At 33.3% G+C, this 72089-nt stretch overlaps 2 protein-coding genes across 31 annotated transcripts; both read right to left on the reverse strand.

The window, feature by feature from the left end:
- Positions 1-36752: 36752 nt before the first annotated feature.
- LOC112800958 (subtilisin-like protease SBT3.6) lies at positions 36753-42469 on the reverse strand. 30 transcript variants are annotated; one of them, XM_072236890.1, is made up of 14 exons: positions 42179-42469; positions 42013-42089; positions 41411-41467; positions 41131-41246; positions 40608-40699; positions 40395-40492; positions 40155-40310; positions 39944-40065; positions 39571-39634; positions 39153-39267; positions 38940-39057; positions 38683-38736; positions 37340-37414; positions 36753-37059 (listed from the first exon to the last, which is right to left on the reverse strand). In XM_072236890.1, the coding sequence occupies exons 8-13, from the start codon at positions 40033-40035 to the stop codon at positions 37342-37344; spliced, it is 516 nt and encodes a 171-aa protein (XP_072092991.1). In that variant the 5' UTR covers positions 40036-40065; positions 40155-40310; positions 40395-40492; positions 40608-40699; positions 41131-41246; positions 41411-41467; positions 42013-42089; positions 42179-42469; the 3' UTR covers positions 36753-37059; positions 37340-37341. The 30 variants fall into 30 exon arrangements, 29 of the variants coding, with proteins under 29 accessions (XP_072092991.1, XP_072092989.1, XP_072092987.1 ...); XM_072236888.1 differs by having other exon boundaries at positions 40395-40459; positions 40643-40699; positions 41131-41310; XM_072236886.1 differs by having other exon boundaries at positions 40395-40476; positions 40643-40699; positions 41131-41310.
- Positions 42470-65161: 22692 nt separating this feature from the next.
- Positions 65162-66651, reverse strand: LOC140184850 (serine/threonine-protein phosphatase 7 long form homolog). The gene is made up of 4 exons (XM_072238038.1): positions 66412-66651; positions 66004-66155; positions 65704-65791; positions 65162-65611 (listed from the first exon to the last, which is right to left on the reverse strand). The coding sequence occupies exons 1-4, from the start codon at positions 66649-66651 to the stop codon at positions 65162-65164; spliced, it is 930 nt and encodes a 309-aa protein (XP_072094139.1).
- Positions 66652-72089: the final 5438 nt, after the last annotated feature.

Raw genomic sequence — 72089 nt, forward strand, 5'->3', positions numbered from 1 at the left:
ATTTATTTATTTATTTTATTATTATCCCCAGACAGTGGTGCTCAAAGCCTTTGGCATACTCTGCAATTGATCTCGACTCTAAATATTTTGTCTCAAGGATTACTTGACACAAGAACACCACAAGCATGTGACTAGAGAAACAACTCTTTGAGCTTTTAATCATGTCTGACCTCCTTAGTCATTGATGCTCAGAGCCTTGGACCTTGCTTTAATTTTTCTTTTGTTGTTTCTTTTGCTTCAAGGATTAAACTTTCATTAATTTCAGAGAAATCATAATAATTCTCAAAATTCTTGTTCTTTGTACATCAACATTCTTTTATTTAAATTTAAATATGCACTATTCATGTCATGCATTCAGAATTATAATTAATACCACCACATTTAAGTAAATAAGACTACTCTTAAAATTAACTCAAATTCTCATGCAATACATCACTTCTGTATTTTTTATTTGAATTCAAGCTCAGTGAGTAATACATGAGACATCTTTTCAGAATTAAAGCAAGTAAGAGAAAACTAAACTAGTCCTAGAATTCTAACTAATAAAGGATCATGCAACAAACAAAGCAAAATAGCAGAAAGCCGAAACATAACATAGAAAAGGAGGGGAGGAAAAAATGAAAGGAACTCAACCACCTTAGTTATCCTAGTGGTCGTTTTATTCTTCAGGTTGTGCTCCTCAGTGAAGATGCTTCACCTCCCTTTTGGTGCCATAGGAATAAACAGAAAACCCTTAAGCGAAGCGTCAATACCAAACTTAAAGGTTTGCTTGTCCTCAAGCAAAGAAGAATTGAAAACAAAAACAAATAGTAAGATGGAAGAAAAAGGATAAAAGAACGAGAGAGAATTAGAAATTGGGAGAGAGGAAAAGAAAATTAAAACTGGGCGGCGAACTAGTATAGTTGTGCGGCGCAGGTGACGCGTACGCGTACGCGTGGGTCGTGGAATTTTCTTAATGATGCGTGAGCATCAGGCACGCATCCGCGTGCACTGGGTTTTGTGCGATTTGTGTGAAGCCAGCCGTGCTCATGCACAACTCTCTGTTCGTATGGCTTGGGAACCCATATTTTCAATCGACGTGTGCGCGTCGTGCACGCGCACGCGTGGATGGTTATTTGTGCAGATGACGCGCACACGTGGTCAATTTTTGTGTGTCTAGCACACTTCCAGCCCCAAACCAGCACAACTCTCTGCCCAAACACATATTTACATCGAATTTCAAGGATACGCGTACGCGTGGAAGGCGAAAAGTGCAAACGACGCGCACGCGTGGGTTACGCGTACGTGTGATGCGGCTTGTGCTTCCAGCGCTACTCCCGTGCAACTCTTTGTTCACTTTCATTTTTCACGCACACACATATGACGCGTCAGCGACGCTTGCACGTCATGTGCTCTTTTTTTTTAAAGTGTCTGGTTCCTGTTCAAAAATAGCTGAATGATCAGAAAAATAGTGAAAACTCAATAAAAATCAACTAAGTAAGAAAACTACTACTACGAAAAATAACTAAGAATGAAAAGGAGCGATCATACCACGGTGGGTTGTCTCCCACCAAGCACTTTTAGTTAAAGTCCTTAAGTTGGACATGTGGTGAGCTCCTTGTCATGGTGGCTTGTGCTTGTACTGATCCAGGAATCTCCACCAATGTTTGTAATTCCAATGGCCACCGGGATTCCAAGCTAGGCACATAACGCCTTCGAGCAAGTTGAAGCAAGTGACAAGGCCCCAAGAGTGTTGATTGTGGAAATGAATTCCAGGGTCCCAAACCTTGCTATTACACCCGTTTTCTTGTGGATCACCATTGTTCCCACCGGGTGGCAAGCAATCTGAATTCTCACAGAGACATCTAAATAACCTTCTAGACCCATTCAATTGAACTCTACATCAATTCTTGCACTTCAATTTGGAGCATGCAACCATATTGAACCTTGCTTGACAACTCTTACCACTAACCATCTTTCTCTTACTCTTAATGCCACAAAGAGCTCTAAGTTGATCATCATTCTCCAGTAGCCCATACTCAAGTGGGAAAGTAAGGGTTAAGGATAGGAATTTTACCCACTTGAATGTTGTATTAGATGGTGATGGCTTTGGAAGAGGTATTGCAAGCTCCACTCTCTTGTGTTCTTCTTTGAATTCTTCTACCTCTTTGCAAGCCTCCTCAATTTCAACCTCTTCCTCTTGGTAACTTTCTTCTAATTCAATATCTTCTTCATTGCTTACCAAGGGCATGGGAGGTTATGCATCTTCCTCTTCCTCCATATGTGAGGGTGGAAAGTTCTCTAATTCACTGGAGTATAAACTCCTTTGATTGGTTTCCTCACTTTCTTCCATATGATCTTGCATTGTATCTCTTGGGAAGGAATTTTTCTTGTTCCTCTTCCTGGTTCTTGATCATCGTGTGCACATATTTCTCTATATTTTTGACACTTGTCTTTATATCATGTAGGAATTCTTTCATGAGAAGCTCAAGATCTGATGGTATTTGAGATAGATAAGGAGATGGTGGCTCTTGATATGCATACGAAGGAGATGATGGTTCTTGATAAGTGTAAAAAGAGGATGGTTCTTGGTATGAATAGAGAGGTGGTGGTTCTTGGTATGAATATGGAGATGGTGGTTCTTGATATGAATATGGAGGTGGTGGCTCTTGATAGTTGGAACATGGAGCATTGAAGTTTCTTTGGTTTTGACTTTGCCAACCAAAATTTGGATAGTTCCTCCATCCACCATAATATGAATCACTACTTGGGTGTGAGGAGTAACCCATGTGATTTCTCTCCATTATTTTTCCTTAGCACAAAACACCAAAAAGGATTAAACGCACCATGTGGTAAACAGGAAAGTAAAGAAGAAAGAACAGAATTCTAAGAATTAAAATAAAACTAACTAGGAAACATCAAACTTAATTTCAGAAATTAAGAAAAATATTGGTGCTATTTATTTATTTAAAATTTTTTTCCTTTTTTTTCGAATTTTTTAAAATAAAATTAAAACTAAAACGCCTAGTCTAAGCAATCAAACAACTGATAGTTGTTAATTACAGTCAATCCCCGGCAGCGGCGCCAAAAACTTGGTGCGGTGATTTAATACCCATAAACTAACCCGAAAGTACGCCGAGTCGTACCAAGTAATACCTCAGGTGAGTGAGGGTCGATCCGACGAGGATTGATGGACTAAGCAACAATGGTTAAATGATTTACTTAGTTAGGCAAGCAGAAAATGGTTTTGAGATGCTCAAAAGGTTTAAGTTGAAAGTGACTCCAAAACATCAGAAGGGAGGTACGCAAGTAACTAAATTGAAATTAAAATATGGGAGAAAATAGTTAAGGTTTCAAAGTTAACTATTTTTCCAAATTAACTTTTCTTACTAACTATTTTAATCATGTAGGATTTAATTTATGGTGAACTATATGTGACTAGACCCTAATTTCTTAGACCTTTCTAGTCTCCTCTAAAATTCATTAACTGCCAATTCCTTGGTCAATTAATTCCAATTAGAAGCTACATGATCAAATTCTAGTTTATATGCCACAAAAACTATAATTACCCAAAAATAAAAGGATTATATGTCACATATCCCGTAAATCCAGATAATTAAAATTTAGGAGAATATGTTTTCAAGCTGTTGTTCAAGTAAAGAGCTTTTCCAAGTTTTACAAGAACTCAAACAGAAAGAGGGTCATACTTCCGTTCCACCCAAATTCATAAGATAAAGAGCAAAAACAATTCTTAAATTATAAATCCAAACATGAATTAAAATAGAAAAAGTAATAAAATCAATCCATACAAATAGACAGAGCTTCCAACCTTAACAATGGAGGTTTAGTTGCTCATGGTTCAAAGAAAAAAAGGATTCTCATAAAATGTACAGAGTTCCAATCTAATGGCATCCTCTAATTTACCTAATGGATTCCCTTTTTATAACTAATCCTAATATCTTTTCCTAACTTAAAAATTAAATTTGAATTTAAATCAAAATTAATTATAACAATCATCAAGTCTTCAGTTGATGAATGGGGACACTTGATTCCTTCACTCTGCAGCCTCTGATATGTGCTTTCTTGGGCTGGAAATTGGGTCAAAATAGCCCAGAAATTGCCCCCAGCATTTTTCTGCATTTTCTACATGTGGCGCATGTCACGCGTACGCATCAGTCATGCGTACGTGTCGATGATCTTTTTCGCAAGTCACACAAACGCATCGGTCATGCGCACGCGTTGCTGAGCAAATCTTCAAATCACGCGTACGCGTCAATCATGCGCATGCGTTGCCATGGAAAGCTCCAAATCACGCGTCAGTAACGCGTACGCATTGCTCCTCGCTGCCATCTCCTTTGATTCTTGTGCTGCAGAAACTCCACCAAATCTAGCCGAATGTTACCTAAAATAAACAAAATTGTAAAAGACTCAAAGTAGCATCCATATTGGCTAAAAGATAATTAATTCTTTATTAAACTCAACAAATTAGATGTAAATTCTTTAGGAAAAGATAGGAAAGATGCTCACGCATCGTTAATATGGTTAAAATTGACTTTATGAGAGTAATTAATTCCCCTAAGTCAAGTTTGACTAGTAAATAATAAATATTAGTTTATCATTGGTTTATTTTCCTCACTACAGACTTTTTGAGCCGAAAATTCACTTTAATGACGGTTTTGCGTGCACCGAGAAAAACTCTTGTGACAAAAAATTTGGAAACCAGTGGTAAAAATAATTCCTACCTTGATAATTGTATCCCAAGATTAATATTAGCCATTCATTTATGATTTATTTCTTTAAGAATAAATCTTAGCCATTAATTATTTTACCACACGGTAAAATTTACTTCGAACCGAAGTTCTTACTAGTATTCCGCAAACGACTCCTAAAGACCTCAAATATTCTTACTTGCCACCCAAGGAACTTGTCTCTCCTTCTCAGCCTCTGAGCCAAGACTATCTCAGCCTTTCACCCCTCTCTACTGTGCATTTAACCTCGAGTAACTAACTGCGGTTAATTGCAGATAAGCTCAACATGCAAGCGCTGACTAAGCTTCCTCGTTTTCACGTTCCTTATTCATTGAAGCCCAGCCCTTGACCACAAAAATTCCATCCTCTTTTTCCAACATAAATTCAGCAAGATTTTGATTTTTTATTTAAGGAAGCATTGGCCACTAAATTCACAAAATACTTTACATATTTTTACACTCTTTTGACCGAATTCTTGAGAGAGAAAGAGAGAAAATTTTTGCACCTATTCTCTACATCCCGGTCCCGATTTTGACTCTTCTTCCATTGTTCTTCAAGTATTCTTCAAGAACTCAAACCATACAAGCACAAACTGTTGCCCGTTTTTGCTAATCCTTGCGTTTATACCAAAATTTCGGCTAGGTAAACTCTTGTTCTTTCTCCTTTCCTTTTCTATTTTTAAAATAGTAGCTATGATGAGTTTCCATTCTCCTCCATGTATAGAGAACTCCTCTTGAAACACCCATGGAGTACGCCAAAGGAGTTAGAGAGATTCGAACTCAAAGTGGTTGAATTTCGACGCTTTTTGTGACACTTTCGGCCAAAAACCAACCTGCATAATCACCAGTTGTGCTTCTGCCCTTGTATGCACATTTTTCAGTGTGTCAAAGGTTCAATAACTAAATTACATAAGAGGTAAGGGTTAGGATTTGTTAGAATATGTTTGTGCTTGCTTTCGGTGTTTATATGAGCCACTTTGTGGTGATTTTGTGCTTGATTTTTAATTCTGAAAATTCAGTGATACTTATATGTTTTTGGATTGTTATTTGAGTAGTATATGAAGCTTATTTGCCTAAATATATGGGATAGTCAAAAATTATATGGAGCACCTGTGATTTAAGTTTCAAGCCTTAAAAGTCACTAAAAGTAGATAAAAATGAAAAATTACACCCCTAAAAATCCACCCAGTAAATGATCATTAAATTCATATGTATAAGGGTTAGAAAGAGGTTATAAAACTGATTTTAATCCTATGAAACAAAGGTATAAAAGTAAAAAAGGTGTTATGGTCATTTTTGGATAAAAAGAGAGTGAAAATGTAATTTAAATGAAAAATAAATAAAATTCTGAAATTAGTATCATTAGGGGTAAAATATTAATTATATAAATTAATTAGGTCAAAATTATAATTACAATAAAGTTTCGGGCCTAAATAAAAGCTTTAGAAAAAAATAGAAGTAAAATGGTAAAAAGTGATAACTAGAATAAGTAAATAAATTAATAAAGGGTAAAATGATCTTTTTGGTCCCTAAGGGTAGAATTGACATTAGTTAAAAGTATTAAGGATAATTTGGTCATAGAAAAATATTAGGATTAATCCGATAACATTTTGATGCTAAATCAGGTTAAATGGTAAAACTAGAGTATTTAGGAGTATATTAGTAATTTTAGGCATAAAGTCAAATTAAAAAATTATTAATTAACTTAATGGAAGGTAAGAAAGTCATTTAGTAAAAATATGAACGTGGAATGATAAAGTAATAACACTAGTGGTGAAAGCGTCACTAAAAGTCTAAAGAAAATGGTAAAAGAGAAGTCATGTACAAAAGGATAAAATTGAAAATATATAAAAGTACTGTTCATACCCTAGGTCGAGCTATCCGACCCGGGTTGTTTGGCGAACAAGTCGACCGACCTCTTCAGGTTAGAACCACCCGACCTCTTCTCAAAGAGTTTGGCCAAATCACTAGGAGAGCCCAAAAAAGGGCCCAAACAAAGGAACACGACCCAAATCCAAAGGAAGCCCAAGCCTATAGAGATAAGGGCGGTTCCCATTAAGATAAGATGACTTCACTCAAAGATAAGATAAGATAACTATCTTATCTCCAGGAAAGGTCACTCCACACCATTATAAATACACTGGAGCACCCAGGTATAACTCATATTCTAATTCTACTAAAAACCTGCTCAATACCCTTGCTAACTTAAGCATCGGAGTCCCTTGCAGGTACCACCATCCTTCGGTAACAAAGGATTAGCAGCATTGCCAGTCCAACAAGTCAGACTCAACAGCTCCGGTCGCCACACACAAGCCGGACCTGTCATCTCCGATCAGTACAAAAGATCTCGTCCGAGATCGACCTACAGTTTCAGGTAACCCTCGGAATATTGGCACCGTTGCCAGGGACCTGGAAGTCATCCCATCATTATGGCGGATAACCTGAACAACGACCACGACTCTGATGTGGAGAACAGAACACCACACAAGAACATGGAGGTTACACTAGACGATACTTCTCAACCTAACAAAGATAAAGACTCCCCAAGAACAGGACCTATGGAAGCACTTCAGGATTGCCTAAAACAACTCGAAAAAGAGGTCGAATATTAGCAGGAAGCCGAGAAAGACCTACGAAGGGAAGTTAGGCGATGCCGCGAATTAGAAGACAAGCTCCAAAAGCTCGAAACTGATCTGAAAACTAAAATAACTCGATCTAGTCACAAGGATAATTCCCGCAAGGATCAAGACCCATTCACCAAAGAGATCATAAAGGCCAAAATCCCAAAAAACTTCAAACCTCCCGATATGACTTTATATGATGGCACATCAGATCCTGGCCATCATCTCAGCAATTTCCGAAGCAAAATGTATCTCACCGACGCCTCAGACGCCACTCGATGCAAAGCTTTCCCGACCACCTTAACAAAAGCAGCAATTAAATGGTTCGACAATCTGCCCCCCAAGTCCATCTCAAGCTTTGACGACTTAGCCGAAAAGTTTCTAGCCAGATTTTCCATCCAGAAGGACAAAACTAAACATGTCCCGAGTCTACTAGGGATCAAGCAAGGAGATCGGGAAAGTCTTCGTAGCTACATGAAAAGATTCAACAAAGAATGTCTGGATATTCAAAGTCTGCCAACCGAAGCAGCCATTATGGGTCTCATCAATGGCCTACGAGAGGGACCTTGTAGTCAATCCATATCAAAGAAACATCCCACATCTCTGAATGAAGTACAAGAACGAGCTAAAAATACATCAACATGGAAGAAAACTCTCGACTAGGAGAAACCCCAAAATCCGGATTCTCCAACTCATCCCGAGATAAAGACAAAGATTCCAAGAAAAAAGATAATCCGCATAGAGAGAAGATTAAGAAATTCCAAAATTACACCCCTCTTCGGGTGTCTTTTGTGGAAGTTTACAAAGAAGTATGCCACACGGAGAAGATTCCACCACCCCGTCCACTCAAAAGCAAAAAGGGAGGAGGAAATTGGACGGAATATTGCATCTATGGACACCCCACCAACGAGTGCTTCGACTTGAAAAATGTCATAGAGAAATTGGTAAGGGAGGGGAGACTAGATTGGTACCTAGCCAGTAAGACAGATGAGCCCAGAAAAAAAAGAAGAGACGAAGAGGTTGGCCGCTCAGAACGACCACCTCGTACCACGGAGAGGCATGTTCACATGATACATGGGGATTCGCGGCAGGAAGAATCTCCAAATCATCTCACAAAAGACACCTCAAAGAAGTGTACCACGTTGGAGGAGAAGAGATACCCGACCTCCCTGCTATCATCTTTACTAAAGAGGACGCAGCTAGCGTCATCATAGAACATAACGATCCTATGGTCGTCACTATCATGTTGGCCAATGCCAATCTACACCGAACACTGGTGGACGAAGGAAGCTCGGCCGACATTTTATTCAAGACATTCTTCGACAAGCTCGGCCTAGAAGAAAAAGAGCTCAGAGCATATCCGGACAACTTATTTGGACTTGGAGACACACCAATCCAGCCACTCGGTTACATCTCGCTACACACAACCTTTGGAAAAGGGAACCGGTCTAGGACCCTCAACATAGACTACATCGTGGTCGACGTGAACTCAGCCTACAATGCCTTAATAGGTCGGACAACTCTAAACCAGCTCGGAGCAGTAGTCTCAACTCCACACCTATGCATGAAGTTCCCAATTATAGAATGGATTGCTACGGTAAAAGGAGACCAGAAGACGGCTCGCCGCTGTTACAATGAAAGTCTAAACATCAGTGGCAAAGGAGAAGAAATCCACACCATCAAACTCGGAGGAGTTTGAGGTCGAGAAGAATTTCGTCCAAAACCAGAAGGCGAGATGGAAAAAGTTCAGATTGGAGATGTCCCGGACAAAACAACCAACGTCGGTGCAGTTCTTAAAGAGGATATAAAAAAGTCCCTCATACAATTCTTAAAAGATAACGTCGATCTCTTCGCATGGAAAGCCACAGACATACCGAGCATAGACCCCAAGCTAATGTGTCACAAACTGGCAGTATATCCAGGGTCTCGGCCAGTACAGCAAAGGCGTAGAAAGCTCGAACCAGAAAGATCCCAAGCTGTCGAGGAACAGGTACAAGCCCTATTGGAGGTAGGATTCATCAGAGAGGTCAAATACCCATTATGGCTAGCCAACATGGTCTTAGTGAAAAAATCAAATGGGAAGTGGCGGATGTGCACTGACTACACTGATCTCAACAAAGCTTGCCCAAAAGATCCCTATCTGCTCCCAAGCATCGATACTCTGGTGGACGCCTCTTCCGGTTACAAGTACCTCTCATTTATGGACGCTTATTCAGGATACAATCAAATCCCAATGTATCTGCTTGATCAAGAAAAAAACTTCATTTTTAACTCCCAAAGCAAACTACTGTTACATTGTCATGCCCTTCGGACTCAAAAACGGAGGAGCTACCTACCAAAGGTTAATGAACAAAGTCTTTGCAGAGCATATTGGAAAACTAATGGAGGTATATGTAGACGACATGTTAGTAAAAACACAAAGCGAGGAGTCGCTACTGTCCTATCTCGCCCAAGTAGAGGCAGGCAAGTTCTTGGGTTTTATGCTCACACAAAGAAGAATCGAGGCAAACCCAGACAAATGCCAAGCTATACTCGACATGAAGAGTCCGACGTGTGTTAAAGAGGTACAAAAACTCAATGGAAGATTGGCAGCCTTGTCCAGATTCCTAGCTGGATCAGCAATAAGATCCCTCCCCTTCTATGCCACCCTACGGAAGGGAAAAAAGTTTGAATGGACGGCGGAGTACGAGTAAGCATTCCAGGATTTCAAAAGATTCCTAGGACAACCACCTATTCTAACCTGACCATGGGAAGGAGAACCGTTCGTATTATACCTCGCAGTAGAAATCGGGCAGTAGCTTCGGCATTAATCCGAGAAGATAACAGTGGACAACAACCTATATACTTCATCAGCAAAGCACTACAAGGGTCCAAACTGAACTATCAAAAAATAGAAAAATTTGCCTATGCTCTCGTACTAACATCCGGACGACTTCGCCCATATTTCCAAGCCCACACCATCAAGGTTCGGACCAATCAGCCCATAAAAGGCATTTTACAGAAAACAGACTTAGCAGGAAGAATCTTACAATGGACAGTCAAGTTGTCTGAATTCGACCTTTAGTATGAAGCTCGAACAGCCATCAAATCACAGTATCTGGCCGACTTCATTGCAGAGTTTATGAACTGCCCAGAAATCCCTACAAAATGGAATCTCTATGTAGACGATTCCTCAAACAAAACCGGAAGTGGCTCAGGCGTGATAATAGAGAGCGATCAGGGAACGCAAATCGAACTTTCACTCAAATTCAGGTTCCCTGCTTCAAACAACCAGGCTGAATATGAGGCACTACTAGCTGGTTTGAAGCTGGCTAAGGAGGTTGGAGGTCAAAAGCTTGTCATCTTCAGTGACTCACATGTAATCACATCACAAATAGCAGGGAGCTATCAAGCCAAGGATGCCACTATGAAAAAGTACTTGGACAAAACCAAGGAATAGCTCGGACAACTCGGAGAATATGAGGTCCGCCATATACCCCGAAAACAGAATGCTCGAGCTGATGTACTCTAAAAACTAGCCAGCACCAAACCAGGGGACAACAATAGAAGCCTCATCCAAGAAATGCTACAGAGCCCGTCAATCTCGGAAGAAGAAAAGGTCCTAACTATAACAGGGCATGACCAAGGATGGATGACTCCCATAATCAGTTACCTCAAAACAGAAACACTCCCTATAGATAAGAAGGAGGCAAAGAGGTTAAAACAGGAGGCACAATACTACACAATCATAAACAATACTCTATTAAAGAGAGGGATTTCAATACCACTGTTAAAATGTGTGCCGACCTCCAATACAAAGGAAGTTTTAGAATAAGTACACAGTGGCATCTGTGGTAACTATCTCGGAGCACAGGCTCTTACCAAAAAGGTACTCTGGGCCGAATTCTATTAACCGACTCTACAAAAAGAAGCGACAGAATTCATGAAGACATGTTCACCATGTTAGAAACACACCAACTTTCATATTGCCCCACCAGAAGATCTTATCAACGTAACATCACCCTGGCCATTCGCAAAATGGGGACTCGACCTTCTCGGTCCTTTCTCTTAAGGATCCGAACAAGTCAAATTCCTCAAATTAGGGAAGAGGTAGTAAAACGTCAAATGGCTTCAAGATATAATCAAAAGGTAGTGCCACGAGGTTTTGTCGAGAATGACCTCGTCCTAATCCAAAATAACATCGGAACAACTCGACCTGGAGAAGGAAAGTTGGCAGCAAACTGGAAGGGACCCTACCGAGTCATAGAAGTACTCGGAAGAGGCTACTACAAGCTATCCGAACTCGAAGGGCAAGAGCTCCCAAGGTCATGGCACGCTTGCAACTTAAGAAGGTAATACAGTTAAGAGGTGGTAAAGGATCTTAGGATGAGGTGCACTCTTTTTCCTTAAAAAAGGTTTTTTAACGAGGCACCAAGCCAAGATCCATGAAATACCTAACTTAGAGGGGTAAAACTCCCACATGTATATATTTGGATATTTTCTTTTTGAACAAAGTTTTTTCAGATTTTCTACAAATCCTTTATCAAGACGCATTAATCTGAAACGCAAAAAATTCATCGCCCGATTATAGAGCTATAGATCGGCAAAAGTGAAAACTAAATTCACTGCCCGATCACGATAAAAACCAACAAAGATGAAAACTGAATTCATCAAAGGTCAATCGAGCGAGGATCAAACCTAATTTCTACAAAATTGGCAAAGATGAAAAGCGACAAAAACATATTAAATGCAAGAAGTTATTGAAAGTTACCCATAGAAAAGGACCTGACGAGGTCTTAATAAAAAATGGGTTGCTAAAAAATAACTTACAAGACGAACCGACATGAAGAAGTCGGACCAGTCGACCACAAAACCAAAGTTATAAAAAATAAATCCCTGGAAAGAGGCCTGGCCAACCCTAAAAAAGATGATTACTAGAAATAACTTAGAAGGGACCGATGTAAGGAAGTCAGTCTCCCACAAACAAAGTTATAAAAAGTAATCCACAAAAGAGACCTGACAAAGGTCCAAATGAAATGGATTACTAGAAATAACTTAGAAGGGACCGATATAAGGAAGTCGGTCTCCCACAAACAAAGTTATAAAAAGTAATCCATAAAAAAGACATGACAAAGATCCAAATGAAATGGATTACTAGAAATAACTTAGAAGGGACCGATGTAAGGAAGTCGATCTCCCACAAACAAAGTTATAAAAAGTAATCCATAAAAGAGACCTAACAAAGGTCCAAATGAAATGGATTACTGGAAATAACTTAGAAGGGACCGATATAAGGAAGTCGGTCTCCCACAAACAAAGTTATAAAAAGTAATCCATAAAAGAGACCTGATAAAGGTCCAAATGAAACGGATCACTAAAAATAACTTAGAAGGGACCGACATGATAAAGTCGGACCAACCGAAATGCCAAAAATTACACAAAAGTAAATCCATAGAATAAAGGCCTGACAAAGGTCCAAACAAAATGGATTACTAGAAATAACTTCAGGGCGAGATGAAGAGGTCGGCCGACAGAGGGCATCCAAGTTGGACCCAGAAATCAACGACCTCAAAAGAATCAAGCTACAAGTATGCAAGTACGAAGGCGATCGAAAGAGGTCGGATAACAAGGCTCTAACACTCCAAAAGACATAAAAGGTGTCAGATAGGCACAGACAAGCATATCACACAAGAAACAAGGTTATAATAATAACAAGACGCAAGAGGCCACCTGAAGTCAACCCCAAAGAGCCTGAAAAACTACCTTTGTTTTTTCAAAAATAAAGTTGCTAACAGAGAAGCAACTAAAAGTATCCAGCAGATAGAGGCAACAAAATAAAAAGAGTTTAAGGCCCACAGACCAGGCTATACATATCAAGATTCATAAACAAAAACTACAATGGATTCAAAGATTCTCCAGTGGCGGCATCTCGAGGTGAAGGAGGACGAGTCTGAAGAGGGACGACATCAAACGTCCCATCAGGACGGTTCAGGATCTGAAGATCAAGATCCGACTCGGGATGACCGACCTCAGCTGCAAGCGTTGGAGAAGACGGTACGACAGAGACTTTGGTAGCAGGAACAGGAGGAGGGTCGACTTCATCATCATCAGGGTCATCTGGGATAATCTTACCATCTTTTACGACGTTGTCCAAGCTGAAAAGAGTAAGGTCAAGATCGGGCGCAAGAACTCGAACTTGGTCCCTTAGATTCTCATAAGCAGCATTTACACTGCCCACAAGATGACCCTGGAGCTCGGCATAGTCAGCTCGGGCAGACCCCAAATCTTCCCTAAGACCCATCATCTCCTTGTAAGTCGTAACATAGCTATCCTTATGCTTCAAAGTCATATCTTCAAACAACTTGGCAGAAGCCACCAAGGCTACAGCCCGAGTCTTCTTCCCCTCCAACTCTCTCTCCAACTTGGCCACTTTCACCTCAAGCTCCTCCTTCAAGCCCTTAATCCGATCAAATTCCGACTTGGCCTCCTCCATAAAGGCCTTTGTAGCATGGATAGGAAGATATTGAGCGATCTGGTATAAAGTTGCTCCCATGTGTGCTAGTTTAATGCCACTCCGAGTGATAAAATCCAAGTGGCGAAGAATGGATACATCATCAGTAGGCACGACACCATAAGGACCAATTTGTTGATCAACAAACCCGACAGCATCAAAGTCGGGAGCGTCTAGATTAAAAGGCTCGACAGTTTGGGGTCTTTTTGGAGGAGGAGCATCCGTAGGAGAAGAAACAGTGGCAGAAGCCTGGGGAGGATCGAGCATGTGGACCCGAGGGGTAGGGATCATCCTCCTCGGTCCAGGAGAGTTCGGCACAGGCTGTTTAAGAAGAACTCGAGAAGACCCTTCCCCAGCTACTTTGGCCGAGATGTTTTGGGCTGCCGTAGCCTTCCCTGCCTTTTTAAAGGCCTTCATAGAGTCATTACTTTTGGCCATCTCTGAAAAACAAAATCAACCATAGAAGTAGGTCACAAACTGGAAAAAGAAAGAAGCAAAATAAAAATAGAGCAAAATATATTGATCAATACCCAGCACAGTTCAGACAAGGGATGGATCCCCCAAAATCTTCTTAGTATCAAGATGGGGAGGTTCTACCCAAATATCCTTCAAGACATTTACAAAAGATTGCTCGACCTCGTCAAGCATCTCCCACGTGTACCGAGACACTACCACATTCTTTTGCCAACATAAGGGGAAGGCAGGCTCATTATTTGCTTCCAAGAAAAATGGCCGAGCTCCCTCAACAGCCCAGACCTTAAAGAAGTAATTCTTAAAGTCCCTAAAGGACTCATCATACATAGCAAAAACTTTATGTCTCTGGGTAGACATAAAAGAAACCCAGGAAGCCCATGCTTAGTCAAAACAAAGAGATATAGAAAGAGAGTTTGAGAAGGTGTGACATCCAGCTCTTGGCAAAGCAACTGAAAAATTTTGATAAAACCCCAAGAGTTCGAATGGAGTTGGGATGGAGCTACATTATACGACCACAACAAGTCGGTCTCAAAAGAAGTAAAAGGAAAAGTAATATTCAACTGGCTAAAAAAATAGTCATAAGCATAAAAGAAGGGGCGTTCCCCCCAGGTCAGAGCAGAAAAGCAAACCCTCTCCTCAGAATCAGGCGCTACCAACTCGTAATTCTTTTCCTGATCCCTATTTCTACAGAGTCGGGGATGTTTCCTAAGCTCTGCACAGAACTCAGCATCTACCACAGAAACACACATCAAGACAAGGGAGTCCAGCCAATCAGACATGCCCTCGGGAACTTTGGAGGAGGTCTCGACAATATTTTTGCGAGAAGACATGGTCAACTAATCCTACAGCAAAAAAAGAGAGAGGAATTACTAAATAAGCAGCTCGGAACACTAACCAAAACAACTCGGGCAAAATCAAAAATCAGCTCGGACAAATACGAATACCACTCAGACTAAAGCACACAACAACAAAAGAAAACCCCAAGATTCACACCAAAGATCCTGGGGCACCCTTCGGAGGCAGCAACAGAATAAGGACTCAGGAAAAATCTACAAGTCTACATCTCGACATCTCTCAAAAAAAAAAGAAAAACCCTCCTTCAAACGGTAACACTTCGAAAAAAGAGAGTCAAGCACAAAAGTCATCAAAAGAGTACCATTCTTCTATAGCCCATCAGTAAAGGGAATTATCAACATCAAAAATACCAAAGACATAATCTTTCTTGAAATCAAATAGTTTTCCAAAACTCCAAATCAAAAGATACAATCAGAGATAGTAACAACACTCAAAAGCCCTAACAACATCAATCATCAGGAAATAGCGAAAGGTCATGCAAATTGAAGAAGCCCTAAAAATAGGCGCACATTGCAGAAACGACCAAACAAACAGCAAGCAAAGAAAGATTCAAACTTTCCTCCCAAACAAAGACCTTGACTTTCTCAAAATCAGGCATAAAAAAGAACGACGTGAAAAAAGAAAAGAAAGGAAGAAGGACCTACCTGTAGCAACAAGGAGACAAAAAACGCTCAAGAAGATTGAAGCAACGACGAAAGCACCGCGCGATGATCACGTTTCAAGCAGTAGAGCGAAAAGTCATAGGCGAAATAGAAGAACAAAAAAAGTGGGGAAGTTACAGCGAGCAACAGTGAAGAGAAACTGAAAAGAGAAAGTGTTGGTGTAAATTCAAAAATAAAACAAGAAAAGCGGGAGGCAAAGAAACAGAGCGCTAAGAAATTAATGAAGCATTAAAAACCCTTCCACGTTCCCAAGACAAGGAACGCCTGTTTTCAAAATCAAAGAAAAAAGAAGAAACGCTTCGTATTCAGAAGGGGTCTCTGCACTGAAGAAGTTGACAAATGCTCGAGATCGGCTTTACCCGAGAAGGACCGAAATCATAAAATGAAGGACTCGACCTCGAGAGGAAGACCGCACTCGAGCAAGGGCACTGTTCATACCCTGGGTTGAGCTATCCGACCCGGGTTGTTTAGCGAACAAGTCGACCGACCTCTTCAGGTCAGAACCACCCGACCTCTTCTCAAAGAGTTCGGCCAAATCACCAGGAGAGCCCAAAAAAGGACCCAAATAGAGGAACACGACCCAAATCCAAAGGCAGCCCAAGCCTATAGAGATAAGGGCGGTTCCCCTGAAGATAAGATGACTTCACTCAAAGATAAGATAAGATAACTATCTTATGTCCAGGAAAGGTCACTCCATACCATTATAAATACACTGGAGCATCCATGTATAACTCATATTCTGATTCTACTAAAAACCTACTCAATACCCTTGCTAACTTAAGCATCGGAGTCCGTTGCAGGTACCACCACCCTTCGGTGACAAAGGATCAGCAGCATTGCCAGTCCAACAAGTCGGACGCGACAGCTCTGGTTGCCATACACAAGCCGGACCCGTCATCTCCGATTAGTACAGAAGATCTTATCCAAGATCGACCTACAGTTTCAGGTAACCCTCGGAACAAGTACTAAGGTAAAATAGTAAATGTGACAAAGGCTAAGATTTAAAGAGCAGAGATCGGGCACAAGTTATTTAAAAAGAAGGGCAGAGAAGTCCCTTAGAGATAAAGTTTATTGAGATGTGCCATGGAAAAAGAACTGTAAACCCCAACGTGCTAAAGGTCGTTTGGAGGCGGGTATTATCCACTGATTGCTAAAAATATTTTTTCCCTTTGTGCGTATATTATGGCGTTAAGCTTTGCGACTATTGCCTATTGTCATGGACTGATGGTATGTTTAACCACATCAGCACGTATACACGGACGGACGCAATTGGGAAACCATATCTAGGACTAGTTCCTAGGTAACGTTGGGTTGCAGGTAGTCAACCGACGCATGAGCTCATGGCCTGCATAGGACTAGACATGCATCATACTTGGTTGCTGCATTATCTATGTTTGTGGTTGCTTACTTGTACCTGTGATTGTATTTTGTCTCTGCTTCCTGTATTTTGTGTTTGTTTACTAGTCTGCTTTATACTTGTGCTTGTACTTGTTTGTGTGACTTACCGACCTAACTGCACGAAGTCTTAGACTTAGGCTGTGGAACCCCATAGGAGTCCTGTGTAGTACCCTGCTGGGAACCTTAGGTTCTCACCCCTTACTTTCCTATTCTGCAGATGTAAACTGGCGAGTTCTTCTTTGAGTTTCCATCCTTGGGACTAGCGAGAAGCAGTAGCATTACCGGAGGGTCAGAGCGACTTCTCTTACTTCCATACAGTACTTCCGTGTTTCTTCAGCTTCTTGGGATCGATGACCAGCAGTAGTTATAATAATAGCAGACTAGCAGTAATCTTTGCCCTCGCTCTGTATAGACTTTTATAGGGCTAGGTGATTTTGTAAATACCTATGTAAACAAGTTAGAATGGGTCCCAAACTAGAGCGACTCTTGTGAGTCGAGGCCTATTAGTATAAATATAGAGTCTGTAAATTTTTTTATGAATAAGCAACGACGTAACTTGGTATGTATTATGATGTACTAAATGAGCCTTCGGGCATATATGTATGATATTACTATGTTTTCTGTATTTTCTATGCATCGTGTATATATTATCTATTTAGCTATTATCTATTTCGTTATATCTATATATCTGACACGCGATCTCGACCAGCGCTATAGTCTCATATGTATATATTTAATATAAGGTCTAGAGTCTCTAAGGAAAGCCGTGAAGTTGCGCCTGGCGGCTAGCTTTGGTCATGACATGCTAGAAGCTGGGTCATTACAGGGCGCATGAAACACATGAAATAATTGCAAATAAATGTCAGTTGTCAGAATTGTTTTAATCCGATAAATGTAACACATGTAATTCACTCATGCTACATGGTACTGCTTCAGGAAATGAAAGTAATACATCTCTGAAGCAGAAAACCATTCAGTTCAGGCCATCTTTTGATGTAAAACTCTACATTCTCAAATCCTAGTATATCCTCCGATATCTGGCCAAGAGAACAAAACAAATGAACCAAAGATAAATTACAAGCACGGGAAGAAAGCTAAAGGTCTTAACATCTTATAGTTAGTCGTAATGTAACAAAGTGGGTGATCTTATGTTAGAGTATCCAAATAAAATAAAGTGTCCAAATATATTTGTTCATACACACATAATATAATCCACATCTATAAAAAAAATGCTAACCAGGAGTGAGAGTCTAAATGTTATCAAGAGGGTAAAGAAAAATGATAAAAGCTATATATTGATATCTGATAAAAATGATAAAATTGAAAGCTCCTTTCTACTAGCAATAACAGAATAACTCAATCAGGCGTGATCATGACTACAAATCATTCTTTTTCTAATCATTTAATTTGGTAAAAACGTACATTTGATTGAATTTTCGAATAAGTACAGAAGCAACAAGACTAAAAACCCCTTTAATGATCTTTGCATTAAGGTATTAAAAATAATGAATAATTGATGAATCAAATAATTCTATTGATACAGTAATAATATTGTTACCAAATTTTGCTAATCAACCATCTATATATTTGCAAAACAAGACAAATTTGCTACTATAGCTGAACCAAATCCAATTATAGATAAAATTGACAAAACTTTCAGCTTGTAACTTCTGGTGCACGCAATATTTGTAACATGTCACATCATATCCAAGTAATACTTATTTATTCTAGTTACTAACTACTAACACTTTGCTTTCTAGTGCAAAAAAATTGCTATGATAACTAAATGAATTTGGGAAATAAAGCAAGGAAAGAAAAAGGAGTACCTCAGTAGCTGGAGATGCAATTCTGGAATCATCAGTGTCCTGCTTGAGACTCCCGGGCTTGAATGGAGCAGATTTTAACATTAGGAATTCAATCAATTCATGGCCAACAGATCTTAACAAATATATAAAAAATGCTTAAGAAGATTGCAAGAATAATAATGAAGCAGTGGAAATTAGAGATGAAAGAACACGAAAGGAGGTTCTTCCTCTCCTTCTCTGTAAAACTCACCTCAAAACAGAGATTAACAAACCCTAGATATGATCGAGAGAGAAAAATAGAGTTTTTTGAAACAAGAGAGGGATTCAAGGAGTGGAGTGCAAGCGAGATTGAAAGCACGATCGAGATCGAGATCAAGAGTGAGAGTGAAATTGAAAGCGAGAATGCGAAGGAGAGCATAGGGATGGCAAAAACTCCTAGAGGGGCAGGTATTCGTGGGGATTTGCCCGTCGGGGAGCGGATACGAGGAGAGATTTTTACACGTGGGGACAGGTGGCGGGGCCCCGTATAATAAACGGGGCGGGGTAGGGATAGTGATCCCCGCTTCATGGAGACCCGTTTAATTCCCGCCTATGTAAAATGACTAAAATGCCCCTTTATATATAACATAATGGGAGAAAGTGAAACCCTAGCTATTTTTAATTCACAAACCTCGAAACCCTCAATCCTTCTTACCTCATGAACTCATCATATCTGATCTCTAAAGCCTCAAACCACATCCTCTGAACCACCCATAGAGGCCACCTCCCAGCCTCCCACCCGCTTAGTCCGTCATCGCCAACTCCTCGTCATCCATCCCCTCAGTCTATCTTCCTCACGGGATGTCTCAGTCTCTTACGAGTCACGCACAGACGCATTATGGATCTCAGTCCCCTCACCGTCAAACCGTCACGACGCGCACACCGGCACACCGCACCAGGGAGCCCGTCGTCTCCGTCGTCGTTGCTTCTTCCCGCGGAGGCATGTTCGTGTTCTGGTCGCCTCTTCACGTTGGTCGCTGCCTGTCATCTGGTTCTGGTTCTAGTCCCGTTCTGGACACCTCTTTGCGTTGGTCGCTGGCCGTCGTTGGTCTGTGTTCTGGTTCTAGTCACGTTCTAACTGTCACCTCTTCTCCGTCGGGTAAGTGCAGAACTCTGAAATCTTTATTGTTGGCTTTTATTTTGAAGGATTTATGATAATTTTTTATTCTGATGTGTTAAAGTGTTGCTTCTGGAATTTTTATTCCTTACTTTGATTTTGAGTTAGGTTAAGTAAAATATATATTTTTGATGTTCAGTTATTGAGTCTGGTTTCTAATCCTATGAAATCTTTATAATTTTACTTTGATTTTGATTTTATGATGTTAAATTGTTGATTCTGATTCTTATGATTATTTATGTGAGTTAGGTTAAGTAAACTTTATATTTTCAATGCTGAGTTATTGAGTTTGGTTTTTATGATTCTAGAATCTTTATAATTTTACTTTGATTTTAATTTTCGGATGTTAAATTGTTGATTCAGATTCCTATGATTAATTTTTTATGAGTTAGATTAAGTATAATTAATATTTTTAAAGCTGAGTTATTGAATCTGGTTTCTATGATTCTGGAATGTTATTTCACTTTGATTTTGATTTTTTTATGTTAAATTGTTGATTTTGATTCATAAATTTTTATTACTTACTTTGATGTTGAAGGATTTGTTATGATTTATATTTTTTATACTGATTCTCAACTTTATGTGTTTATGTGATTTTAGAAAATGTATTTTTCTAATGCATTGAGCAATACTCTTGAGAAAAGTATTCCATCGGAAGAACCTATAGCCACCAATGTTCAAACTACCCCATAGTGACCCACTACCATCCCTAGGAGAGCAAGATTTGGAGTGAGATAACGCCGATAGCAGGTTTTCCAGTCTTTCTTCTGTCCGAACCATTAGGTTAGGTCTCCAATTTTGATTTTCAGAGAAGGAGATATTCATTTATTTTCATGTCAAAAGGAATAAGTAACACTTTTTAAGATTTTAAAAAAAAATTACATGTATTTACTAACATTTCATTATAAATGTTACTTTATATATAATTTTATAATAATTACTAACACTTTAGGAAATGTTAAGAGATAAATGTTACTAAATATTTAAAATGTAGTAGTGTCTTCTCTTCATTTTTTCTCGTCTTTCTTTTTCATTATCGTCGTCATCATCACCACCACCAACACTATCTCCTTCTCCTCCTTTATCTCCTCCTTCTTCTTTTCTCATTTAATTTCTTCTTTATTTTTCTTTCTCCTCCTCCATCATCATCATTATCGTTATTGTCATATTTTTTTATACATAAATAATACTATTTAGTCTCTTTTAAATTTTTGTACTTATTCTATTTAATTTACTGCATTATCTATTGATTTTTCACTTTTTTTTCTACCAAAATTTGTAAATCTGCAATTCAAGTCTTCAAAAAATAAATTTTTAATTCCATCCCATCATTTAGTTAGAAATTTTGGTGTTAGAGTAAAGTCATTTCGGTGTTATTCTTCAAAATTTTATGTGTTATTTTATATATCAGATATGTCTTCTTCTTCTTATATTTAAATGTTACTATTCATTATCTTTTGAATTTTTGCACTTATTTTTCTTAATTTTCTTGCATTATCGACATATTTTTTTACTTATTCTCTTTTTTATTAAAATTTGCAAATTTGCAACTCAAGTCTTATTTATGAAATAAGTTTTTAATTCTATCACATCATTTAGTTGGAGATTCTAATGTTAAAGTGAAGACGTTTTGATGTTATTTTGTAGATTTTTAAGTTTTGTCTTATATAGGAGATAACAATTCTGCTAGGTAACCAACAGGAGTCTAGCCAACAAGCATTTTTGAAGTACACTCCATACTAAATAATTGTCATTAATTAGTGATTATTTAAATTTTATTTTTTGAAAGATACAAAATTAATGATTATTACTTACCTTTTCTTACTCTAATTCACTTTTTACCATTTATCATGCAAACCCTAATTCCTCTTCCAAAAAAAACGTCCAAACTCCAAAAAAAAAAAAGAATACCAAATCATAAGATAAAGAATCATGCAAATCCTAAGAAAAAAACATACAAAACATAGGAAAAAGAATCATCCAAAACTAATAAAAAGAATCATCCAAAATTTCGGGAAAAAATATCAAAAACTAGTTAAAAGAATCATTCAAAACCAAATAGGAGGAAGAGAAGAAAAGCCGCATGGTGGTCGCCGACGACGTCTTGGACGACGTTGGATGGACAGTGGAGGACTCGCGATGGCGCGTTGGGAGGAGGAAGCCACGGAGGCCGCACATCACGAGTGGAGGAATCGCCATAGATCGAAGTAGTTGATCGCGATGGTATTCGGCAGTGCATGTAATACCCGGTCTAACCGAAATTAATTAAATAATAAGTTAAATAGGAGCAAATATGGTTGAAAGATTTGGCAATTGAAATTTGATGATTTAAATATGATATTTGGATTCAATGAATTTTTCCGTGTCGGAAAATATAGTTTTCTGCGTAAAAGCGCGCAGTGAAATTTTGACCAGAAGTACCGGCTGAGGTCTGTCTGGTACTGCAACTGAGAAAATTGATTATGAATAAATAAGATTAAGAAATGAGGAATTATAATTAGGGGATGGGAGAAATATTTAAAGTGTGATTTGGAGCGCTAATCTTAAAGGTTTTGGCCCAAAATTGGGCCAACAGACAAAAATAAGTGAACCGGGCCTAAGTGGGTCCAAGACCCAACATATATAAATATTAGTTATGAGCAGTTCAGCTCATTTTACCCTAAAAGGAAGGGTTGGGGCGCTGAATTGAGAAGAGAGAAGAGAAGAGAGAAAACCTAACTCTCTTTGATCTTCAAACCACCATAACTTGAGCTATGGGGCTCTGATTGACGAGCCGTTTGTGGCCACGAGTCACTCTTCTCATCCTCTACAATTCTATCTAAGTTTTGTGGTGAGTATTCCATTCATCTCTGCCCAGTTTTCGATATTCCCCACTGTTACACGTTTTTTGGGTAGTTAGTGTTGAAATCTTGTGATTTTGGGTGTTTAGGGATACTCCAACATGGATTCCAAGTGGGTTCTATCCCTACTTCATATGGACTGAGGTAAGAAGTGCTCAAACCTTTGTGATTTGTTATTTTTATGAGCCCTAGGTTGATGTATGTATGTGATATTGGTTATGTTAGTGTATTTGATGATCTTGGTGCACAATTGGGAGATTGGTGTTGCTTGAGGAGCTTTGGTGAGGCTTGGGGATAAGGTTGGTGGAGACTTCTAAAGAAGAGGCTCAATTGGTTTGGCTACAAGAGGTACAGTTTAAGTTTCATTTAAGTACCGTGTGGTGTGATGAGAATTCCTAGGCTAGATGCCCCTAGGATTAGGTTTGGATTGTGTAAATGATTGGTGCTAATATGCATAGTTGGTATGTAATGTGAATTAATGATTGGGTTGAGAATTGTGTGGCCTTGTATGCTTGGTGTATTGAGAATTTAATGTATTGGGTAATGAGTATTGATTTGTGGTTTATGCATTTAAATTGTGAATTTGGGCCGGAGGCCGGAAAGAGGTAAGGAAGGTAAGTTGATGTGTGCATTGTATGATGACACAAGTGATTGGATGAATTTCAGATAATGAATATATGAATGATTGGGTTGGTTATTGAATAATAAGGTATAAGGAGTTGAAGCGTGGAATTTGGTAATTTTAGGTGAAATTGTATAGATGAGGTATGTTTGGTTTTGGTTGTGGTATGTTATGTGGTCATATATGTGATCATGATTATTGATGCCTTGATGGTATGATGATGCATGAGAGATATGTATGTTGTGATATATGCTTGAGAAATGATTAAGGATGATTTGTGGGTGAAACCATGTGATAGTGAGTATGACATTGATTATGTATAATGATGCTTGATTGGAAATAGTATTGTTGGAAATTGGGATAAGGAAGGATGTATGGCATGTTAATGTGTTTGTAATTTAGCCATTTGTTTGAAATGAGTAAAATTGGTTATATGGCGGTTTTGTGAATTGTGGTAATGTTAGTGTATGAGTTGGGGAGGCTTAATGTCGATTTTGATATACTTTGATTGATTTCAAAGAAAAGGGATGAAATTGGCATGTTTTGATTGATTTTGAAAACAGTCGGAAATGGCTTGTTTTGAAAATGGCACTTTGTGGTTTTAAGTGAAAATATGCTTTTTGGGCATACTTTGACGTGACATAACTTGGACTGCAGATTTCTGTTTTGTGCTAAACTTGTTTAGAAGTGAAATTGGATCCAGGATGTCCATGCCGTTTGAAGAACGGGCAAAAAACGATTTAAAATGAGAAAGTTATGTCCGTCGAAAGATTGGGGGTTGAATCTGTGAATTCTGCAGCTTTTAACTTAGAAAATTTTTAGCAGAATGACCCTCCACGCGTAGGCGCACTTGGCGCGTAGGCGTCGTTCTTCAAGAAGGCACCATCCACACGTGCGCTTGGTGTGCGCGTGCGCGTCGATGCGCTGCACCTAATGCCCAGCCATTTTCCCGAGAGTTGGGCCAGAGTTATGCCAGTTTTGTGCCTGGGGCGCAAATACACCCACGCGTACGCATGGCTGACGCGTATGCGTCATCTGGCTGTGTTTCAATCTGCGCGTCCGTGTGTATGACTCATACGCGTCGATGAGCTTTGTGGCCATCCACGCATGCGCGTGAAGTACGCGTATGCGTGAAGTACGCGTGCGCGTGGCCCTGTTTTCATCCCAAAGTTGATTTTTGAGTTTTAAAAACTAAATCTCATACTTCTAAGCCTCCGATATCACCCCTTATGTATTAAATCATTATGATATGCCTAGCAAAGAGGAAGGAGCTAGGGGATGTGGTAACTTGCGAATGAAGCAAGGGGAAAAGTTGTGATCAACGATGATCAAAGATGATTATATGAGATATGGAGGATGACGGTAGAAGTACCGTGTATGCCATGCGCCGAAGGGCTATATTTATTGATAAATGGCTAGTTCTTGATTGAACCATGAGAAGGATGGCTGAGTTATTGCCGGGTTACGGTAAAGCCATTATTGATTATGGCTGAGTATAAATGCATATATGATTAATGAATGTGTTAAATGGATGATAATGGAAATTGTTGAAATGTGATGTGTGACCCTGGGTAGTAGGCAGTGGCGTTGTCCACTTGCTCCGGGTATGAGACAGGAAAGGATGTTTATGATAAATGAGTTTAATTATGGAGTTTTGAATGAATGTATTTGTGATACCTGGGTAGTAGTAAGGGTGGTGGTTCATCCCGCTTGCTCCAGGTTAATGTTTGAGATTTGATAACAATGATGATTGCTTTTAAATTGAACAAATGTATGTTTTGAGATCCTGGGCAGTAGCAAGGGTTGTGGTTCGTCCCACTTGCTCCAGGTCAGATATTGTGACGCCTGGGTAGTAGCGGTAGTAGTGGTGAATCCACTCGCTTCAGGTTGAGCTTTTAAACACCCGCCTGGGTAGTAGCCGCAGTAGTGGTTGTTCCACTGGCTCTGGGTTGAGCAGGTAGTAGCAAGGGGATTGTAGCTCAAACCTACTTGCTCCGCAAGGGGTGTTTCTGTCCAATAGTTAGCTACCAGGACATGTCGGGTTGGCTATATAACCGACAGATGATATCATCAGCCATAGGGCAGGCATACATCATTTGCATATGTTTGAATTGTTTGGGTTTGCCTATTTGTTTTGGATTTCTACATCATATATGCTATGTTACCTGATTATGTGCTACTTGTTCTACTTGTACCTTATTTGTGTATTACTTGCTTGTATTGCTTGTGTTTGTACAACTGAGAGACCCCTCATGTTGGTGTCGGTGGATGTTGAGGGTTGTTCTTGATGAGATGAATTGATGATGCGATTGCATGATGATGATGATTTTTGAATGAGATAATTTGAGCCCCCTGGGTAGACGCAGTGATGTGATTTCACTAGCTCCAAGTGAGGGTATGATGTATTGATATAGAGTTGCTGAGGCAGAACAACTGGTGATGGTTTTGCTTATGATTCTGAGTCTGATTCTTGGAAGAGTCAGCGAGTTGGGAAACATGTGTAACATGAACTAGATTTAGTATCCCATTACGACAGTTGCCTATTCATGGATTAGTGAGAATCTAGGCTGGATATTTGGTGAAAAGGAGTTTAGGATGCTTAACGAGTTTTTATTGCAGTGCATTGTATTTATTTGGCACTTTTAGCGTACTGGGAACCCATGGGCCCGGGATTCTCATTTCGTATATATCTCTTGTTTTTCAGATACAGGTCCAGGTGCTCAGAAGTGAGCTGTGGTTCGTCTGAGAGACGACGAAGATCTTTATTTTCTCTACTTTGTGTTTTGCTTAGAATCTCTCTACCTTTGTTTTGAAAAGACCATATTATGTATTGAACTCTTTTGAACTTGCCTATAGAGGCTCTCATGTTTCCTTTGGGAGAGATTAGGATATATTGTTGTCAACTACTTTCATACTGTACCCTAGCCGGCCTAAACTTCGCAAGTCGCGACTAGTGGCTATTTACTTATGTTATATATATCTATCTGTTATCTATCTCTTGATCTCCTTTATGCCTTGTCCGTATATCGCTTTCGGTTTCACGGTTTATCTTTTTGTTGTCGAAACGTGAGTGATATGTCTTCGCGATTTTATTTCTATTCTTTTCAGGCTTCTCGATTAATACTCCTTTCAAAATTACCTATATTTATATATTAAAAATCCACCTGAGAGTCGTACCACCGTAATATCATTGACTTATGACTCGAGCATAAGGATTTGAATATTAGGGTGTTACAGTGCAAACGGGTCGGGATTATGATCCTGCGGCGGCGGAGGCAACTATGTCCCACAAAGAAGGACGGTGGCGGGACGGGAGGAAGAGGACGCACAACGTGAGGAAAGACGTGGTGGTGGTCGCTGGGCAGCAGCGCTAGAAACTGCGTGGAGACGGCGGGTTTATGGAGGGAGAGATTTGACTGTTTCCAAGTGAATAGAAAGGGATTAAGGTTTTTTATGGATTATTTTTATTATGTACTATAAATGTGATTAAGATAAATATAGATAGAATCTTTTTTGAATTTTGAATTTTTAATTTATTTATTTATAAAATTTAAATTATAATAGAGTTGCCTTATGTTGACTTGTAAGGAAGTTGGTTCTCTAGACTTTCTCATGAGCAATGTATTCAAGTCATTAAATGTGTAATATTTTTTAGAAAGATTCAATATTTCAATGTCATCGTTAAAATTTTTCGATGTCAACATAAGAAATTTTTTGAGTCGTGGTTAAAAAATGCCATGATTCTTTTTTTATAAATTCTACACAATTCAAAACTCCCTCCTCCTCTTCTCTTCCATCATCATCATTCTTCTTCTTTACGAAATTTTGGTGTTAAAATTAAGAAAGTTTCAGTGCTATTTTTGATAAATTCTACATAACTCAAAACTCCTCTTCTTCTTTTTCTTCAATTTAATACCACACAATTAATTTAGTAGTATAACAAAATTACAAAACACATTATTTGGTTAGAACGGACACATAAATTTTTTTTAAATAACACAAAAAAATCTTTAATGAATCACAAGTCCAAAACTTTAACTCACTCAACCAACAAAATATATTCAAATATGTTTTAGAACAAAAAATATATATTTATTGTAAATGATACAAAATTACTAAACCTCTTATATATAAATTCAATACCACCCAACTAGTTCAATAATAAGAAAAGGACATTATTTAGTTAAAAAATTTCTGTCATGGTTAAAAATTTTCAGTGTCAAAATAAGAAATTTTTTTTGTCACGATTAAAAAATTTCAATGTTATTTTTCTGATAAATTTTGCACAATTCAAAACTCTTTTTTCTTTTTCTTTCACATTCACATAATGCTGCAAAATCACCCGCAAGAGAAGGAGGAAAAGAAAAAATGAAAAAGGCAGGCAACAGCAACAACAATAAAAAAACAAAGATGAGGAGGAAAGAAGAAGAACAACGTGGGGTATGAACGTTCACGTTAGTGAGGAGTTAGAGCGTGTAGACGCACTTTCACTAGTAAAACTATTTTTGGTTTTTTTTTATATTATAAATAAAAAAATTATTTATTTTTAAAGAAAAATTAAATGGACTTTAATTTTTGGAATGTGTTATTTTTTGTTTAGGATAAGTTTGCCGCATCCCTGACAACCTTTACCATAAATAACGGCTGATAATGAAACTTAAATTCCTAAGCCATTATCATTGTCTCTAAGAGTACATAGAAGTACACAAAAGTACACAAACAACAAGCATGACTTTTTCAACATCGCCGGCGGCAATAACTACCATTATCATCGCCAATTGTAGATAGTCATAATCATCCAAACTAAACCAAACTAGATTTTTTTTAATTAAGATGTTAAAAAATTAAGATGTTGGGAAGCACCCTTCTTACTAAACCAATGTTAAATACGGCTTATTCTTGTGTACTCCTGTATACTCTTGGAGCCGATGATAATAATTATCATTGTTAATTTTTTAACATTTCTTCTCACCAAATCTGATATTTATGAAGATGCGTAGTGAAGTTTGTTGGGGTGTGGCAAACCTTACAAAAATAATAAGATTCGTCGGAGGTGAGGCGAACTTGACTAAAATAAAAAAATGTATCCTGTGATTTAAAGCACGGATAATTTGTTTGGGGAAATAATTTTTTATTTTATTATAGAAAAAATTCAATTATTTTTTGTTAGATTTGAACCAATTTGATTGGATTTGATTGCCAATGTGAAAAGTTGATTCTGCAATGAATTATGCAAAAGAGGCAGAGAACAATAAGTTTGTGCAGCAAGAAAGATTTTGAATTCTTAGTATATCAATAATGTTTCTTTCAATTGTATAGTTATTCAATTAGAAGAGTGCCATATATACATATAAACTAACTATAATAGAGAACCAAAATAGTGAAAATGGTTAACTAATACCTCAACTACTAGTACATCAAGAATCATCACAAGAATTAGGAATTAGTTATTTCAGTTACTGATGCATGATGGTTCTCCATAGCCTCCCTCAAACTCATAATGGGTTGAAGAACCACTCTGAGTTTGATCTTAAATTTCTCAAAGGAGGCAGTGAATAGTGGTTTAGTGAACACATCAGCAATTTAGGAATCAGCTAGGATATGAATCACATGCAATTGTCCTTTAGACACTCGATCCTGGACAAAATGCAAATCGACCTTAAAATGTTTGCTTCGACTACGAAGAGTTGGATTGGCAGAAAGCATCACAACATTGAGATTGTCGCAAAACACAATAGGTGCAATATGCTAAGAAATACCAAGTTCTTGTAGAAACTTAAGAACCCATAATATTTCGGCTCTAGCATCTGCAAGGCATCTAAACTTGGCTTATGTAGATGAGCAAATCACTGTTGTATGCTTTCGACTGCACCAAAACACCAGATTACAGCCAAGAAAGATGCAATATCTACTAGTGGACCTGCGATCTTCAATGTCACTTGCCCAATCTGCATCCACAAAGACAAGAACACGAAAATCACTAAACTTTTGAAAACATAATCCATGATGATATGCACCTGAAAGATAGCAGAGGATCCTTTTCAAGGCTGTCCAGTGATGTTGTTTGGGAGGATTTTTCATGAATTGACTAACGCGATTCACAAAGAAGGAGATCTTTGGATGAGTTAAGGTTTCATATTGAAACCCTCCAACAAGAGACCTATAGAGAGTTGGGTTTTTATATAGTTCAGACCCGTCAGAAATCAACTTGAGAAAGGATAACATAGGGGTGGGGACAGGCTTAGAACTAAAGAGGCCTGCACGTCTTAACAGATCAAGAATATATTTTGATTTTGAAATGTGAAGTTCACCAGTGCCAAGCTTATTAAATTCTAAACCAAGGAAATAATTCAAACCACTTAAGTCTTTAAGAGAAAATTTAGAGTTCAAGTCAGTGATTAGAGTATCAATTTCAGTCTTGTTATTACCAGTTATAACAATATCATCCACATAAGTGAGTAAATAAGTAGTAGAATGTTTAGTATGTCGAATAAACAAAGAGGTATCAACTTTGGTATTAGAAAAACCATAAGTGAAGAGAGAAGAACTAAATTTAGCAAACCAAGCTCTTGGAGCTTGCTTGAGGCCATAAATGGCTTTATCAACCTTGCACACTAATGAAGGGTTGCTGGACACAAAGCCAAGAGGTTGTAACATGAAAACATCCTCCGTTAAATCACCATTTAAGAAGGCATTGTTAAAATCAAATTGGTGAAACGGCCAACCATATGTAACAGCGAAGGAGAGAATAATCCAAATTGTAAAAGGATAAATCACAGGGCTATAAATTTAGTTAAAATTGACCCCTCCAACTTGATGACGCCCTTTGGCCACCAAACGGGCTTTATATTTTTTTTATACTATTACAGGACCCCTTTTAACAATATAAACCCATTTACATCTAATAATAGTAGAATTTGGAAGAGGGTCAATGAGATGCCATGTATGATTCTTGATCAAAGTATCATATTCCTTAATCATGGCTTGGTGCCAATGAGCAAAGGATAAAGCCTGAGAAAGAGTTTTGGGAGGATATTGAGTGAGATCAATGTTAGAGACAGCAACTAAAGTTTTTGGTTTAAGAATACCAGATTTAGATCTGGTAATCATACTATATGTATTAGAGGATTTACGGGTAGGTAAAGAAGTAAGAATGTGAGCCTTAGGTAACTGAATTTCAAGACTAGATATAGGTATAGAATCATGAGTAGCATGCTGATCCGAGGAAGTAGAGGGAACAGAATTAAAGATAGGTAGTTTGGGTGAACTCAATACATTGATATTAGAAGTGGACGAAGAAGTGGAAGCAGGATGAAAAACATCACATGTATTAAGTGTATTAGTATTAAGAGTAGAATTAGAAATAGAAGAAATGGATTCTGCTGTGATAGGTAAGAAATTAGAATTGAGAATAAGATATATAGGAGACACAGAGGTAATTGTATGAGACAAAGAAGAAAAATCAGGTGTAGCAAAAGAATTAAATGAAAAGAAAATTAAAGATGGAAATATTTTTTCATCAAATATAACATTTCTTACAATTAGAATTTTTCCTTCACGAGTAAGACATTTGAAGCCTTTGGATTGAGGAGCATAGCCAAGGAAGATGTATTGTTGAGATCTACAATCTAGTTTATGATAGTTGAAAGGTCTGGTGTTGGGGTAGCATGCACAACCAAAAATCTTGATCATGTCATACTTGGGTTTAATGTTGTGAAGCTTCTCAAAGGTTGATTTAAAATCTAAGACTTTGGTTGGTAGCTGATTTATGAGGAAAGCAGTTGTAAGAAAAAATATCTTTTCAATATCCATCTCAGTCACTTGTCTGTATTTGTGTTCAACAACTTCTTGTTATTGATACGTGTAAGGACAAGAGAGGCGATGAATAAATAATACCCTGATCTTGTAAAAATGTCTTAAATGCGCTAGAAAGGAATTCTTTGCCATTATCAGTTTAAATGGCTATGAGAAAGTGGCCAGTTTGCCTTTCCATCAGTACTTTATACTACTAGAAAGTAGAGAAAACTTGAGATTTAGACTGCATCAAATATAAGCAAGTATAGCGTGTAATAGCATTAGCAAAGCTCACATAATAATAAAACCCGGATCAAGCAACTGATGGAGCAGGACCCCAAATATCAATAAACACAAGTTGAAAAGGAGAAGTGTATTTGAGAAAGGAAAAGGGGAGAGCATGCATTTTTGCCATAAAACAATGATCACAAACAAATGAATCAATGGGTGAATTTTGATTAATAAGAATATTACATTGTTTGAGGACACTTTTTACAATAGAGTTAGAAGGATGTCCAAGTCTTCTATGCCACAAAGCAATATTGAGATTACAAGAAGCTAAAAATGCATGAACAGAATTATGATCATATAATGATGTTGGCACACACAAATTATCAAAGGAATATAGTCTATGTCTAAGAATTCCTTGAAGAAGTGTTTGCTTGTTAACCAGAGATTTGACAAAACAATGAAAGGGGTGAAATCCAAAGAAAACATTGTTATCTAAACAAAACTTTGATACACTGATAATATTCTTTGCAATTTTAGGAATGCGTAAAACATTTTTAAGAGCAAAAAGATTATTATTATGAGGATTAAGCAAAGAAGAAGAAGCAATGTGTTTGACAGAGATACCAGAACCATTTGCTATATATAGTTTATCAGGCCTATTACAATTGAAGAAATAAGGTTGGCAAAATCATGTGTGAGATGGTGGCTTAGCTTGCACCGGTTTCAAGGTACCATACAGTGTTGGCAACGGAAGAGTATCCATTGTATACTTGATCAAATCGATAGAAGTAGTGTAAAGCAAAAAGGTCTAGACAATTACACACTTGACAGTAAAGACGATTTATTGCTTGCTATGAATTTCTTCTACCACGTGCAAATCTTTCACCACGAGCACCTCTTCATCCTCTAGAGATTCTTCCAGCAAATCTTGGATTGAAAAATTTTGATTGAGCTAATTGAGCTTGTGCTAATCCAATGGAAAGTTGTTTGAACTTTTTGAGCATTTCTTCATAAGAAATAAGGAGTGTTTCAACCTCTCCAATGGTAAAGAGTTCAGGTTTGGTTTGAACAAGTGTAATGCAGTGTGAATAACCTACAGGAAGACCATCACATATGGCTTCTATATGTGTTTCATTCAAGATATCATACTTAAGAGTAGTGAGAGAGTCAACAAGTTTCTTGATGGTAGCAAGGTATTGGTTGATGGTGAGAGAGTTCTTCTTGACATTCTTGAACTAAGTTCTTAAATGCTTGATCTTTGATTTGGTGGATTCAGCAAATATTTGATGAAGTCTGTGCTAAATTTGAAGAACAGATTTGCAATGTACAATTTGGTTCATGAACGAACCATCAACAGATGCAAAAAACCAAGAACAAAGATTAGAATCATTTTGCATCCATTCAGTGTACGTACTTGAGATGCTACCAATGGATTTTTCAGCATCAGAAGCATGCTTTGCATGTTCTTTTCCTTCAACAATGTGATCTTTCAAATTCTGATCCTTAATTGTGAAGAAAGCTTGTTGTTTCTATGTCACAAAATTAGTGTCATCCAATTTGTATATAATGGGATTGAGTGTATATTTGTTGTTGGTTGCAGAAGCAGGAACAACGAATGCCATGGATTCAAGATTCAAGCTCTTGATACCATGTGAAAAGTTAATTCTGCAATGAATTATGCAGACGAAGCAGAGAACAACGAGTTTGTGCAACAAGAAAGATTTTGAATTCTTAATATATCAGTAAGGTTTCTTTCAATTGTATTCCCTTAGTTATTCAACTAGAGATGTACCATATATATATATATATATATATATATATATATATAGGGATAAGTACTTTTTTCGTCCCTAAGGTTTGAGGTCAAAATCAAAATCGTCTCCAATCTTTTTTTCTTATTAAAATCATTCCCAACATTACAAAACGTTATAAAATCGTCCTTTTGTCCATAAATAACATTTTTCAGACAATTTTGCCATTGAACACAAATAAAAAAATCCTCCCCATTCTCACCACTATGGCACTATCCCCTTACATCATCAGTCATCATCACTGCTATCACCACACCATTCTTCATCCATCCATAAAAAAGATACAGAGTTCCTCAAACAACAGGATTCACTGGTAGCTGAATTAAAAAAGGATACCGAAGGGATATTAAGAAAGCTTGCAAAACTGGAAGAACGAAGCCTCGAAACTTTACTTTAAATACCCACAGATCCGCTAGAAGTAGACACCCGAAGATGCCAACGGGAAATGCGACTCAAACAAGACTGTGGCATGCTTTAAGCAAAATGGAATGATTCTCTGGTCTTTGACTGCATCAATAGCAACAGCAACTCAATTTTGAAGTGAAAAAGGAGGAAAAAAACTTGGCAGCAACAACTCAATGACAACAACTACTCAGAAGTTAAATTTTTCATTCCAAACCCTCTCCTTGTCGTTCCCTCCTTTCTCTTCTCCTTCCAATTTTGCTTTCCTTTTTTTCCATCTCTGTTGGCATCGCGGGCTGATTCCATTAGTGGCGACATAAAGTGTTGGACGCGGACGGTGGAGGAAGAAGAGGAATGGTGGATGGCGAAGGAGATCCATGTGAGGATGAGGAAGAAGCAGAGGAGAAAGGACCCACCGCCACCATCTTCATAACCCACGGATCTGGCTCCGACACCGGTTGGCTCTTTTAGAAGATCTGCATCATATGCCATGGTCGCTTCGATAGTGAACGAGTTTGATCTTTTCTGCACTGCATGGAGGTGAAGATGAAGAAGACGAAGTAGAAGATGAAGGGTTGTTGTTGTGAATGAGAAGAAGAAGAAGATGAAGAAGAAAGAAGATATGAGAAGAAGAAGATGAAAGGTGGGAACTGATGAGGATGATGGGATGGGATGGGATTTGGGGTGGAGGGTCAAAGAGTAGGAAGAAGGGAAATTGGGGGTGGGTTGGGGTGGTGGGGAGGGGGGAGACGAAGAGATGCTAGGTGTGGGTGGGGTGAGGTTTTATTTTTTTTTAATATTATTTTTATTAATAGTTAAAGATAATTTGGTCAAAAAAATATAATTGGAGTAGAAAATGACGATTTTATAACGTTTTATAATGTTGGAGATGATTTTAATAAGAAAAAAAGGTCAGAGACGATTTTGATTTTGACCTCAAATCTTAGGGACGACAAAAAGTACTTATTATATATATATATAACTTTTATTGATTATTTATGACAATTTCTTAAATATTTAACTATAATTGTGATTTATTATGAATATTTTATTATTATTAACATATTATTGACTTATTTTTTATTTTACATATTTATCAATTATTATATTTATAGAATTTTTAAAATAAAATTTTTGCTTTTTTAATTTTTTTATGAATTTATGTTTTATCGGATATTCAATTATTCGAATCGAATTAATTCATTCTTAATCAATTTAGTTTGATTCAGGTACATACCAAAAAAATATAAATCTAAACCAATTACAATTTAGTTGGTTTAATTTTAATTTCACTCCAAATCTAAATCAATTCAACACGTGAACACCCAAATAAGTAACTCCATGAAAACAATATTCTTAACTAAATTGATGAGATAAATATCGATTTAATTCACTGTTAACAAAGTTACAAAGTAAATTAATCTTATCCGTGAATTCTTGTAATTAAATTATGCAATGTAAAAATTTAAAATTCGGATGATATTCAATAATACAAGGGTGATAATAATTTCAAATTATATCATTTAATTTAATATTTATAATTTTATGTATATTATATTCATAATTACATATTTATTGCATATAATATTATTGGATTATTCTAGTGATAATTAAAAACATTGAAAAAATTAAATAATAAACCTAATTATCCTTCTAATTATATACAATTAATATTTGTCAAATTTTTTTACCTTGTCAATAAGTACCTTTTTTCTTTCTTATCATCAATCTTTTTTTATCCTATTTTACTTACATATTTAGTTTTATATTGACGCTTATTTCATTTGTTCTTACTTTCTGATTTTCTGATATTTTATTATTATTTTTATGCACTCAACTTAAAAGAAAGCCTTTATCTCATATGTCAAATTAGGTCAACAACCTAATTATAATACTGTCTTTTTGGCTTATTACTAATATTCTTTGTAGTATTTATTGATTAATTAATAATGTTTTATAACACTAAAGCTTAACATAATTATATTAGGAGTTTAGTTTAATGAATAATAAGCAATAATTATTTAATTTGTACCAATTTAAAATATAAAAAGTGAGTTTAATTTTTTAATAGTATTATTCTATCTCATATACTAACTTATTAAAAAAAGAGGTGCTTGTTTGGGCGTCATTATTTTGTTAAAAAAAGATATTTTTTTAATAAAAAATATCTTTTTTATTTTTTAGTATGTTTGGTAAATTTCTAGTAGTAAAAGTAAAAGCACTAGAAAAAAAAATCTTTTTTGAGAAGCTGTAATTTACATCTTTTTTTAAAAGATCTTTTTTCCTTAAAAAAATATTTTTCATGTAATAAATAAACAAAAAAATATTTTTATATTGTTATACCCAAATATAATTAATAGATAAAAAAATCTTTTTGCATGAGATATCCAAACATAAAATTACTTTTACTTCTCTATAAAATCTTTTTAAAAAAGATAACTCGAAAAAAAATCTTTCTTTAGAATTCACCCAAACAAGCCCGACCACATATATTTACCATACATAATTTATAAAAAATATTTGAAAATTTAACATGTTGTTTTTTTAAATATCATACACATTTAAATTGATATAGTATATCCGAAGTAAAATGAGTAGAATTTACTTTTTTATAATCAAAAAATTCAACAAATCAAGATAGAAACAAATGAAATAATAAAAAAAAAAACAAAAGATACATAAAATTATCCTTGTCATTTTTGATATTTTCATCAACAACAAAAGAGTCTATATAATTTTATTTTTTAAAGTTCAAAAATAATCTATCAATAATTATCACAACACCTATTATTTTATTTTTCAATATCCGTTTATTTTTTTCCAAACAAATATTTTAAATTATCGCAAAAAATTTCAACAACCAGCTCTCAAAATGTTGTTATATTGTGCTTGGAACAAATCATAACCTACCAGAATTTATCAATTAAGTTCATTACACTTGCAAAAACAAAACTCATAGTCAAAAAATAAGTGAGAATAAATTTATTTTTTTATATAAGACACAGGTATTGTCCCTTAGACCAATAATTTTTAGTCGACTTAGCCTCTCCTTAGTATTCATCCTGCCAACCAAGACAAACTATGCAAATAACTCAACTCTTAGCGAGACCAAATCTCTCCAAATCGCTTTAGTGAAGTTGATGCTTGATATGTCCTCTGGTAGCATTTTTGTCTGTAAAATATGCACAAATGAGTTAGTAATAAATACATATTCTTTATCAAACTTTCATACAACTCTATCTTCTCTGTCTATTATTAATTTAACAGACCTTAGCATACCATGAAGATGATTTAGTAGTTTAAGTTATCATTGGTTTAACTCTCGTCTTCATTAAAAGTTATAAATATTCTCTAACCCATTCCAAAACCCACAATCTCTTATGACAAATTCTTTTTAGTTTGAATCTGAAAAAAAAACTTTTTGAAAAGACAAACTATGCAAATAACTCAACTCTTAGCGAGACCAAATCTCTCCAAATCGCTTTAGTGAAGTTGATGCTTGATATGTCCTCTGGTAGCATTTTTGTCTGTAAAATATGCACAAATGAGTTAGTAATAAATACATATTCTTTATCAAACTTTCATACAACTCTATCTTCTCTGTCTATTATTAATTTAACAGACCTTAGCATACCATGAAGATGATTTAGTAGTTTAAGTTATCATTGGTTTAACTCTCGTCTTCATTAAAAGTTATAAATATTCTCTAACCCATTCCAAAACCCACAATCTCTTATGACAAATTCTTTTTAGTTTGAATCTGAAAAAAAAACTTTTTGAAAAACTATCTTTTTGAAAAAAAGTCATTTCATTTTTGTCATCTTCTTTACTCCACGAAAATATTCTTTGCAGTGAGATCAACTTCTCAGCAATCGTTTTTGACGTCTTATACAAGTCAAAGTATACATATATCAATAAGCTATTCATAACTAATTTGATGAAGACTAACTTATCAGTTTTATTGAAAGCCTTCACTCACTACAAGAAACATCTTTAAAATCGACAGCCAAATCGACGGCTAAGCCATTGATAATATTAAAATTCAATGAAAAAATGGATGGCAGAGGTGGTCGCTATTAAGCTTGTCGATTTTTTAAATTTCTAATAAAATCGATGGTGTTTTTGTCTATAATATAAGTTTGGGGATTTTACATTATTACTAAAATCGACAACATTGCCGTCGATATTATTATATAGAATCGACGCCATGTCTGTCGATATTTGATTCAATAAAATTGACAATATTTTTGTCTATAATATTATTAATAAAATCGACAACGTTGCCGTCGATATTTGATTCAATAAAATCGACACAGTTGCCGTCGATTTAATTATTTAGATACTGACAATTTCTTCATCTATATTTTGTGTTTTTGTCTATTTTAATTTTAAAAAGCGATGGTTTTACCGTCGATTTTAATAGTTATATGTTTTAATTACTTTTTCTATTTGAAAAATAATAAACAATTAATGCAAATAAACTTTTAAATATAGAAATAAAATTTATACAGAATATTAGATAACAAGACAAATAAACTTGTAAATATAAAAATAAAATTTATACTAAATATTATATAACAAGTTTACAAACTTATCAAAATAATAAATAATCCTCTAACATAAAGACTCAAGACAAGATAAATTACTGTGTTTCTTCATATCTCACATACATTGCAACAGCTCCTAGTTTCTCATTTAAATAATGCCTATGTTTTAGAAAAGTCTGAAACACATGATCAATTACTGTGATCAGCTGCATGCATTCTCAATAATATAAGCTATGATTTGGACATACCCTAGAAAATAGGCTCTACTGACCACTCGATAATGCATGATCTGCCAAAAGCTTCTGAAGGACAACACCCAAACTATGTAAAGCACTCTTAGTATTCAATTTCCCATTCATTGTATAGTAACATAAAAGGAATAATATTTCATTATTATTTTTTCAAATTGTTCCAAATTGGTACTACTACTCTTTTCTAGGTATTGCACATAAAGCATAAGACTAAATCCATATTAAATGAAAGTGAATTGATATGAAGAACTTACCCTAGTACATCATTTTCATTTCCAGAGTTAATTGTAGTTTCTTTCAGTTCATCCAGTAATGGCAGAATTCGATCTTGAATCGACTCAACCTTATCAGTTCTTGGAGAATCAGCATTTTCTGCATCAAATACATGATTTGATGATCCTATTGAAATCAAGAATATCATAAGAATTTAGGAACTTAATTGAAACATGTCATCAATTAATGATTACCATCGAGAAGGAGTGGAAGGTGTTGATGGTAATGAGGAGGATGTTCTTGAGCTTGTCCTTGGGCGTTGGTGCCAAAGTGAGGTTCCAAGAGGATGATTCTCCGGTAGAGCCGCCTCTTCGTGGCCATGGCCGTGTTGATTCAGAGCAGCCACAGTAATATTATTAAAAGACTTGTCAGCTTTCACTCTATGGTTAATTAGATAATATATGAGATTTATTTATATATGAGATTATATTAAATTTTTTAAAAATAAGTCTAGTAAGACAACAATTGTGTTAGAAACTGTTTTCAAGAATACACCTAATTTTAAATTTTGAAAGTTAATAGTATAAGATTTAGAATTTAAGGACATGATTTTTCTATTTAATAGGATAAAATAAAGGATTTGCACTTTTAAAGAATATAAAAATAGCATACCAATTCTTCTTCCTTGTTGGCTGAAGAAATTCCAAGTTTCCAAATGATGAGGCTTCTCAAATCACTGTTGTATACAATATTAGGCTATTTGCTACTAGTCACACCAAAAAATAGGTTAAAAACAAAGTTAATAACTTTACACGCCACAATGAAGAATTTGTCAATTTCTCAAATTTACCATCAATTTTTGTTTTGAAAATAAAAAAAAGTAAATGAATTAGGAGGGGGTATCTCACAACTAATTTTTGTTTTAATCTCACACCTTGGAGCACAAAGATTAATCTAATAGAATAAAACATACAAATGGCAAAAAAATGCATATAAAAAATGCATTTAGAACCAGAAACAATGTCAAAAAAGTTTGGTGTATTACAGAATAAAGAGTACTAAAGTTTTTGGAACTGAATTGCTCTTCCACTTCACAAACTCCTTTCCACCTTGATGGGATTTTTCCCATCGCTTCATCGTTAAAACTCAGAGACTCTGGCCAAATTCCTTCAAAGAGAAGTCACTAATTTTTTGTTACATTGCCATTTTTCAGCGCTTACTTAGCTATGTGTAAGAGGGGGAAAAGAAAGCACTACCTGTGTCGAAGACATCTATTATGGTTCCTTCACCTAAGTTGATCTCATTGGAAACAGTGTTTGAAGATGAATGATGGATACCAAGGAAATTCCAACTTCTTGTTGTGTGAAGTTTGTGTATCCGATTCGGAATGACAAAAATTACCCCGGAAAATTCTGTAATACATAGTATAAATGTAGCTTTTAAAATGTGCTTAAACGGTTAAAAAATAATAAGATTAATTGGTTCAAAGATCATACTTGCTACTTCTTCTGCTTGAGATTTTGTTAACCTTGCAGCAAATCCTGAAAATCCATGCTTATTGCTGCAAAGAATTGAATTCTTTGCAGCTTCTTTGCTTTAGAACAGAACGTGGACACTTGATATATTATTTTCTTGAATCTCAATGCATTATTACAATACCAGCTCCATTTGAAACTAACGGATATATGAAAAGTACTACAAAGCCATACCTTCCTAGAAGTGAAGATAATATTTTGTGGCGAACCTTTTTAGTAGTGTCTGGATTATCATATATCTTATCTCCCATATATACAATATGCACCTGAAATCATTCATTTAATAATTGATGATGCTTAAGTATCTCATAATAATACTACTAAATATAATCATAGAAAGTTGAGTTACACTCACAGAGGTTGTGGTCTCAACAAGTATCTGAGAGAGGAATAAAAAATTTTGCAATAAAAGAATAGCTGAAAATACAAGCCATTGGTCTATTCTATTCCATCTCATGTTCCTTGCATTAGTAGTACTCATTATCCTAGTAGAGAGAGCTTCAAAGGCTTTTCAAATTCTTGTAACATACTAAATCTTTTAAACGAAATTCTCTTATAGCTGCCTTATCAATTATCAGCACCTATGATGTGATGATTACTTTTTTGAAAACAAGAAAAAGTGGGGAATCATTTTTCTTTTGTCCATTGCACTTTTGAGTTTTATGTTCAGTCAAAGAAAAAAAGTACACATAAGTACCTTTACGACTAGAATGTATTTGAGGAAAATACATTTTTGTTGCAAATATCCTCCACTGCTTCTGTGATAGCAAGGGAAACCACATACTGCACCAACGGAACTATTCACCCATCCTCCTTTGCAGATTAAAGGAAAACAGGAGATAACTTAATGGAGACTCCTAGACATTCTATGAGTGACCTGAGAGTAAGCGCTCAGATCAATCTTGGCGCAATATATAACATTTATGATCAAATAGAACAAAGAATCACAAAAACTCAAACATTGTATCAAACCTCACCCCTTGGTCTGAACATCAGCAAGACAAACTGAACCAATAGGAAGCTCACAAAAGTTGCTACACAAAAATTGTACAATATTTAGGATGATACAATGATATTGCACAATAATGAGAATGGAAATCAGCAAGTAAAAAACAAGATAGAAATTTGATAAAAATAAGGTTAAGAGTTTAGACACAAACAAAGTATAGAAATTCAGATATATCACATTTTTTTCACCTGATCCTTCAAAGTCTAAGCAAAGCATAGTCTATGAAACACACAGTACAAAAATGCAACCGAAGTGATTGCTCAGTAGATACGTACTGCAAAATTACATCATGTGTAGAAGCTAACCGCGGCAACCAAACAAGAAGCATGCCAAATGTATCGGTGCAAAGAGATTCCACATTAATAAAAGACAAGCTAGATTCCACATTAATGAAAGCAAAATAAACAAACGCAATTAGGTTTACCAAACTAGTTAAGCTGAAGTAATGTGATCAATTGATTATGCTAATTAGGTTTAACAAAAGCAAATTTAGAATTTCATGATGAAGATAGTAGATACAAAAATTGCAAAAAAAATATAATAATCAAAGAGAGACAGAGAGGAACTTACAAGAAGCTGCGATAGCAACGTGCTCTGGCTACGGGCTCACAGCGACAGTGATCGACAAAGACGTTGCAACGAAGAATCTATGGAAAAAGAAGAACTTACATGCATATTCACAAATAGCAATGAGAGAGAGAGAGAGAGAGAGAGAGAGAGAGAGAGAGAGAGTTACACGAAGAGGATGGCGCGGCAGCGGGTTCGGCAGAAGAAGAAGAAGAAGAAGAAGAAGAAGCGGGTTCGGCGGAAGAAGAAGAAGAAGAAGAAGAAGAAGAAGGCAGCTCTGCTCTTTGCCTCTCTCTGTGACTGTGACTCCGTCTCTGGTCTCTACTCTCGGACGTTGGAGGAGAAGAAGCCTCACCTGAACCCTAATTGTCTGAAGGATTGGGGTTAAATTTTGGGAAGATGAGTGAAACAACGGACGCGAGAAGCAAACACGGGAGTGGTGTTCTTTTGGATAAAAATCGACGGTTATTTCGTCAATTTTAGTTAAAATAAAAATCAACACTTTAGCTGACGCCAAAAGTCGTCGATATTTTAATTATTAAAATCGACAACCAGCCTGTCAATTTTAAAAGAAAAAAATTTTTAACTAATGTTTCATCAATAATGTAACAATAGTAGTAAGAGGTTAAAAGGTTGCTAAAATAATAAACGACATCGTCGTCGATTTTAATATTTTATTTTAAATTATCTCTTTTTTATTTTATCACTGGCAAACTGTCAAAAAATATCGACAAAAAATTTAACCGTCGATTTTTGGCGTCGATAATTACACTATTTTTTGTAATGGCTTTCTATCAACTAAATTTTTTCTCAACCTTGATTATTATTATCTATTATCAAGTCTTAACCAATATTAAATTTGCTTCTAATAGCATAATCTCTTTGTATTTTAATAGACTAAACATATTTGCACCCACTACTACTTACAAATCACAATTAATTGAAATCGATTTTAATTCGTCAAAATTAATACTCAAATTATATATCATTTTAAAATAACATAAAAGCCTCTTGTAATTTTTACGTTTTCCTCCTCTAAAAACAGAATCATATAGTGTGGTCTGTAAATTGAAGACAAGATAAATTTATATTATCCTTCCCAATCAATAATAAAGAGATATGTACTAAAAAAATATAAAATTTGTATTTATTATTATATATAGACATATTATAATATTTATATTATCAATCATATGGAATTCTTGAAGCGAGAATTGTTTATGCCTCACCATCAACAAATAATATTCATATGACTGTCAAAAAAATCTCTTAATAATAATATTCATATGAATAATCTCACTTCATAGATTGATGAAATAAATAATTTTTATAGTGATATAATTTGGTTTTATATTTATACAAGATAAATAAAATTGAATTCAAGAATTTCAAATTCAGCTTCTTAAATAATGGATATTTTTAATCTAATTATATAAAAACAATTAATATTATTCTTTTTTACAATATTTTATTACTATTAATGATTTTATAATATCGTAATTAACTAGTTGTGAGTATATAGGAATAAAAAATTAATGACAAGAAAAGAGAAACACACTTTAATAAAATAAAATTATTTTATACTATTTTCAATTATTTTTTTATTATTTACCGAATATTTTTGTAAATTTATAAGTTGTGGCATTTCGCAAAATATTGAAAAACGTACATCCTTTAAATAAATCCGAGTTAGATTCGCATGCATCTGATATCATTGTTACTGATGCTACTATGGAGTGGGTTAAGTTTTTAAGTAGTGATTTAATGTGGCTTTTAATGCACTCTGTAGAATATTGATCTTTGATTAGTATTTTGTGCATCCGAAAATAGAACTAATATCTCATATTTAGGGATTTTATTTAAGTAGAAAATTCATTAATTTTTAATTTGTGCAAAAATAAAACAATTTATGTTTTAAGTATTATTATTAGTCAATTTTGCAGGCAAGACAATTTTAGAGTTACAATCTACAAAAATACTTTTTTTTTTTAGGTATTGTTAAAAAAAAATAGAACCAGATAAGTTATATTGTATATTTTTGAAAAAATAAGATCAATTATGTGCAACATAAGTACCGACATCATTTTTCACTAAGAATTAACCTTCAACAACATAAAAATAAATTTGACAAACTTATTTGTGGTTTGTGCATAGTAATCACGTAGATCAACAGTATCATATACGTATACAGTATGACATGGACAACCGTATATGTCAACAATTCATATACATCTTTGTGAATATGCGAATAGTACGACATAATCACACTATCGCATGAATAGTAACTTGCATTAATATTTAACGTAAAAATCTAAAAACCGGCTAAAAACCACGAACCAAACTCCAAAAAAATTCCATTATATCTATTTTATATATAAAAATTGAATTCCTACATTTAATGATGGAGTTGACATGGCATGTTTCAGAAAATATTTTCGAATTTAATTATTTTAACTCATTCAATGTAATTTATTATCATGACTTAATTATATCAGCTAATTAATTTGATTAAATATTTAAATATTAATATAATTTATTATAATATATATTACTTAATTAATTTTACTATATTAATTGTAATTTGTTATATTAGTTAATTAATTTATTCATTTATAAAGTCTGAAATAAAAATAAATAATTTAGTATTTATTCTAATTGAATTCATTAAATTTAATTATACATTATATACAAATTAATAATAATTTATAAATCACTCTAATTTATAATATTCAATAAAATAATGTGTAAATCACTTTATATTATATATGTATTAGCGAAATATTATATATGTCTTAATGTATTAATTAAATATTATATATGCATAGAAAAATAAATATAAATATAATTTATATAATATTGATAGTATTATATTAGCACGGTAAAATTTTTTTTATATCATATAGTATTGATAATGATAATATTATTATATAGTATTATATAAACTTTTTAATATTAGTATAGAAAATTGGAAAATTATTTCTTATGTCAATTACTCTTAGTGGAATAGTGTATCCCTCGTATAGTATTGATAATTGTTGCTTAATTTAAAGTAATTGTATGTGGATATGTTAAATTTATTTTTCAATAATAATTCAAATAGATAAATCTAATTGAATTGAATGATTATATAAAATATTTTATATTATTAATATACTAAAATTAAATTCATTTTTCAGTACAAATTTTATAGGTAAATTTTATACAAGATTAAGTTATTTTTTATTTTTTTATTTGTTTTATCTGTTACTTTATTTAATTTTAAGTAGCGTCATATTTACAATTATCGCGAGTATAATATTTTGTAAAATATGAAAATCAATTTATTTTGTAATTTAAATATCAATGTTTGAGTTAATTTTAATTTAGCTTTTTTAAATTAATATTATCTTTCATTTAGATCTTAATTAATTTAAAATACAAAAATACTAATTTATCCTTTTTTCTTTAAATAATAATAACTTTAATTTATTTACTGTCTTTTTTCTTTTTATATTTTGTTTAGCAAACATAATATATGAATTAGGATAAAGTTAAAAAAAAAACACTCTATATAATGCATGTTTGACACTGATAAATTCATATGAAATAAAAGAGAAGAAAACAAAAATTAAAAAACACTGAGTTGAATGGTGTAAACAGATTCATTGAAGCCAATTGTCGGTGTGTTCTCATGTCTCATCTCATTTTTTAAAGTTCAAACACATTTTGAATATACGAATTTTAATTATATTTATTTTTTTCCTCTTCAATAAATACTTTCATCTCTTCCTATTTTTACTATGGGTTTGTCTTTTATTTAAAAAATACAAAAAAAATATAAAAAAAATCAAAGAAATTAAAACTGTTTTTATATTTTAAAAAATTAAATGATCTTTTAATTAAATATTTATGTAATTCCTATCTAGATATAAATTGTATTTTAATATATTGAGTGGTAAATATAAAAAAAATATAATAGATAAGTTAAAATAACGAATAATGAGATATCTATCTATTCTATTATATAAAAATCAAATTTTTGCACTTAATGATAAAATTGACGTGGCATGCTTCTTAAAATGTTTTTTGATTTATTTCTTTTTAACTCATTAAATACAATTTATTACGGTTGATTAATTATATCAACTAATTGATTTGATTAGATATTTAAGTATCACACAATTTAATATTATGTATATCAATTAATTGAATATAATTGTTAAAGTATAATTAAGATCAATTAGATCAATTAGCATTATTTAACATATTTGAATATTTATTATAGGATATTACGTCTTTATTATTTCGATTCTCTTAGTATTTATAAATACCCTTCTATATTGTATCATTCTACACAACTTGATAACACACAAACATTTTCTCTACTGCTCTCTCTTACCTTTTCTAATAATAATAAATACAATTTAATTTAGTTAGAAGTCCATATTTTATAGTCTTCTATAAAATAATCTTTTTATCACTTTGGATAGTTTAACTCTTTTTTCTTTTTTTTCTCTTTATATGTAATTTTGTTGTGCGTTAACTTTATTTATTTAATGATAAACTATACTCATGTTAATTCTATCAAATAATAGTTTATTTTTCTCCTATATATTTTAATTTGTATAGTTACTATTGATCTTACTGTTTTCGATCTTACTGTTTTTGTTTTCTTGAATTGTTCTTTATTTTGTTATGACTTGATAATTTAAAAAAAAATAAAAAAATGACCAAAGATAAATGTTAGAAGCCTAAAGCAACAATATCATTCCTCAGTATTATTATTATTAATTATGAACTTTATTATTTTTTTCTAATATTCTTTAATACAAGCTTCGTTTCTTTTTCTTAATTATTATTAATACTTTTATTCTTTTCTTCTCTAATTATAAATCTTCTTATAATAATTTTTAATAGGATATTTTTTGGTCTAATAATTTTTTTCTCTATTTTTTGTCAAAAATAATTTATATTAGAAAAAAAAAGATACAAATTAAATTTTAAAATTTAAATTTAAATAAGATGTGCAAAGGATAACTATTGAATTCATTTGGTCGATTAAAACACTTTGTATTATCGCAATTGAAAATTTCAAATACTATTATAAAATTCTAGATATTTTTATTTTTATTGTTCTTAAATTATATATTATACCGTGTATTTGAAGAGTTTCATCTTTTTTAAAATAAGTGTGACATTATATACTTTTTTAGATACAATAAATAAATAATAAAGTTAAAGTGAGTAACAAAATTGATTATATAATAAGATACAAATTTTTTGAATTTCTAGCACAATTAACAAATAATTTAGTTTCAAAATAAATATTTACTCTATTTTTTATCTTTTATTTGATTTTTTATAATTTTTTCTTGATTTTTTTAATTAATTATGTACTTTATGTTTTGTAGAAAAAATTTATCAATCATAAAATACAAAAGACTTAGCCAAAAAAATTTAAAAAATTTTGATTAATCACAAAATAAAAAATTATTAATTGTGTTTAATTATGTTGTAAAATATAAATTGGGACTATTTAAAATTAGTTTTTTACCATTAATGTTAACTTCAATCATAATAAGGTAAAAAGTAAAAATTGTATATAATAATTTAATTTTATTATTTATACTACCAAAATTATTTTTTAATGTATTATATCCTATTTATTTTTATTCATTGATGATCTTTAATTGTCTATTTTCAATAAAAAAATTTTATGATTAAATTGATTTTTTTTCAATTAGTAGTATAATTATTGTGATATTTACTTTGTTTAGTAATATTTTTTAATTTATTTAATCTGATTAATCATCTCTTTCTTATTTTATGCTAATTTAACTAATTAAAATTAATAAATTTCTGTTATTTTAATTTGCAATTTTTTATTATAATAATGTATTTCTATTAATGTATTAATATAATTTTAATATTTATATGTCATTAATAATAATAATCTCATTTTAAAGTGATATTATATATATATATATGTTTAATTGTAAAAAATCTATTATTTCTTTATACGATTAGATTAGACATATTTATATTCAATTTTTTTGATTATTTAATTAAAATTAATTGTATTAAAAGATTAGATTAAGATTATGGGAGACTAATTATATTATTATTAATTAATTATATTAAAAAATTAAGATTATGTCATTATTTTATTATTTTATTATTTTTTGATATTAATTCAGATATTTAGCTTCTTTTTATTATTATTTTTTATTCTCTTATTCTATGTATTTATTCCCATAAATTTTACTAAATTAAATAAAGTACTGTATATATTCTTTTTTATTCTTCTTTTATATACACATAAAATTTATTAAATTATTTCTCTTCCGTCTAATAATTTTGTTTCTCTTTTATTTATATTTCTTTCCTTCAATATTTTATTGATTCTTATTTTTCTAAATTTTATTTTAATTTATGTATTTGTTCTTACTATACCAAATTTTTTTTATTTATGTGTAATATACATTCTTATATATGTTATAGAAATATGATTTGATTCTATTAACTTGCCAAATTTTTTTGAAAAATCTAAAGCTAAAGCACAAAAATATATTTATAGATATTTTACTTTATTTTTTTAACTAAAAAATATAATATTTTTTGTCATATTTGTTCGAATTCTAAGTTAAATATGAATATTAATTTTTGAAATAGAATAAATATCTTTTAAATTTGTTGCATCTAAAAATAATATTCTATCAATGTTAGAATTATTTAGATGGATAAGTAATAGTGAATATAGAATTATTTAGGATGGATAGAACTAAGCACGTTTTTTTTATTGAAAATACGAATTTAAAAATATTATATTCAATTCTCAATAGTCAACCTCTCATTGAACCATTGTATTTTCAAAAGATTTTTGAAAAAATGAAATAGTTTTAGGTGTATAATTTTTGTAAAAATTTAATTAATTTAAGATATTTATTATCATTGATTAAAAAAGTAAATTAAAATGACAATTTAATATTTCTATACTCTTAAAAATATTATTTATTTATTTTTCTAGCATTCTTTATCATCCAATGATCATATTAATATAATTTAATTCAATAAAATTATTTATTATCATTTGATTGAATAAAATTTCTATTTTATCGTAAAATTTTAGGATTTCTCAATGTCAAGATCATCCATGTTAAATCATTAAAAAATATAACTAAGAGCGCGGAAACGTCTCTTCATTCGAGAGTATGATTGAGATCAGAGAGCTTGACTATTGTGGTTCTTTAATCTTCGTCAACCAAAACTTTCTGTATTTCTGATATGACTGAATCACAATTTTACTGTAGAAAAAGAGCTACGAAGGCGAGTTTGATGTGTTGGAGACCAAAATCCTGAAGTCATTATTTATATTTGAGTATGACACTCATTAAACCCTAAAACTCAAATTAAATAGTATCTATGATTTTAATCTCATTTATTCAAATTAAAAGTAATAATGACTTATTTAATTCAATATTTATGACAATAAATGAGATCACCGTTATATAAGTCATTTAATGTGAAATTACTTAATCTGAAATTATAATTAATATATGTATTGTCCATAAATATATTAAAAAATAATAATTTCCTACCAATCTTCTACCTGGGTTATAAATATATACAAGTGTATTAACCCGTGCCATGCACGCGATAAAATTAAAATTATGATTTTAAATTATTTTGTTAAGATTAATTTAAATTATAATAATTTGATTAATAAAAATATAACATGTTATGTATTATTTGTTTTTTCTTAATCTAGTGTTAAATATATTAACTCTAAAATAGTTATTAATTGGTTTTAGTAATCTACTTTTTTCAATAAATCAAACATATATACTCAATATGACTATACATAACTTAATAATACTTAGACCTACCAACAAATTTTTATATGTTGTTTTACTGTCAAAAAAGAACATATCAAAATTAACTCAAAATAAATAATAAATTATTAGAGAATTCTAATGCACAAAATTCTCTAATAAATAATAAATAATTTAAATCTACTAAAAAATAACTCAACATTTTTTTATGTCTGCAAAACATATACCCGAAATAATATTATATCAATGTTAGCATATAGTTTTACAATCATCGACCGTATTTACTATACGTGACTTCTTCTTAAAAGTTATTCTACACACTTATGCACTTGGAAGATAAATTACTGAACTTTATTTTATTTTTCTAAATTATTATAATTATGCATTATTCATTAAATGCTAATTGTAATATTGTAATATAATTATCAATAATGATATTTTTCTAAAATAAATTAGAAGAGAGAATAGTACTTTCATTTTGGAGGAAAAATAAATTCATGAGGAATTGACACCTCACTTTTATTAGTTGATAATGTATTAAATATTGATTTTATATAATTATAATAAAAATATTTCTCTTAATATAATAATGCATTATTCGTTAAATGTTAATTGTAATATAATTATAATAAATATATTTTTCTAAAATAAATTTAGAAAAAAATAGTGATTTCATTTTAGAGAAAAAATTCATAAGGAATTAACACCTCATTTTTATTAGTTGGAGAAAAAATCCGGTTTTAGTATATTTTGTCATTATTATACATTTTTCTCTAATCATATATCCACTGTTTTCTTTTCTTTGTTTCAGCATCTTGAATCTGGGTTTAATTTTTTGTAGTTCTCACTTCTCAATCATTCTATTAGATGTAGTTGATAACTATTGAAATTCTTCGATTAATATAGGAGAAAAATATATTATTATATGATAGAATTAATATGAGTATATTTTATTATTAAATAAACAAAGTTAATATAAAATAAAATTATACATAAAAAAGCAAAGAAAATAAAATTAAAATAGCAAAAGTGATAAAAAGATTATTTTTATAATTTTATTTTGTCATTTTTATGTATAGAAGATTAGAAAATAGTAAATTTTTAACTAAATTAATTTATACTTGTTGTATTCAATTTAAATAAGTAATAAATTATCTTATTTTAATTTATTCATTAAATTTATATATCATAAAAATTAAATCAAATAATTAATATACATAATTTTAAATTGTGTGATGCTTAAATATCTATTCAAATCAATTAGTTGATATAATTAATTCATCATAATGAATTATCTTTAATGAGTTAAGCAAAATAAGCAGAAGCATGCTACGTTGATTCTATCATTAAAGGTAAAAATTCATTTTTTATATAATAGAATAGATAATATAATAGATGGCGAAAAAGAAAAAGATAAACATTTTAGATCTTAAGTTGTTTTATTTGGATGTTGCAATGTGGGTATCACATTATTTTACTTATTCTACTTTATGGACCTTTTTGTAACTTTATTTCAGTATCAATGGAATTTCACTACCTTTGAGTACTAAATTAAAATTCAAAATGAAACTGATAAAAAAAGTAAAGAGTATAAAATTATTGATTGAAAAACACTCTAAATAATAAAAAATCAAATTAACTTTAATATTAAATTTATTAATACGATTTTAATTTTATATAATAGTTAGATAATAGATTAGTAAAAGTAAAGGGAAGAATGACTTTAATTAATATTTTATAAAATATTCATTTAAAATAATTAAAAAATATAAAATTATGATATTATTAAAAATAATACATTTTTATGTTAAAAAATTATATTTAAATAAAATATTTATAAAATATAAAATTTAGAGTAACATAGTTTATCATGAACATTAATCATTAATCAATTATGAACTAACATAAAATTATAATATAATTTTTTTATGAAAAAATAATCAACAATTAATATTAATAAATATAAAAATCATCCAAACACTTTGATTAAAAGTATGAGTGGTTAATTATTATTCATTATTAATAATATTTTATTCATAACAAAAACTAAAAATATAATTATTCAGATTTAGATTTTAGAAAAATAAACATATAAATAACAAATGATCTATTTTATCATGTATATGATAAATTAATGAATTAAACTAACTGATATAATGAATTATAATTAATTAATTGGTATAAATTATACTAAATTGTATGATATTTAAAAAGAAAATAAAATCAATAGAAAAAATAAAAATAAATAGAAGAATAGAAGACTATAATAAAATAAGTTGAATGTGAGTTTTTTTTTACAAATTTTATATCACATCCGCTTCAATAATAATAAATAAAAATACATCAATTTAATATCTAAGAGAAAATGATGAGATAAAATCATAACACAATTCTAAAATAAAAGCTTAAATTAAACCATAATATCATTGCACAACACAAATTGAAAGTAATTTCACACTACAATATACCACATAAATATGCAAATGACTTAAACTTAATTACGAATTTTTTTATTTATGCATACATGATAACACCATAGTCTATAAATATTGAATGGATAACATATCATATATTGCTCTAAATGATGAGCATGGGAGTTGAAGAGTGTGTGCTGATTTGTGTTCATGATAGTTGCTTTCTTGTGACTACGCCTCATAGGAAGAAAAAGAATTGTTGTAAAAGCTATTCAATGAAAGAGTAATTGGTAAATTAATGATATTTTCTTCTAGCATATATGATCTTTTATAGTGGTAAAATAAAAATGGAAGGAATAAAATTTTGTATTTTTATATTAGAAATAAAATTTGATATTTATCCTAATAAAATTAAATAACTAATTAGTTATATTTAAATAAATTAAATAAATTAAATAAAAATATTTTTAAAAATTAATCAAATCAATTAGTCAACACAAATAATTAGTATAATTAATTTTATTTGATTTATTGAATTCAAAAAATAAATTAGAAAATAATTGATTGAATTAATTAGTTGATATAATTAATTTATTATAATTGATTGGATTTAATGAATTAAAAAAAATAAATAGAAAAATATAGGAGACAATGCTTTTTTTAACTAAATTAATATGTATTTATTGTATTTAATCAGTATAAGTAACAAACCATCTATGTTATTATGTACCTTATAAATTAATGAATTAAAATAATTGATATAATAAATTATAATTATTTGATTGATATAAATTATAATAAATTGTGTGATATTTAAATACCTAATCAAATCAATTAGTTGATATAATTAATTTAGCTGATATAGTTAGTTGATATAGAAGTATGCCACGCTCATCATGAAGTGAAAAAATTTAATTTTTATATAATAAAAATATATATTCTTATATATATTATAGAAATATGATTTAATTCCATTAACTTGCTTATTTTTTTTAACTTGTCACCTATATTCAGCATGGAATTTTAATTTTTCTAAAATAAATTTAGAAGAGAGAATAGTACTTTTATTTTAGAGAGAAAATAAATTCATGAAGAATTGAAACCTCCCTTTCATTAGTTGATAATGCATTAAATATTAATTTTATATAATTATAATAAATATATTTTCCTAAATTAGTATAACCATACATTATTCATTAAATGTTAATTGTAATATAAATATAATAAAGATATTTTTGTAAAATAAATTTAAAAGAGAGAAAACTGCTTTCATTTTAGAAGAAAAATGAATTTATGAAAAATTGACACCTCACTTCAATTAGTTAGGAAAAATATAATTTTAGTATATTAAATAGAAGTATATTATTATTATTATTATTATTATTATTATTATAATTAAAAATATTTTCGATTGATAATTGATAAGTAGTTTAATAATGTATTAAATATGAATTTTATATAATTATAATAAAAATATTTTCCTAAATTAGTATAATTATGCATTATTCATTAAATGCATTCATTTTGGAGGAAAAATAAATTTATGAGAAATTCATACCTCACTCTCATTAGTTGAGAAAAAAATCAATTTTAATATATTAAGTAAATTATATAAATAGAAATACTTGCTAAGTATATATAAAAAAGAAGATATATAATTATATATAATATAATTTCTATATATGTAACCGATATAAATTGTTATAATTATAGAGACTTGCTATAATTATATTAAATTTAATTATGAATGTAAATAAATAAAAGTGATAATAATTAATATTTTTTCTTTTTTATATTTAATATTTACCGTAAATATAAAAAATATTGAGAAAAAAAGTAGGTACTAACTTTATTTTATTTTATTTTACGTCATGAAATTTTTTACTAAAATTAATGGAGGAAAAAAATCTTTATGATTATATATCAATCTCAATCACAATAAATAAGATGAATCGGTTGAGCAACTAACAAATTTAACGGATAAATGTTATTTTCCATTTATGGAAAAAATGAGGTAACATACACGCATGCGTATATTAATATAGGAAGAATATATACTCACAGCTTTAAAATCTTTAAGAATATTTGATTGTATTATCTTTCAAGTCAAAAAATTCATCTTTTATTTTTATTAAATATTTATATTAATTTAATTAAATGCGTGCTTTAATAAAAGGAAAGATTATTATTATTATTATTATTATTGAAGAATAACGACAATTATCATTATTAATATTAAATTGATTATTAATATATATATTGAATTATCATTAATATTAAATTAGTTATTTATATATATATTTAAACTTGATTATTTATGTTAAATATATTTAATGATTATTAAAAATTAATCATATAATTATCATTATTAATAACCTATTATTAATAATTAATTTATATTTCTCTAAAATATAATTTTCTATCTTATCTTATTAATAATTATCACTATTTTTTGAGTTTATTTATTTATTTTTCATACTAAATCAAATTTAACAATATAATTATTATTATATGTTAAGTTTAACAAAAATTTTTTAACATAAAATACAAAAGAACTATTTATATTTTATTTTGAGACAAATATAATATAATAAGTGATATATATGTATATAAGTATTAATTTTTTTAAAAAAATTTTGTGGGGGCAAATGCCCCATTTATATTAAACGTGGGTCCGTCCTTGACTGTGAAGGAAGATGGGAGTTGTGAAGGGTAGGCGGCGATGGACTCAACAACAACGATAACGGGAGCTATGCGATTTTTTGTGAGGAAGCCGAGAAGAAGAAGATTCTGGTGAGGATGACTGAGTTTATCTTGCATGGCTATAGAGTATAGACTGAAGCTATGAATCACTGAATCTGTGATGTGAGGCAAATCCTAATTCCTAAAAAGTATTTATATGTATATATTCGAGGCAAGTACACCCTAAACTCGACCATGCCCTGTCCTGAGCAAAATCTGTCCCGACTCGGGTCAAGTTATTACCCTTTCCATCCGAGTATGGACGGGTCAGGTACCCGCGTATTCGGAAACTCCTGCCAATTCTAACTACGTATTGATACTCTATTTATTAAGAGTTTATCGTTAGCCAATGGATTGCTATATACACAAGGTGAGATTCTAACTCCTAATAGTTGTTTAAGCAGACGAGTGAGATGATCACTTAACAAACTCAAATTAATTAAGACAAATATTAATTATTTTTAATATTAAAAATTCTGAGAGTTTGATTTTAATTATAACTTTGTAAAATATTTATAATAATAATTACTATATATATTATTTAATTTTTTAATAAAATTTTTTATATAATTTTATGTATTATCCCGTACAGAATACGAAAATATACAGCAGTTAAGTATAATTACACAATATCCTTTCCACACTCTTATATATTTAGGAGTCAACTACATATAGTATTTTTTTAGTGAGTATCTATTCTACAAGGAATAATAAAGATATTATCTCCCAAAAATATTCCTGGTATATAAACCCACATTTTATCATTTTTTGACACTACCCAAATCTCTCAAAAATAAAAGTGTATCTCAACATATAAAGTATAAACCGTACATATTTCTCATTGAATTTTTCTTTCTCTTCCGTTTAGTACGAAGAAAACCAAATGAGTCACTCACTATTTATAGGAGTGGTTCTTAAATGTTACCTACTAACTTTTATTGTCCATAATTTGAATTTCTTTTTTTTTTTACCCATTTTCAACATATGCAAAATAACCGAGTTACTGTGCATAGAGTAAATTTGAACCTCCTTTTTTATTTTTCAACATATACACAGTGATCGAGTTACTTTGCACAAATGCATTTCAATTTTTTCGTTTCAAAATTCTCCAACCACTATTTGCACAGTGGCTAGATCCCACAATTCTCCACTTCGAAACACCGGACAAACTTAGAGCAATCATACTCTCCTATAAAAATACATGCACTTAGAATTAAACCATCTCAAGAATTTCACTTTGTTAAAATTTATGGTAAACTTGTTAGCAGCAACATTGACATAACTCCACCATATATCCTGCATTCCTGCATCAACGTCAATGTCCATGTGCAATTGTAGACCTTTTCTCATGGTAGCCCAATGCATCATAAGGATATCCTTCTCATATAAGCTTCTACCTCAAACTCTCTCTCTAAACTGACTCCAATTGGGCAAAATACCATGTCCAAGCTTGAGTTTTTCGAGTGCCACGTGTAATGCCAATACGCCTTGCAACTATACATTAGAGTAGTGTGTTTACACGGTAATTGGTACTCCAAAATTCCGCACCTCACCTCAACCAAGGTTAACTCTCGAACAACAAAGAATAATTTTTTCTCAGATCTGGAAGATTAGATAGCACCACATCAATTACACAAGTATACTAAGAATTGAATTTTGCACCCGTCGTAGCCTCCAATTGAATAATCATAGGCTCCATGCAAACCAAATGTTCTAATACCACTTGTTGAAAAAATAGAAGTACTGACACCATTTCCCACCAAGAATTAACCTCAATAACAGAAAAATAAATTTGACGAAAAACTATATTAGTGAATAGTAATCGTATGTATCGATAATACAGTATACTTATACAATATAATACAGAAACCGTATACATCAATGGTCTATGTACGTTTCTGTAAATAATATTGTACAATATATTCAAATAGTATTATAAAATTAACTGATGAAATCAGTTACGTTTTACCTGAGAAAAAATAGTGGAACAGCTGCAAAACGCAACTTGCGTTTGGCAGAGGAGAAAAACAAAATCTCGAAACGTGTCCCTGCTACCTGCATATCGATATGACTCTGAGATTTTACCAACCTCAAAACTTCAAAATACAACCTGCGTTTGGCAGACTGCAGTGGCAAAACGTAAGTTGCGATTGACAGCCTCCCCACATGCATACATTACACCAGTATAATAGAATGATGGAACCAGTGTATAAAAGCAAAACACAGGCCACACTTATATTTGCTTCAAATTTTCTTATGCTGGGAGTGGGGGTAAGTGGTGAAAGGGTTGGAGTAGAGGGTGAAAGGGGTAAGTGGTGGGAAGAAAAACCAGTGAAGATTTGGATTTTTATTTAGTGAAGAAGTAAAAATATCTCGTAATTTTATTTTATTTGAAGAACACATTGTTAGATATTTATATTAGCCTCAAATGATAAACGTTTTTTATTTAATGTTATGGTGAATAAATATATTTATTTTTATGTTTTGTATTTATATTATAATTAATAAGTTTATTGTTAATTATATTGTATTGTTATTATTATCATTATTATTATGATTAGTATATTGTTGTTTATGATAATGGTAATAACTTAAAAGTTAATTTTTAATAATAAATAGGACTGTTTAATGATTTATTATTATTTTTTAGAATAATAATAAAACTGTGTCGTTCTTAGTATTTTTTATAATAATAACTGTAATAGGTAATCGATTATTAACAGAGTATTTTTTTTTTTAATTTTGTTATGGTTATTATTATTGTTATGATTATTGTTATTATTGTCATTAGTAACCTTATTATAGTTGTTATTATGGGAACTGTTTACTGGGTATATTATTATTATTATTATTATTATTATTATTATTATTATTATTATTATTATTATTATTATTATTATTATTATTATTATGTTTTAGTCCGTCGAAAAAAATTGTTAGCATGAGTAGTGTAGGAATAATTTACTGTATAGAATAATAATAATAATAATAAATTATTAATATTTTTAATAATAAATAAAAAATACTGTGTAATAATAATAATAAATTGTTATTATTTTCTAATGATGAATAAATAATGTTTAATAATTTTTTATTATTTCTTAGTAATTTATGATTATTTTTGTTAAGATAATAGTAGTAATAATACTGTTTAGTTATCGTTTTTTTTTTGTTATTATTATTATCAGTAAGATTATTATTATTATTGTTAGCCATTATTATTATTATCTTCTGATAATAAATAAATAATGCTATTTAATAAATAAATTTTGTTTTTTTAATAATGTAATATTATTTTTTAATAATATATTATTATTTTTTAATAATTTATTATTATTTGTTAAGATGATAATAATTATTATTTTTCTTTTTGCAGACTAACAGGAATTTGTCGCCCAGAAAATTCGATCCGCACGATATGTTTAACGAGGTAGCTACGGCGGCACTGAAATTTACTGGGTTTCAACACGTTTTGCGAATAGGCGAAATGAGAGGTCATTCTACACTACTGAATGCCATGGTGGAACGCTGGAGGCCAGAGACTCACATGTTTCATCTTCCGGTTGGTAAAGTGACGGTGACGCTGGAAGATGTGAGCTATATTCTTAGTCTCCCGATTAGTGGGGAGGCCGTTACGGGTAGATCAGACAGCAATCACCAGTTTTTGGTGGAGAACTGTATTGCGTGTTTTGGTCGGGAGCCCGGTCCGCAAGATCACGTGTTGGGAAAGGTTAATATTGCATGGATCCGGCGGTGCAGAGACACCGAGCCGTGTGACCCTCAGGAGTCTGTTGAGCGGTACGTCTGGGCACACATTTTCTGCGTGCTCGGAACAATTATGTTTCCGGATAAGTCGACCACTTCATTAAACTCGAAGTTTCTACCGCTACTTCAGGATTTCCATCGGATTTCAGCAAATAGTTGGGGGGCAGCCAGTCTGGCACACCTATACAGATCGTTGTGTCATGCATCACGATACAACTGTAAAGAGATGGATGGCCCACTGATACTGCTTTTTGTTTGGGCGTGGGAATGTATGTCGCGTCAGAAATAATACCCACACCATCAATGGTAACAACATATCTCCGCAAATTGGTTAGGAAAAATTCCTATGCGTCTGCTGTCTCGCCCTCGACTATCGCAAATGCAATAGGCACAATGCTTTTATTCTCATCTTGTGCAACCACTACCAGAAGTGCACCTTTATATTTTCCGTACAAGTGCGTGCCATCAACCTGCACTAGTGGCTTACAGTGTCTGAATGCTACAATACACGGATAGAAGCTCCAAAAAACATGGTGTAGATAGAACTCTTACACCTTGAACCTCCTCACTCTCACGGTAAATGGAGAGTGTTTTAATTTGAACACGAGACCTTGGTATCTTCACCGTCATTGCTTTCGACCATACTGGTAGAGTTTGGTAGAAACTTCCCAATCACCAAAAACCATTACAACAGCTTTCTGCTTTGCCAACCAAGCCTTGCGATAACTCACAGTGTAGTTGAACCTAGATTGAACTTCTGCAATAACAGACTTTACCTTTATCGAGGGGTCTAATTCGACCAACGGCCTAATGGCATCCGCAATTGTGTCCGAGTCCAACTTGGCATGATCTTGTGAAATCGTGTCCATGGTGCATGTGTGCTTGCCATTGTATCTCCTAATCTTCCAACAAGCTTTTTTCCGAATCAAGCTAGCTCGGATAAGCCAGTCGCAGCCTGCACCATACCCGTTGCATTTTGCATAGAATGTTTGTGGCTCTGATGCCCCATTTTAGGGTTTATCTTGTGTTTAATTTAGTAGATTTTATACATTATTCTCACACTTATTCATTGAACTCCCATGTTTTACACATTTTTCTTTCTAATTTTGTGCTTTGATTGAAAACATGCTTCTTTGACCTTAAATTTGCTAATTTTAATCCTCTTTTATTACCATTCGATGTCGTGATATGTTTGCTGAGTATTTTCAGGGTTTATAGGGGCAATAATGGCTTAGAGGATGGAAAGGAAGCATGCGAAAATGGAATGAACACAAGAAAATGATGTTTTGGGAAGCTGGCAGCGACGCGCACACGTACACGTGACAAAGCGTCACGTGCTGCAGATATCAGAACTCGCTAGGGGCGATTTCTGGGCTCTTTTTGGCCCAATTCCAAGCCCAAAAACACAGATTAGAGACTGCAGAGTGGGAGAATCAAGGAGACACTTATCATTATTCACACATTAGGTTTTAGATGTAGTTTTCTAGAGAGAGAGGCTCTCTCCTCTCTCTAGGTTTTAGGGTTTTTAGGTTTAGTCTTTCTCAATTTCAGATTTCTATTATGCTTTAATTTAGTTTTTCTTCTACTTTTATTTGTTCTAGTACTTTAGTTCATCTATTCCTCTTGCTGATTTCTCTATTTTTCTAATTTAGTTTATGAATTCTCCATGTTAGATTCAATTTTCTTTTTAATGCAATTTGAGGTATTTCATGTTTATTGCTTCTCTCTCCATTTGTTATTATTGATTCCTTACAATTATTGGTCTTAGATTTCGTATTCCCTTGTTAGTTTTCCATAGTTTTATTTTGTGCCTTCCAAGTGTTTAATTAAATGTTTGGGAGGATTTTAATTTAGAATTTTATGTTCTTAACTTGGATTGATTATGTTGAGTTAAGAAATTAACTAAATTAATTAGTGATGACAAACATTATTTTTGGCAAAATAAATAATTAGTGTTGATTAATTTTAATTGCATATTACTAATTATTTATAAAATGTTGCAGGCCAGAATTTGAATTATAGCCCAAATGGAATGGAAACTAAAACAAGATTGGTGGGCTGGTTAAACAAACAAAACCCAAAAGAAACAAAGCCAAAATCAAACGAGTTGATTAATGGATGTCTGATCCAATCCCGAGCTGATTTCAATACCCTCCAAACTTGATCTCACATCACAAGCAACATTCCTCTCCTCTCTAACCATGTCAAATCACAAACTCAGAAAAGTGAGAAAGAGAAAGAGAAAGCTTCTTCCCTAAGGTGATCATCACAGAAGCAATAAAGAGAAAGTCCTAGCTTGAAACTCAGAAGTCTATTCAACCATTTCAAACCAAATCAAGCTTAGGTTAAAGGTAACCCATTTCCTTTTACATGCAACACACTTTCTCCTCTTCTTCCCAACTCTCTGCAAGTCCGAAAATGGTATACAAGGGAAAGTGGCTTTCTGCCCTAATCTACTGTGTATCGACGGTAACAAATGATTCTTGGGGACCAAGTAGCTTCTCAATAGTTCATATTCGGTTGACCATTGGAAGATTTTTGTGGTTGCTGTATTATGGCTTTCGGTCAAGATAGAGAAGTCAGAAGTAAAGTTTCTAGAAAAAGTGAACGGCTGGGTTGGTGAAACTCAGTGCTCAAGAAGTTGACCTAGGGTGAGCAACCAAGGAACATGCAAGGAGATAAAAAGAAGCTTGCTATTCATTCAGAAAAAAGGAGAAAAAACCAGAGTTGAGAGAATTGTGTTCTACAAAGAAGTTTCTCTACTTGGATAATGCTTTCTTTCAAAGAAGCATTCGGCCAATACTGAAGAACTGTATCTGAGGTTTGCAAATCTGGTTTTACACATAGCAAAGAGGCTGCTGATGAAGTCAATCTCTTTTATGTTTTACAGATTGTGATGTACTTTTCTATGTTTATCTTTCTGTCATTTCTTGTGTGAAAAGGCATATTGAGAGAGTTCAAGTAAAAGCCATGAGTGGAAAAAGGCGGAGTGATACACTTGAGAGAAAAGCCTAGAGTTATTTTCTGATTTCTTTAGGTATGTCTATGTCTTGTATCTTGTACCTGTAAGGTATCCCGTTTCTTAGTTGGGTTAGCACTAAGAGTGAAGAGTTAGGTATTAGCATAGCCAATGTCAAGTTAGGTTAGAACTTGAGTCTGAAATTGGTGTATGTAATACTTTTAACTATAGTGGAAATTCCTCCATTGTTGTGGAGGAGACTGAACGTAGGTTGCATAGCAGAAGGCAACCGAACCAGGATATATGCCGGTGTTAGCTTTTCTCTTCTCTGCTGTGTTCTGTTTTCTGTTATTCATGAGACAAAAATAAATTGTCTCATAAATTTCCGCTGCTGAGTACAAACAGAATCAGAATTGAAAGTTTGTTTTTAAAAGGTTGTAACAGCAACTTAAAAGGAAGGCATAGATTCAACCCCCTTCTCTGAGCCTACCACAACCTTCAGATTATTTAGAGACTCTTGAGTTATCAAAAGTCTTTTGTTGATTGGTAATTGAGACTTGCTAGTTGGCTTAGGCTTCACTAAATCTAGTCTTTGATTAGGACTTGTGAACCTAAGTTGATTTTGCTCACTTAACTTACCTTCATTGTTAGAGGTCAACTAAGTGAAAGCAAAAGGCAATTACCATCACAATTAATAATAATAATTAGGATAAGACTTCTAATTTTCTTTCCTTGCTAAGAGCTTACTTAATTATTAGTTTATTCTTCTTGCAATTTATATTTCCTTGTTCCTTATTTCAAAAACCCAAAAAGATACTTTTCCGTAACCAACTGTAAAAACACTTCCCTGCAATTCCTTGAGAGACGACCCGAGGTGAAATACTTCGGTTAATTTTATTGGGTTTGCTAATTGACAAACAAATTAAAGTTGATTGAGGTTTAATTGTCGGTTTATAACGGTACTTGCAACGCAATTATTTTTGTGAAAATCTTTACCGATGATTTTTTCCCCATCAAGCTCAGACTCATACACAGTGTAATCAAATCCTCCAGAGATGGTGTAGCTTTTGATTGCAGATATCACCAACTCTCTCGAACAAAATTCTATTCCGACATTAAATTCGCTATCTTCCGCCGCAGCGTTGCCTTCACCTATGACATGCGCACCACCATCAGTCAGACAAGGTAAATAAAATAGGCACTATAGGAAACTTGAGTTAATAATCATAACATACACGTATTCTCATACTCAGGAAATTCTGGGGCATGCATGGCTTCGAGATCTAGAGTCCGCATAAAAGACGGAACACCAAACAGGTGCTGTCTTACAATCGCATTCGCTTCATTTTGCACCGCCGGATTACCTGGCAAGTCTCCGTCGTCGTTTTTGTCAATGACTTCATAGTTAGCTTTGAATTTCTCTTCACTGTCATTATTATCTTCTTCCCAATCTATATCCCCGAGCTCATCGACATTGACCTCATTGCCGACCGCACCCATCCCCGACTGCTGTTCAAACTCAACGTACAGCTCTATCATCAGCACTTGATATCGGGTTTGTTGATAAATATACAACATCTGCTGCATACTGGCATCATCAGTGATGGGAATTATTTAAAACTGTATTAGCCCACCAAATACCTGCACATGACTTCTGTATAAAAGATTGCTCACCCTTTTCAAAATGTGGCTTTGAATGTTATTACAAAGATCATTTTGCAACTTGACAAAACTCATGGTACATGGAATAGCAAATGACAATGGACATTCACAAACAAAAGTCACTCCATGTGTGTTTGGTATAAACTCACCGTTATAATATACTCGCAAATTTGCAACACCTTCTATAACTTCAGCCTCAACTAACTCTATTTTTTTGACACAGTTAACTGCCAAAAAAGCACACAACTAAGGACTTTATGCAAGAAAGAGTAAGAGGAGAAGTGAAGATGAAGATGAATGAAACCGGACTTCATATTTATAGACAAAGCTGTGAATTTAAATATTATTTTGTGTATAAAACGCAACCTGCATTTTGGGACTTCCAAGAAAAAATTTCTGACACTCAAAACGCAACCTGCGTTTTTGGGCTTAAAAAAAGAGCAAAAAAAAAAAGAAATAAGCCAAGGGAGCAAAAATATTACCTGAATCAACCAAACTAAAAATTGCTTCACGAATCAGCCAAAGCACATTACTATGTAATTCGAACTAGCTTGGTTCGAACTCCATAAACATATAATTCGAACCTACTTGGTTCGAACTACATGTAGTATAATTCGAACTTGGTTGGTTTGAATTACACTTGTGTTCCACTCCCCTAGTAATTCGAACCGAGTTGGTTCGAATTACTCTCAAATTATATCAAATAGTAATTCGAACCAGGCTGGTTCGAATTACTAAGCATGGGATCTTAAGTAATGAAACTGTTTTGTTACCAGATTTTTAAACGAAATGTCTGTTGAATGCACACGGCAATAAATAAATCTACAATTTAAATTAATACGTTATGCGGAAATTAAATAATATCAAAACGCAAAGTACAGATGTTTTCATAGTAAATGATAGACGATAAAGCAATAAGTAACACATACATACATCAACTGATAAATACATAGACGAAGATAGGTAACATACAACATGGCACACAAATCATCTAAATAGGTGCGACCCCGTAAAGCAACGACGTGGTACTCGTGTCCTCTGACCTCTCCGAATAAGGGGCTCCTCATCCTCCTCGTCCTGCGGGGCTGCCTGTGCAGGCGTCCTAGGCTGGACATGTAACGGTCGGGATGAAGACGTCCCGGCAACTGAATGTGACCCAGCAGTATGTGCCGAAGCTGGGGTACCACCCAAAGCGAAATAGTCAGGAGGAGGCACGGAGGGAGGCTCATTAAGATCAACATCTAATGGTCCCTGTGTCCCCGTCGTCTGACTCCGGCCACGGGCAGCCTCATCCTCCTACATGATGGCACTAATCTCATCGAGGAACTGTGGTCCACCAAAATCCGCATCAAGACCAACACCGGCAAGGAAGTCTGAGAACGTACTGCCCGGACTCACCCATGGCGTACTCTATTGAAGTGTCTGGTCGTCACCGGAAACACCAACGAAGTAATCTTGGAGCGGCCCCTCCCCAAGTCCAGCCTCATCATGGGTAGAGGGATCTCCGATAGTGTACCCCTCTCCACCCTGCCCACCATGATGGGGACTAACAACCCCGACTGTAGCCCCTCCCCCACCGGCCACGTCACTAAGATCACCATCGTCGTGCCCCGCAACAGGCGCCCTCCGACTGTCTCCACGCCCTCGTCCTCGACCACGACCCCGACCTGCCTCATCAGCCTCTTGCATAGCCTGGTCTAGCCACCTCCACTCACGCTGGCTCCGTCATGTCCCGACTCGAGCTCTTCTCTCTACCCGACGCCTATCAGGGACGTCGTCAACTCGATCCATGTCAGGAACTAGCCCAGGACCCTCTGTGATGCCTCCACAGGAATAGGAATGCCCCTCGGATCCCCCAAATACATCTCTGGTGACAAGAACCTCTTTCCATGCTGACTCCACCAATCTAGGTATGTGTGCGACGGTCCAGGGTCCGCAACAACATCGAACCGGAGGACGTGGTCCGCACGACTCTCCCAATGAAGATGCCAATGCTGCAAAGCGGACGGGAACCAACGATCACCGCCTTTCCCGTCCTTCGACATCAGAAAGTCGATGTTCAGAGCGGAACGCGGTCGGGGTTGGACACCGCCGAACTGTGGTAGAACCCTATCTATCTGATGCCACTCTATGACGGCAAAGTATATCAGTGACGTCACAGATCGCCACAACGCCGTGTGTCGAGGCTCCAACGCCTCCGGATGCACAACCTGCAGTACCTCGGGGGAGCTATATGACATCCAGATAAACTGCACAAAAGTTATAAAATTGTCAAGCAAACTATTTATACAAAATCTTAAAGTCTAGTTATTTAAATAAAAGTAACCGAAAGTATACTCACATCCCTGGGCTGTAACATGTCTATCTGCAGTCTCCACATCTGCACTCTAGGACCCTTATCGCTAACGGAAGGGTTATAACCTGACCACCTGCATCAGACATGGGTGTTATTTCTAAATAAAAGTATGATAGAATTGTAAAACAGCACAAGCGTACATCAACATTAGCTAATTTAACTTGAAATAGAACAGTAGATTACCTCGATGCCAAAGGCCAGCTGCACGTATCATACTCAGTAGGCCTAAACCTAGGAAAGCGCCAAAAGATCTAGGACTGAAGTAGCTGAAGTGGGCCCGCTAACTTCACCACATGTCGGTTCGCCACTCGGCACATGCACCGGTACAACCATGCCAATGCTGCAGACCCCCAACTATAGGAACCCATCTCCTCAATCCTAGCTACGTAGGGAAGCCATCTGATGTGAATGTGGTTACCGGACTTGTCGGCAAACAGCTGAATGCCCAACAACATCATGATATAGGCACGAGCAAAGCGCCGTACGGTGTCCTCATCGGCTCCCTCGGGGCACTCTCCAAATGTCTCCTGGAACCAGCTGCAGTTTACTGTGAACTTTTGAACCTGGCTCGGAGGATGAATCACTCCAAGAAACTCCTCGAACCACACCCAAGCAGGACGTCCACCCTCGATATATATATATATATATATATATATATATATATATATGGAAATCCGTAAGGCAACCGCTGACATAACGGCCGTCTACTGCCAACCCCAACTGGTATGCCACGTCCTGAAGCATGATCATGCACTCTCCGAAGGGCATATGGAAAGTGTGCATCTCAGGACGCCACCGCTCCACAAAGGCACTGAGAAGGGGCTCATCTATCTTGAACCATCTATCGTTTAGCCTCACTAGATGGTATAACCCCGCCATCTGCAAGTACGGCACATACCGCTCATCGAGTCGCATGCCCTGTTGCCGCCGCATGCTCCTGATGCATCTCTGTGACTGGGCATTACATGGACCACATTAGTAGATCGACATAGAAAACCAGTAACAAAAATGAGTAATAACAGAAACCACTTATCGAAACCAATAACACAATATACATATGAAACCAATATAACAAACCGCTTACAAAGGCACATAGTAAACCACTAATAAAAACTACTAAACTGAACTATCAACAAACCACATGCTTAAACCGCTAACATAAACCAGAAGCTATTCCATTTACGAAAACCACATGCAAATTCACTATCATAAACCGCACATAAAACTACATGATAAACCTCTTCCAATACCACCTAAAGTAATCCGCCAACATAAACCATCAACAAAATAACTATAAAAAACCACTAATATAAACCGCTAACTAAAACCACATACAAAACCTCTAAAAGAAACCACTTGCAATACCACTACGATAAACCACTAACATAAACCGCCACTAAAACCACATGCAAAACCACTAACTCAGATAAACTGATCGCAAAGAAGTGTTCTATCCACTAACCTCGTCGTTGATCACCCCGGCTATATGAGCGACTCTGTCCAACCGATGTAGCCTTGCCGGATAGTCTCCCATCGGCAGAGTTTTCTGTTCGAGTCTTTGTCGGATGGAATCTGGGTCGTTTCTTTGAGATTTGGGTGGGGTATGAGAATGGAGAAGTTGTTCGAATGAGGGTGATTCGAACTCCTTATATAGCCGAAAACTTAGTAATTCAAACCAGCCTTGTTCGAATTACTATTTGATGCAATTTGAGAGTAATTTGAACCAACTCGGTTCGAATTACTAGGGGAGTGGAACACAAGTGTAATTCGAACCAACCAAGTTCGAATTATATGTTTATGGAGTTCGAACCAAGCTAGTTCAAATTACATAGTAATGTGCTTTGGCTGATTCGTGAAGCAATTTTCAGTTTGGCTGATTCAGGTAATTTTTTTGCTCCATTGACTTATTTCTGTTTTTTACCCTAAAAAAAATTTTGAATTTTCTGGTTTCAAAAACGCAACCTGCGTTTAGCCTAAAACAAAATAAAAAAATGGAAATGATAAAACGTAACTTACGTTTAGTGTATTTCAAAATTTAAAAAAAAAAAAAATTTAAAACGCAACTTGCGTTTTAGTTCTTACACTATAGCAGTGTAATTTTTAGAACACGTCGATTTTATGGTTTAACACATTATTTCTTTCCATAACAACAAAAAAAAACAAAAACAGTCTTATAACTTACTGACATTATTTACTCTTAAGTTAATTGACATTTATGTTTAAAATTAATATAAAACATAAATGTCAATAAAAAATATTTTTATTTAGATTAAATAAAATATAAAAAAATTAAAATTAATATAAATAAAATTTTAAATTTTATATTTTAATTTAAATTCTAAAAAAATTGCGTTTAACACATTATGAATGAAAATTAAATTATTAACAAAATTTTAAAATTAATTAATAATTATCATTTTAGTTATTCATTGACATTTAAGAAATCATTATTGAGACTCTTGACATGGAAAAAATGAATAACGTGTACAACCCTGCTCGGATTTTTCTAAGTCTGAAATTACAAAAAAATCAATCAAAATATTTATTATATATTATTTATTTCACAACTTACACGATGATTTGATATTTTGATTGATATAATGTTTTCTTTATTTTCCAAATCAAATATTGTATAAATTTGGTCGGTCTCTTTATTATGATTATCTATTACATCTAAATTTCAAAAATCTAAATTTTAGCGTCTGTTAGAGAATTATACTTTTTAAATTAATTTTCTCATTATCAAAAGTTTTGGTAATAGTTTATTGGACACTAATGAATTATAGGATCAATTTGAAAAAATTTTAAGACAACATTAAGCATTCTATTTTAAATTCATAAATTTATATAATGTAAATTTTTAAAATTTGAATTAAAATATAAATTTTTATTTTTATTTTTATTTTTATTTTTATTAGTTTTGATAATTTTATTTAAATTTATAAAATTTTTTTATTGATATTTATATTGTAAAATTAGTAAAAAGTGTGGTTGAAAAAGTTAATTTGTTCCTATTTATTGGCCTTGCCTGCAAAATTAAACTAAAACTATATTTTTTTTTGTTTTTTGGCTAATTATTGAAATATTTTATTGATATTAAAATAAATATGTTAATTTGTTTCCCAGTTAAATATGCTAAACTAACCGACACAAAATAACTGATTTGCTGCGGTTATACTAATAGTTGCTAGAAACTGCCGCAAAATATTATCCCCGCACCGTTATGCGCTGCATTTCTCGTAAAATATTACCAAATATTTTTTTATTGAACTAATTGTGTTCTTGAGTGAATTATAACATGGCTATAACTCGGCTCCTGGCAGATAGCACCGAGCTATTGTTCTTAACGCCGAGCTAAGAGCTTGGAGGTTCGAGCTCTTCGTCTGAGAGGTATATCACGTTGTGGAGAGAACAAAAAAGGGAGTGTACCTACAAAAGGTACTCCGATACTTAAGTCAGTATTATGTACTCAATGTATGATTAATTACTGAAAAGCGTCTTACCTTCCCTTTTTATAAGGTGAAGTATTCGATGATTACATTTTGAAAGTTCTCCTTCTTTATGGAAAGTAATTTCAGATGGAGACATTTTTTATCCTGATAATCATTTTATCGCTTACCGGTTTTATAACGTAGATTGTCGAGTTATACCATTTAGGTCGATCTATAACGCCCGCATAGGCCGATCTATAACGCCCATATCATACCCCCAAGCTCGACCTAGTCGTTGTTTTAATGAAGTAAGTTGACTTTTGAATAAGCAGGTATAACTCGGCATTGTTATAGCTAGGGAGCCCCTAGTTCAATATTTTTTATTAAAACAAAATTTTGAAAAAAGAAAAAAGTGATTCTGAGTGAAATAATTACTAGAACAGTAAATGTCTCATCACTTAATAGAGTAAATGATTATTGCGGTTACCAAGGCATTGGTAGCCGGTTGGTTTTGGGTAGTGGGAAGCAGTTTTGGTGGATCTCAAGCAGTTAAATTAATTGAAGTTTATGTCTGCTTTGGAATCCTGAGAGTTAAGGTAAGGTTAGGTCCTTTTGGTGAGATCTTGGGGAAAAACAAGGTATTTGAGGAGATGAGTAAGAAAGGTTAGTTTCATGAACTCTTTTCTTCTGTTTTCTCTGTGTTTCTTCTATTTGCGTTGTCTGTTTGTTTGAAAATAATGGATAAGGAAAAAGCGAAAGAAAAAAATACATGATGGTGAGTCATATGACTGGGTTGACGATGATGTAAAGATTCGATTGTCTTTGTTTGTGGATAGTGATAGTGTGGCTCAGATTGATGTGAAAAGGATGGTGAGAGAAGGTTCTGGTGTGCAAGTGGAGTTGCTTCCTTGTGTTAGGTCTGAGCGGGTATTTCATAGAAGAGATGATTTCGAGTTCTTTTACATGTACAGTTGTGTGTTGAAAGAACTTCATGTGAAGCTTCCTTTCACTGATTTCGAATGCAAAGTTTTGAAACTGTTAAATTGCTCACCTTCTCAATTGCACCCAAATGGTTGGGCGTTCTTGAGGTGCTTTGAAATTTTAATGGAATATCTCGAGATAAAACCTTCATTGAAAATGTTTTTTTCTTTGTTCCAAGCCAAGGCAGTGTGGAGAGGAGTCTGGGTTAACCTCAACAGTACTCCTGGGTTTAGAATATTTAAACTGTATAAATCCTCTTTTACAAATTTTAAAGAAATAGTTTTAAAAGTAAAGTTTGTTGAGGAGAATTTTCCCTTTTACCTGAATGAGAACCTCGGTGAGAAGTTCCCTTTGTACTGGTGCTACCAGCCAAAGCATGCTTTTGGTCTGGAAGAGATAGATTTGAGGAATGAATGTATTATTGACTTCTTAGTTGAAATAATTGATCGATGTCTGTGTTTGAGTTGCTTCCTTGGGAAGAAGATAAAGATCCTGTGTTGGAGTATCTCGCTGAGTTTGCTATAATGATTATTTGTGTTTATCTTGATTTGTTTTGCTGAAGTGTCAACAGCAACCCTAAAATCTCATCTGAAGACCAAAAATCTGGAGAAAGAGGTTCGTTGTCAAACCCTGTTAAAAGGGACAATAAAGGTAAGGATAGCCAACCCAAACCTGGTAGGAGGAAAGTTATCTTTAAAAAGAAAAAGTTGGTTGTTGTGGATCTTGATATTTTCTGATGATTTGAATGAAAAAGGAATTCCCTTAGAAGAGCTTAATGCGTTTGTTGATAATTAACACAAACTGCATGGCTTTTCTAAAAATGGGAAAATCTCATTTGTATGGGATAAGAAGTTTTCTTATATGGCCGTTGCCGATGAAATGCTTAGATCATCGATCGATGTTAGTTTGGTTGATGTGGTCGGTGATGTTGCTATGGATCAGTTCTTGCAGGTTTGACTTCATAACCTTATGATTTGTGGTAAATGTTTATATTTTGTTTTTAATGTTTTCTATATACCTTTGCAGGTTTTAGGGCTTTGGTTGGCTAGTATTGGCCATACTAGGGAATTGAAGCACAAGAAAGTGCTCGAAAAAGTTAAAGAAATAACCAGTTTGAAACAAGACGTGTCTGTGAAGGAAGGTCTGTTGACATAAATGAGAAAAAATTTGGCAGAGAAAGAGGAAGAGTTGAGGTTAATCCAACGTAAATATGAGAATGAGGTTGAATCTGTAAAGAAAAAAGAAACTGAAGTTTCTCATTTGTAGAATGAAATTATTGAAGTGATAGTGAAAATGAAGGAGGCTGAGAAAAATCATCAAGTAGAGATCTTAGATGCATTTGCAGAGGGTTTTGAGAGAGCAGTGATTCAGGCCAAGTTTTTAGCTCCTGATAAAGATTTCTCACAAATGGATCCGGGTAAGATTGTTCGTGACGGAGGTTTAGTTGATGATGAAGGGGCTGCCAAGGACGAGGATGAAAATGCTGCCGAGTAATTTTTTTTACTGTATTTTGTTTAATGTTAGTTTTTCAGAACATTGGTACGGTGCAAGTTTGTTGTTTTTACTAATAATTTATTTTCGTATCATGATGGCTAGATACTTCAAAGTATACCTTTTTGTTTTTGAGATTATTCTGATCTTAAGTTTGATTTTGGCAATCAGATAGTTGTAGATTGATAGAAGATGTTTTGTATTTCCATATGCTTTGTTTGATACCATTTTCGTTTAATTTCTTGGTGTGTTTGATAGTTGTTTTGCCGATTTCTGTAGAGGCACTTTGCCAATCTATAAGTAAGTTGATTAATAGAATATTTAGTTTGACAATTGAACTGATAGATGTATACAGATAATAAATCAGAAATAAGGCTTTGATAAACCTTTATTACAAAGGTGCAGGTAGGTAAGCCTCATTAAAACCTCTCCAAGTAAAATCCTTTTTGGAAAAAATCTTGTGAGTAG

This window comes from Arachis hypogaea, chromosome 5 (genome assembly GCF_003086295.3).
Source record: "Arachis hypogaea cultivar Tifrunner chromosome 5, arahy.Tifrunner.gnm2.J5K5, whole genome shotgun sequence".
NCBI classification, from domain to species: domain Eukaryota; kingdom Viridiplantae; phylum Streptophyta; class Magnoliopsida; order Fabales; family Fabaceae; genus Arachis; species Arachis hypogaea.

Coding starts and splice junctions, on each gene's coding strand:
- LOC112800958 (XM_072236867.1), bottom strand. Junction 40,311..40,394: donor TCAAGCAGAAGAAGTAGCAA/GTATGATCTTTG, acceptor TATGTATTACAG/AATTTTCCGGGGTAATTTTT. Junction 40,066..40,154: donor AATAGATGTCTTCGACACAG/GTAGTGCTTTCT, acceptor TTCTCTTTGAAG/GAATTTGGCCAGAGTCTCTG.
- LOC140184850 (XM_072238038.1), bottom strand. CDS start 66,651: ATGCGGCGGCAACAGGGCATGCGACTCGATGAGCGGTATGTGCCGTAC. Junction 66,156..66,411: donor TGGCAGTAGACGGCCGTTAT/GTCAGCGGTTGC, acceptor TTGGGCATTCAG/CTGTTTGCCGACAAGTCCGG. Junction 65,792..66,003: donor GCGAACCGACATGTGGTGAA/GTTAGCGGGCCC, acceptor TGTCTGATGCAG/GTGGTCAGGTTATAACCCTT.